The sequence below is a fragment of the Thermobia domestica genome, chromosome 5 (genome assembly GCF_964235325.1).
Source record: "Thermobia domestica chromosome 5, izTheDome1.hap1.1, whole genome shotgun sequence".
Lineage (NCBI taxonomy): Eukaryota > Metazoa > Arthropoda > Insecta > Zygentoma > Lepismatidae > Thermobia > Thermobia domestica.
The window spans coordinates 271,108,878-271,180,966 of NC_137458.1; the positions used below are offsets into that span (position 1 = coordinate 271,108,878).

General features: G+C 36.7%; 1 long non-coding RNA gene across 1 annotated transcript; it reads left to right on the forward strand.

Moving 5' to 3' along the window:
- The first annotated feature begins 8,956 nt into the window (after positions 1-8,956).
- LOC145684847 (uncharacterized) lies at positions 8,957-52,345 on the forward strand. The gene is made up of 2 exons (XR_014131412.1): positions 8,957-9,026; positions 51,995-52,345. It is a non-coding gene; the product is annotated as an uncharacterized LOC145684847 (long non-coding RNA).
- Positions 52,346-72,089: the final 19,744 nt, after the last annotated feature.

Genomic DNA, 72,089 nt, shown 5'->3' on the forward strand with positions numbered 1-72,089 from the left:
TTACGTATTCTCTTTTTTTCCTACTATCTCTTCTAGATAGATGTTAAATAAATATTAACGTGCACTTTAAATGTACATTGAATCAGTATGTGTAAAGTACGTACCAGAATGCTAACAGAAGAACGACAGAACTTCAGATCATCGAAAATAAATGATTGTACCGACCCTCTGATAAACATCATTTTTATTTTATGTTTAACTGCAAGTCATAAATTCTCGCTTAAGCAATAAATATGCAACGTGCTATGGATTAATATGGGTAACAATTTGCTAGAAATGTGTACATACGGAGATTTATAAATTTAATAGAAATCCCTGAATTTGGAAACACGTCATGACTCACCGATATGTCGGTTTTCTCAATGTTCTTTCGTTTCCTCCTACTTTTGTCATTACACCATAATCACCCACTTAATCATCACCTAGGGTAGCGCGGTGGCTCAGTGGTAGAGAGTTCACCTCCGGTGCTTGGGGTTCCTGGTTCGATCCCAGTTCGCGCCGTGTGGACTTTGTGGTGGACAAACACCGTGCTCGTGGGTTTTCTCGGGGTTCTCCCGTTTCCTCCCACTTTTTTTCATTCCACCATTTCATTCATTTCTCATGATCACCGTCTCCTTTAGCCTAACCGGCATAATCGTGGGACGTAAAACTCAAAGATTTTTAATTTCCACTGCCTCCTTTAGTCTCGGTGCATAGCCTAATCGTCGTCATAAAAAGAAAGCATGAAACAATATGATTCCTTCACTTGACCAAAGGGGCTTGAACCCCTTCTCCCTTGCTGATATTCTGTGAATGCTCTTACGTTAGTGAACAGCATTGCATGCGTGGATTTTTTCTCGGTTTTATCTTCCCTTTGATCGCACTTTTCATTCCACTTCATTACTTATTCTATTCCTACATATCCTAAGAGCATGATCGGGAATAATGAAACTACAAATTTACTTTTTTAAATCAGTGGCGGATCTAGAAGATAAAAATTGTTGGGGCAGGCAAAAACCAAACTATGATAGGTATGCGTTTACTATAAAAAATACTTTTGTCACTCAAAAAACTGGGGAGGTCTAGGTCCCGGGCAAGATCCGCCACTGTTTTATATAGTATTATATAAAATGTGTGTAAACTAGAAAAACTATTTTCGCAGTTTGCAATAGTGGAATTAATATCTGCTGCTTCTTACTTCCTCCACTATGTTAAGAGCGGAAGGAAATCCTTCCCTCCACGGTCCGCGCGCAAAGGAAGATTTCAAATTTATCGGCTATAGTATTGGAACGGCATTTTTCACCGGAAAAGATAAGTGGTTGTTAAGTTCTGCCACTATAAATAAAAGTGGCTATCTTTATGACTTCATATCTCTTAAATCACAAAACCGATCTCGATCAAAGTTCCAACACATAAGATTCAGGCCTGGGATGACTTCTATCATTTCACATTGACGATACAACGTACGGAAGGGGGAAGAGGATATATATAAAAGCGACTACGTTTGTAACTTTAATAAGACTTGAACCACCCCGACCGACGTCGATCAAATTTTCAACATAGATGAGATTCGGGCCTGGGCTAGTTTTTATCATTTCGCTCTGACAGTGCAAATTAGGAGAGGAATTATTTTAAAATATTCGAAAATGACCGATATTAGTGTCGAATCCATAGTCTTCAGGGTCTCTGAGACGAACAGTGACACTTCCGATGCCGTTTAAATCCAAATTCAGCCCGGCAACTTCGGCAAGGGGAGGAGAAGACATATAAGAAAGGCCGAAAATGACCGATATTATTATCAAATCCATAGTTTTCGGGAAGTTGAGATGAACCGTGTCACTTCCGATGCCGTTCAAATCCAAATTCAGCCCCCGCAAGTCTGTGGAGTGGGAGATATATAAAACTGATCGAAAATGACCGATATTGGTGCCGAATCCATAGTTTTCGGAGTAGCTGAAACGAACAGTGATACTTCCGATGCTGTTTAAATCCAAATTCACCCCTTGATGTGGAAAATGAAACGTATCCTCCCTGTACGAAGAACGTATATTCTGCTAGTATATATTTATAGAACTAGATAGTTTTTGTAAGAAAGGAAATAATATAGACGATGTATAAGATCGAATCTTTAGTCTACGTCATTCATTTGCTGCCAAACAAGCGAAGTTTTATTAAGTAAATGTTGAAATGCATGATCACGTACGAACCTTCTTTTTTGGGGATGTCTTGCCCTGGTGAGCCCTGGATATGCAAGATAGTAAGCATACAACTAAAGTGTTGTTTTGCTTTTGTGCTCTTTGTGCTTTTGGATTATTCTAGTCATTATCATATATACTTTGAATGAAACTTAGCGTGATAAGACAATATTTAAGCTTTAGTATTGTATACCGTACTTTTTTCTTTTATTCATACATTAGCCCGGGAACATTTCACGGCTCATTTTCGTAGCTGAAAAAAAAAATCGTGTTAGTGAGAAACAGGTGCATTTGCCTTAAGAATTCATCCAGTGAACTAGACAAAAGTCACAAGTCTGTGGGAATAAAATGTCCGGTGAGAAAACTCCCATGCTCATAAAGGAACATCATTCTATCTCTCTCTCTCTCTCTCTCTCTCTCTCTATATATATATATATATATATATATATATATATATATATATTCAATTAAAAGCAAAAAGGGAAAGAAAGAAAACCGAGATAGAAAGGATATGCAATGCAAGTTATACGCTGTGTATCCTATCTGCCTTCATATCAGTGAGAAAAAAGATTTACCATGGGAGAACATGGTATATGCTTGTATTTTCATGGTCAAACAATCTCAAAACATCTGAATAATATATATACAAGCATCGTTAACTTTTTTTAAAAAATCATTCTTATACATTGTTTTTTTGTGTCGAAATGACAATGTAGTTCTGTGTGGCAGTTCATAAGAAGACAACTAACCTAAAGAGATGACTGATAAATTAATTATTATTAATGAACAAAAGAAACGAAAAAGGTATCGCAAGCCTATGAGAAAAGTAAAAGTACTTATTGTAAAACAGCGATTTTCAACTTTTTTTCAAGTGCAGGATCTCTCTTTGCGAGACTCATCAAGTTACACTTAGAATTGGCAATTTAATTATTATTCCGAAATCTAATGGATCTACCACATATTAAAGTGGTCTCATTAACTATATTTCTCCTATCTAACCAGTTCTACAATTTACACAAGCCTGACATACTAAATAGGCCTATAATATAAAAGAGTGCGTCCAGGTTTAGCCCCAGTTTCGTCTCCCCGTGAATTTGCCCGAACGTGATTGCAATCGATAGCTTCCGATGCGTAGAACACGCCTGTGAAGGAACCAGAATAGTCATTTGCACCGTTCCTGAGATATCGCGTTCCAAAAGTGTGGGATGCCACGAGAAGGCGCCAGCATCGAGGTTAAGATCGACGTGGCACTTTAGTTTATGAAACTCAATCAGAAACATCTTCATTATCGGAAGCATTTTTAATGCGAAAACAAAACGTTGGACAATCGATGTCCGGACACAACAAACTCATGGTTGTGGCCATAAGAGAAGTACCAAATAATGGTGGCCATGTGTGAACAATATCCTACTGTACGTGTTCCAGACTCGCAACAAGGTGTTTGATCAACGAGTTTAATACAATGCTGAGTTATATCTGTGACCACTATAAAATGATAGCTTCACACTTTATACAAATACCCTCGAAGCGCTAAGAGGCGATCTCGCAGTTGCGCCTTGATACAGGCGCCATCTCGTGGCATCCCGCACTTTGGATCGTGATAAGGTAGGAACGGTGCATCTGACCACTCTGGTTCCTTCAGAATCGTGCTCTATGCATCAACGCTATCGCTTGCACTCAAGTTCGAGCAAATTCATGGAGAGATGAAATTGAGGCTAAAGGCTAATGCTTTGTTGGGCGCACTCTTTACTGTTTTGCGTTTGCTTGTTTTTCATAAGTGAAAGAAGATAATGAAATGCAACTTATCACAATCATAGATAATGTTATTCTACAACAAAAATATGAACCCGAAGAATTTTCAGTGTTGCCAGAATAACGCCCCATCCCCCACCCCAAAAAATCTAACTTAAGACAGCGACTAGAGAAACGAACTCAACTGCATTTGATATACGTATCATGTTGTTTTGGAATCCTGTGAACAACTTCTTAAATAACATTTTTACTTAATTGTAATAACAGTATGTTAAAACTATTTTGTTTATTACAAACTAAATACAACTATTATTTAAAAAGTAGTTCATAGGACTTCAAGACAACATGATACGTAATCAAATGCAGTTGAGTTCGTTTCTCTAGTCGATGCCTTAACTTAGATTTTGGGGGAAGTTATTCTGGCAACACTGTAATTCCTATGCATGAAAACACTGAAAATTTTTCAGGTTCATATTTTCTGTTGTAGAATAATATTATCTATGATTGTGATAACCAGGGGCGGATTCAGGGGGGCGATCCCCCACAGGAAAAGGAAACTTGCTTATTTTATAAATAAATAAAAACCCATCCCAGACTTTGGAGCTCTTAAAAGTAGCTCTAAGTAGCAGTAGACCCTATTACATTATTTCATTATTTCCTTTCCAATTGGTAATAAGTTGCATTTCATTATTTCCTTTCACTTATGAAAAATAAGCAAAAGAAAAATGATAAATTTTGTATTATTTTTAGTATGGCAGGCTCTTAAAAGGACAACCTGAAATGGCTGTTCTTCCTAAAATGTTTCTCTAGTCTCTTTCTTCCTTAGAATATGCATTTGAACTAAAGTGTAATAATAAATATCCATATACTCTACTTATACCTTGAACTTTGAAACATCATACCCCCTAGTATACGCCCCTTAATCCAAATGGCACAATGAACTCCCAGATTGAGGTGGGTAATAACTACGGTAATTTGGGGCTACTTGAACACCCTTAGAACACGTAAGTTGAAATAGCTGCATTTGGTATTCTCTTATGGCAAACAAAAATAATAGGTTATTTAGTACCGACCGCACTGTTGGGTTCGCAGGGGTAGCAAGAAAAGTGAGTTTCATTCAGCAAAAACCAAAATATACTTCATAGCAGGCCGGTAGCCACCCCAAAAATGTAGGGGGCAGGCAAAAGTTACGGGGGGCCCGATCCAACCATATTATAGTTCATTACCATATTATACTTCATTTGCAAGCCTACCGTGAAAATTTTAGGGGGGCCCGTCTCCCCTAGACCATCCTAGATACGGGCCTGCTTCAGAGGTGTAGAAATATCCGTGCTGCTAGGGTACTTGGACATTCATCTTTAGTTGCATATTGAGTAATAATAAACTTTTGTAGATGATATGTATTCTGTTGTATTATTCCAAATAGCGAAATTATTACATAAGAAATAAAAGAAAAAATCAAATATTTCATGCACACTACACAACTCACGTATACTTCCGTTCACACGTCGCCGTTTTCACTCCTTATCAAAGTCACTAGCCAGAACTACTCACAAAATTGCATTTTCTTTCTTTCTATTCAACCACTGATGGCTTATAAAATAAAAGTCGCAGCACTTGGTTAAGTCAACTACATCGCTAAGTTCGTCATAAAATTAAAAGTTTGAATTGAATATTAAATATATTAAATAGTTGAAGCAAAAGCTACAAGCAAAATGGCATGTAGATTGATTGTACGGATCCATACATAAATTTATGAAATATATAATTCTTTCTCTCTGCATTCACTTTTTGTATTTTCAGCAATCATTTTTGAGGTGTGCACTTGCATTCCCTTGTGCAGATTCACTTTAACCCTTTCGGGTACGTGGGTTTTGGGGGTACTTTATAGACTTTCAGTCAAGCAGCTCCTGCATCGTCACTATTTATCCTAGAATCATGGTTCATACTTCATTCTCTTCAGAATGGAGCTGGCTTTCAAATGGTACCACTTGCATGCCCATACCATATACCAAGAGAGGGAAAAGTGATGTCAAAGGGAAAATTTCAGTGGGATTTTTTTCACACTTTGGGCCCCTCTGGAACGTCCCTATGTGAACGTAGAGATCTCAAAAAAAATCTGATAAATAGTACTTGGTAGACTGAATGTGTCTGCCAAATTTCAAGTTTTTATCTTGAATACTGAGGGCGCGAGAAATTTTATCAAGAATCCCCACAATGCCCCAAGTTACCGCAAAAGAACATGATCTCAGGTAAAAATTTTCCTGAGACATCTCTATTTAGCCTAGGACTATAATCCACCAATCATTCTCTTCAGAATAGAACTGCCTTTCATCCGGTACCATTCGCATGTCTCCATCATGTATCAAAGGCGGGAAAATCCCGAAAAAAGGGATTTTTTGGTCTAAATATCCCCTTTTTAAAGTTTTTGCCCCTCTGGACCCCCCTGTTTTAACGCAGAAATCTAAAAAAATCTTTTAAATACTACTCGGTGGACTAAATGTTTGTGCACAATTTCAATCTTCTAGGTTGAAAAATAAGGCCCCCCAAAAAAATACCGAAAATGTCCAATATTCCCCTATATAGAAGTATATGTTGATAAAAATTCCCTGAGACATCTCTAATTACCCTAGGGTCATGTTTCGACCATCATTCTCTTCAGAATAGAACTGCCTTTCAGACGGTACGACTCACGTGTCTCCATCATGTATCCAAGGCGGGAAAATCCCGAAGAAAGAGATTTTTTGGTCTAAATATCCCTTTTTTTCAACTTTTTGCCCCTCCGGACCCCTCTGTTTTAACACAGAGATCTGAAAAAATCTGATAAATACTACTAGGCGAACTGAATGTTTGTTCACAATTTCAATTTTCTAGGTGCAAAAGTAAGCCCGCCAAATATATATATATACCGACAATGCCCCATATTTCCGTATACAGAAGGATATTTTGTAAAAATTCCCTGAGACATCCCTAATTACCCTAGGATCATGGTTTGCACATCATTCTCTTCAGAATAGAACTGCCTTTCAGGCGGTACCATTCACATGTCTCCATCCTGTATATAAGGCGGGAAAATCCCAAAGAAAGGATTTTTTGGTAAAAAAAAATATCCCTTTTTTCAACATTTTGCCCCTCTGGATCCCCCCTGTTTTAACGCAGAAATTTGAAAAAAAAAATCTGGTAAATACTACTCGGTGGACTGAATGTTTGTGCAGAAATTTCAATCTTCTACGTGAAAGAATGCGGATGTCACCATGTAATGACTACCAAATTGTTTATTGACAGGAATTGTCTTCAAATTCCTTGCTTCATTCTTTTGGTTTTACTTTTATTAAGTATCTTTGCATGAAGGAATTTATTTGCTAGCTCACGAACAAACATGCAGCAGACTAAAGTGAACTGTTAGCCAGACAATTAGCACAGAGTTAGGACACCAAAGATACAATGGCACATGATACATTGTCCCTGTCGCTTAAAATACAGGTGTTTTATGGAAATGTATAAAAGGCATGGGAGTATACATTAGTGTGTGTGTATGTATGCAGTCCTCTCTTATGGAAATGAAGCTAACATTACGTAAATGCCTAAATCTCATTACTTTAGCTGTACGTATGTTGCATAGTAAAAATGTTTCGTAGAAGATTTAAGTTCATTTTTGGGAAATACAGATCTTACGGTACATTTTCCAGAAACTGGTCCCCAGGTTGTTTAATTGTACTTTTTTTTTCATCTCTGGCAGAATTCTTAAACACTGTATATCATTATTCGACACAATTATTTGTTTTCTTTGTCTTCTTAAGTTAGTTTTTCTTCCAGGTCTCATATTGCAATATTGTCACCACAGTGACAAATAAATTCATTTAGACTCTAGAGGATTTCTATGAGATACATAGATCAAATAAATCACATGGAAAACCATTTTCGTATAGCTACCATCTTCAGGTGCTCAAGGGGCAGACTACTAAATATTTTTCAAAAGCTAACAATTTTTCTTTTACCAGTTTTTCGTAAGTTAAAAGAGATAATGAAGTGTAACTTACCTCAGTAATAGATAATGTTATTCTACATCCGAAAATACGAATCGAAAGAATTTTCAGTGTTGCCATCCATATTAATTAGTGTGATCAGAATTTGAATTAGTATGATCAGAATTTGAATCTAGGTTATGGCAACGACTAGAAAAATGAACTCAACGGCAATTGATGACTTACCATTCTGCCTGTGTTCCTTGTTAACTACTTTTTAAATAATATTTGTATTTTAATTCTATTGATAATTAAAAATTATTTATTTTGTACTCTTTATTACAAAATAAATACAAATATTATTTAAAAAGTAGTTAACAAGGAACACAGACAACATGATAAGTCATCAATTGCCGTTGAGTCCATTTTTCTAGTCGCTGCCATAACCTAGATTTTTTGGTAATTCAAATTCTGGTCACACTATAATTTATATTGATAGCAACACTGAAAATTCTTCCGATTCGTATTTTCGGATGTAGAATACCATTATCTATTACTGAGGTAAGTTACATTTCATTATCTCTTTTCACTTACAAAAAACTGGCAAAAGGAAAATGGTTAGCTTTTGAAAATATTTAGTAGTCTGTCCTCTTAAATTACTTAGTATACTAATTCTCTACAAACTAGAAATACAACCTGTATACCTATACCTGTATATACCTATATAGAATTCATACCTGTATACCAGGAATAAGTAGATTTTTCTTATATGAGTCCGTTCCATAATTATAACTCTTCGAACTAGATATTAAAACTACTAGCACACTGTTTTAGATTTTGGTTCCAAAATTAAGTACGTTATAAATTGACATCACATTGATTTACTGTACGCTCCTTTATTTCCATGATAACTGGATTAGTTAATAGAAAAATTGTTTGCCATCTTTCATTGCCATATTTCATTACCATTAACTTTTTACATAATAACTAAATATATCATTAGTAACATAGGTAAATGGGATCCAGATTTACACCTAGTGATATAAAACCCCAGTTGAAGTTACAGAAGGAAAGGAAGAAAGAACATTTAATAATGGGAATAATCCCATGTTATTTCAAATTCGACGATGATCTTGTAAGTTTTCTTTCAATTGTTTGTATTAATTATGTATTTAACATTCTTATAGGTTATATTTTGTTCAGCAAGATTTTGTAACGTTTCCCAAAATGAAAAAAACAAAATTGTGTCTAAAAACTGTAAATATGTTAAACATTTAACTTCTTCCGAAGTGTACAGCAGAAAATATTAAGTAAACGTGTTGAAATAGTTTATTTTTTACTTTAAGGTCCAACGATTATGCCATTTACACTGAATGAGATGTATAATCAATGGAAGGGAAAGATTGTGAAATTATTTTTTTTGAGGTCTTCAACCTGGCATCGAATCCGGGACCACATGCAGTAAAGGCACAGGCGCTAGCCACTAGACCAGTTTTTAGGACTTGGAAAAATAGGTATATCTGCTGTAGGCACAGAATAGCTGCTCAAGACTTTGAAGGAGAAATGTTTTAACGGGTTAATTCTGCATTCAGTGGCCAAAAATAGATTTAAAAAAAACAGTGCTTAAAGGGAACGAGTTGTTGTTATGGATAGGGACAAGTCTTCACTTTGGCCATTTCATTCAGTGAATCGTTCAATAAACTGATTTGTAATGAAGACCGAAACCAACGTGCCCTGCGGGGCTCTAACCCGCCTTTACTCGCTAACGCTCGTTCTTCAATACTATGTGATGAATTAAATATTAAACTTTGGTACAGCCAAAGGAATCAACCTACTTAATAACCTATATATATGTACTAACAGATAAGTTTTGAAAACCAGAACCGAAAGATCAAATCGAAGAATCGAAAAAAAAAAATTGAATGAAATGGCTAAATTAAGGACTTACCCGAAATAAAACTGGGGGAGGGTCAAAACTAGGTAAAAAAAAAGAAAAAGAAACCAGAAGCCGTGCTGATCTATAAAACCGTGACTGTAAGTGAAAACTTCTCGTAAAACACATAATAAAACATAACTTACCTAACCTAACCTAACCTTTCCAAAATCAGGCTATATTATTATTATTATTATTATTATTATTATTATTATTATTATTATTATTATTATTATTATTATTATTAAAAAAGGAGAAATTATCCGCTTTAACAATAATGGAAGAAGTACTTACTTGGAACAATTTAAATTTTATGTAAAAATAAATCTGTATAATATTAAGTAGAGTAGAAGAAGGATCCATTTCAGGATACCAAAAATAGTGCAATATTTCCAAAAGAAATAGAAGACTCATATGAATAGACTAGCTAAAATGGCCGTTCTTCGCACGGGCAGAAGAGGTTTATCGAAAGTATTTGAACACCTTAAGGATGACGACATAAAAGACAGTTTTTACGAAGAACTGGAACGGATATTTGACGAACTCCCGCGATACCATATGAAAATTCTATTAGGGGATTTGAATGCGAAGGTAGGACGAGAGGATATTTTCAAACCGATTATAGGCAACGAGTCTGCATAAGGAAAGTAATGACAACGGTGTTAGACTCGTGAACATCCAAACACCTTATCGTGAAGAGTACAAAATTCCCACATCGCGACGTTCATAAATACACTTGGACATCACTAGACGGAAAAACACATAATCAAATTGATCACGTTTTAGTAATAGAAGAAGGCAACCTAGCATAATTGATGTCCAATCGTTTAGAGGGGCTGATTGTGATACTGATCACTACCTGGTAGTAGCGATAATACGAGAGAGATTATCGTTGAATAAAAGTAATATTCAATGTCCGAAAACGGAGAGATTTAATTTAAAGAAATTAGAAGACATTCAGGTAAGAGAGAAATACCAAATTGAAGTTTCGAATAGATTCTTAGTTTTAGAAGATTCGGAGTGCACTAGTGTTGAGGATACTTGGATTGAAATTACAGATAGCATTAAAAGTTCAGCAATAGAAAAATTGGGACACGCGGAAATACGTAGGAACAAACCATGGTTCGACCAGGAATGCGTTAAACTAGTAGAGAAGAGAAAACAGGCAAAATTACGCTGGCTACAAAATCCGAATGAAATAACTACACAAAATTTCGCAGATATCAGGCGGCAAACTTCCAAAGCTTTTAGAACAAAGAAACGTAATTTTTTGAAAGCTAAAATTAAGGAACTCGAAGATAATAGTAAAAATAAAAATATTCAGGACATATAAGGGGATCAGCGAATTTAAGAAAAGCTATCAACCTCGTGCTTATATATTAAAGAAACCTGACGGAACAGTTCTCACTGATACGGATAACATCTTAAAGATATGAAAAGACTTTTTTGACGATTTGCTGAACACGCAGCCAAAAACTAATGTGCGTGGAGAAAAGGAGATACACATTTCAGAACCGTATATTCCAGAAACCAACCGAATAGAAGTAGAAACCGCTATAAAGAAATTAAAGAAACACAAATCTCATTGTGTAGATGAAATTCCGACTGAGTTAATTTTAGCTGGATGCGAAACCTTGTGGAACAAGATACACAAACTCATTCTCCTTATTTGGAACAAGGAAGAATTGCCACAAGAGTGGAAAGAATCAATCATTGTTCCAATTCACAGGAAAGGCGACAAAACTGACTGTAATAATTATCGAGGCATTTCTCTTCTGTCAAAGTCCTATAAAATCCTTTCAAATATTCTATTAGCAAGATTGACCCCATACACAGATGAAATTATCCCAAATTATCAGTGCGGATTTAGACGAAATCGATCAACTATCGACCAAATATTTACCATTCGCCAAATACTCGAAAAAAAGTGGCAATACAATACTCCGGTACATCAACTATTTATTGATTTTAGAAAGGCGTACGACTCGGTTAGGAGAGAAACATTGTACAACGTTCTTACAGAACTTGGAATACCGAGAAAGCTAATTAGATTAATTAAGATATGTTTAAATGAATCCCAAAGTAAAGTCCGGGTAGGAAAATTTTTGTCCACGAGCTATTACGTCGAAAATGGCCTGAAACAAGGAGATGCGTTGTTGCCATTATTATTTAATTTTGTGCTGGAATACGCTATAAGGAAAATCAAAGATAGCAACCAAGGCCTAGAGTTGAACGGTATTCACCAGATTATGGCAAATGCTGATGATGTAAATTTAATAGGGGATGATAGGGGAACAATAGATAGAAATGCAGAAATCTTATTAAACGCTCGCAGGGACATGGGTTAGAAGTAAATGCAGAGAAAACTAAATACATGCAAGTGCGTCAGGATCATAATACGGCAAATTGTGGATGCGTTAAAATATTAAATAATACTTTTGATAAGGTGGATACTTTCAAATATTTAAGATCAATATTAACAGACGAAAATCATATTCATGAAGAAATTGAATGTCAACTAAAAGCTGGAAATTTGTGTTAGTATTCGGTTCAAAATCTCTTGTCGTCGCGAATTCTGTCGAGGGATTTGAAGCTTAAAATATATAAAACAATAATCATGCCTGTTGTTCTGTATGGTTGCGAAACATGGTCGCTTACTTTGAGGGAAGAACATAGACTGAAAGTATTTGAGAACAAGATCCTGAGACGAATATTCGGACCCAAGAGGAACGGGAATGGGGAATGGCGGAAACTTCATAACGAGGAAGTAGATAATTTATACGGTTTACCAAACATTGTTAAGGTCGTCAAGTCTAGGAGGCATAGGTGAGCAGGTCATGTAGCTAGAATGGAAGAAAGTAGAAGCACTTTCAAAGTCTTGACTAGAATACCAAACGGAAAACGACCATTAGGAAGGCCTAGGCGCAGATGGGAGGGCAATATCAAGATGGATCTCGCAGAGATAGGAATACAAAGTAGAAACTGGATCCAATTGGCTAAGGATAGAAATCAGTGGAGAGCTTTTATGAACGCGGCATTGAACCTCCGGGTTCCATAGGCCATAGAGTTAGTTAGTTAGTTATTTGAACACATTAAATACTTAGGATACGGATAGTGGATGAATTTAGACTTAAATGGCATCTGAAGTGACACTATTCATCTTAGCGATCCCGAAAACTGTTGATTGGATGCTAATATTGGTCGTTTTCGATTATTTTTATTCATCACCCCTTATACCGATGGGGCCCAAACATTGACTCCAACGACATCGAGAATGTCACTATTCATCTCAGTGACTCCGATAATTATGAATTGGGCATTAATATCGATCCCTACATATGAACCTACGATATACTAACAGACATTTCCTTTTCTTTTTTCTAGCTTTTACGATAGGTTTTCTTTGATATTGCTTGACAAAATCAAGAATGATCAAAGTATCCCCACACCGAGTATAACTTTGATTACAAACATTTCTTTTCTTTTCTCGGCAAGTACAAAATAATTTGACTTTACAATTACAGAATATGTAGATACAGCCAGACCGATTTGTCATGTTCTTTTATTTCCTTTCTAATCTGGAAATATATTGACTTTTACAGATGAAATTTGATCAAAGTATCCCCATGTCAAGATATACGAAGCTCTCATTAAAAATAACCAGACCTGTGTTTCAACGTTTTTTTTTTTTTTTTGAAAATTCCCGTTTTAAGAGGGAAGGGGATAATTTCTTTCTCCACATAGAAATCGAAATTGCCTGTTATTTCCTTCACATCATAAGGAAAGCATTGAACACTTTGAAATGAATTTTGGAACGTAGCACCACCTCGCGGTAAGAAGCGAGATAAAGAGGTTTCAAATATTTTACGTAAACATATTCTTTCCGTATGAGGATCGAGAATTTCAGATAGTGCTGTATATTAAAGTGACCAGATGTTCCGTTTTAGTCGGCTGATTGTCAAACGGAACTCCTAAATGCCCCGTTTCTCCAGCAAATATGAACGAAGTGTCCCGTAATTGTTATTCAAAATGTGTGATCAGATCAAATTCTATGATCTTTCGTTAAAATGACTGTGTATAGAACCAGGTACGTACTTAAAAAAAATTTTATTGGGAGGAGTTCAAAGTTTGGGTGGTCCAACATACAAAACAGTTCGTCTATGTTGTACTCAATCATTGTCATTACACCCCCGAAAAGGTGATAAGTTATTATCAATAACTTCTCTGCTAAACATGTAGGAAAGTAGGGGCCGTGGTGGCTCAGTGGTAGGGTAGTTCGTGGCTGGTAGCCGAGGGAGCTGGTTCTCGGCGTGGTTCGCTCGAGGTCACTGGTGTTTCTTTCGAGCAGCTACTACTGCTAGTGTAGTGTGTCGATTCCTCTTTCTTGTGTGTGTGTTATCTGACTGAATTTAATTGTACTTTTCACCTGTTATTATTATCACATAGCATTTTTTTTTTTTTTTGTTTTGTTCTTTTGGAATCCAGTTTTCTGACTTAAGTTCGATATGAACACGATTCGCCTCAATACACTTCGTATCAGTTTTCAAAGTGTGGTAAATGTGCCGACTTCTATTATTTTACATGAGTGGATTAGGGATACCTTTGGGTTACCGTTGGAAACTGTGCTCAGCATATAAATGGATTTTCCACGTAAGCTATTATATATTAAATTAAAAACTCAAGAAGATTGTGAACGCATTTTAAATGAATTTACAGATACTGTTAAGTATTCTGATGCGGTAGGATCGTATAACCTACCTATTGATTCGGCTTCATATTTGATTAAATTGGTCCGCATTCATGCGGTTCCAATGGAACTTTCCGATTTACACCATAAACAAGTTTTTCTCTCCTATGGGGAAATTCTAAGTCTTACCGATGAACTCTACTCTACTGGACATGTTTACCCGGTGCGTACCGGGCGGAAATTACTTAAGATCGTCCTCAAAAAGAACATTCCGTCATATGTCACAGTCCATGGTCTTCGTTTATGGGTGACATATCCTGGACGAATTAAAACTTGTGCGTGATGTGATAGTGATCAGCATTTGATTTCGCAATGTGATAAACGACTGCCTAAACGTGCTCCTGTGACTGTTCCGGTTTCTGGAGGTTCTCGACTACCTTCCGAGTCAAATTCACGCTTGGCTCCGCCTCCAGTGCAACTTAAAGCTGTTCCAGATGTTACTAACTTCAGTGTTTTTCCTGTACTTTCTACTTCTTCCCTAGGCAAGACTATTAGTGCTGATGGTGATGTGGAAAATACCCCTCCCTCACTTAGTACCCCTGGAGCTCCTTCTTTAGAGAAATCTTCTGTAACTATTTCGCCTGCTGATGTTTCCAGCAAAGGTGTGATACTACCTTCTATTACTTCTGGATTGAATCAGGTAAGTTCGGATAATACTTTAGAGGCTGCTGCTGCGATGTCGTTAGTAGTGGACTCGTCTCTTTCAACGCCCTCAGTGAACGTTTCAAGTGACCACTCAGTACATGAACAACACGCTGCAGTATCTAGTCCGGAACTTGTTACCTCTCTTAGTGTTTCTGTTATTCCCACCACAAATTTACCTAGTGTGATGAAGGTTGAGATGGTACCTTTGGATACGTTATTACGGTGAAGGGTTCGATCCGTGTACCTTTTCAATTGAGACTTTGGTCCCTGTGAAGGGCTCAGCCATTCTATTACGGTTCCGGGGTTCTAGCAGCATTGCGCTGCAGGGTGCACACCATCCTTAACCGGCCTCCGTGAAGAACTCCCTACTCCCTGCCCGCAAATAATACAGCTTTGCACTATTTTATTCACGGGTACGGAAAGTTCATCCCCACGACGATCGTTCAAGGAAGGTGCGATACACCTCACCGTTACGGTCCAGATTCGGACGGAAATCACCTGGGCGAAGATCTAAGGCGTATTGCGAAAATAGACGAGAGCATCACCTACTTTCAAGAACCGAACACAGGTTATCCAACAATCACGTTCTTATTACGTCATGCAATCTGTAAAAGAAAAACTGACAAATTTATATCTTATTGTGCCATTTATTTAAAATGAATAAACGTACCTGAGATAAACAAACTTTCCCTTACATTATTCGCCCCATTTACGTAATGAGTTCGTAAGTGCACTTTTATTACTCACTTCATTATATTGTCCGCCATGGCTTGATGAAAGACGTGATCACATTTTAAGTTGGAACACTATATATCCGTCGAATCCACTCACTAGGATCGTCCTTTCTTCCAATATTGAGAATTTAGCAGACAGTCATTCCAAGTGAACACATTGATGACATTATGTCGTGGTTTTTGATAAAGAGTTGACTAGTTTTGATATATTTTTGTGTTGGTCGTTTACTACATGTCCGTTGCGTTTTAGTACCACCATCCAAGTCCTTTGTGTTTTCTTTTAGTCTCCAACACGCCCCTCGTTGTTATAAAATACTACTTGGAGCTAATTCGTTTTGATAATGAGTTGCATAAGAATTGCCAAAATGTTCAAATTAATAATACTGTTTTCGTTAATAATGTCTACATATTCGAAGACAGTGATGGATTTCTAAATTACAAGGTAACTAATATTCCACTTAAAAAAAAACGTTTGAGGACGAGATAATGTAGTGATCAGCAAAATAGCTGAGTCACTCACATTCACACACACCAACACAACACAACGAAAAACTAGTTGTCCTCTCATAACTTTCCTCTTCCTCTTCTTCTATCCTGTCTTTTAACACCACTAGGCGGCAGCACAATCAACAAGAAGCATACACTGCACAAAGTGTACGAATTCAGACGAACGTCACATAACACTCTAACGCAGAATTTGCGTTTATACGAAAAATATTATAAGCAGAATTTTGGTACAGTTACATTGGCGGTCGAAAGGAATGTACGTGCGCCATTGGATAATGGTAAACGTTCAAGAACCCTGACTGTAATTCCACTTCAACACTCACCACTGTTCCAAAGTGAAGACGAGCATTAGTTCACAATGAAGTTTATAAGAACTTTCGCCGAGTTACTCTTCATCAGATGAAAAAGTTTCATTAAGTTTCATTTAACGTAGAAAAACGACAAACGCGTGGGGCATTTATACTCTTACATAAAAGTTTCATGGGGCTTTAATATGTAAAGTCTTTAAAGTTCTTTTTTTTTTTTTTTTTTTTTTTTTTTTTACATTCGGCACTGCTACTAAATTAAACATTTATAAGTGCATGACTCACAATTAATATTCAAATAATTCTCATGATATACCTTTAATATACAAATTACTATATTGCTATATGCGCTCTTACCATTAAAAATTAACACAAACATTATATGAAATCATGGCATTATTTAGAAGTAAAATATTCACATTTCTTACTTTACGATATTATACGAAAACTATAGAACACGAACAAATAATTATCATGGACAACTCAACTTTTCAACAAATAGATAAAACAAATATTATTTGAATAATATATTTCAATATTCCACGAAAGTAAATGAACAAACTTATTCTACACACATGATATTTAAATTGCATAAATGACAAAACATACTTGCATTTCTCAAGCTATTCTGACAAAAAGTTACAAAAACAAAATTGTTATTCACAAATACAAAGATTACACATCATTTAAACAAATAACTACATGAAACAAATTTATTACCACTCTATTGTACTGTAACAATAAGAGTGAGGCCGGATAGAAGTAAGTCTGCCACACTTTTACGCTAATAAGCGCCTATCCACTTAAGTTTTTAAGTCTCCCTTCCCCATTATACATTTATATTATCATCCCACCCCTTTGGAATGGCAACAAGACCTTCTAGTGAGGTAGGAATATAAAGCAACATAGAAAAATGTACCCAAAGGTTAAAAATAAATGAAAGGGGGGGGGGGGAGGTTGCCATTCATAATTCAATTCTCGTGTCACAGTGTTCCACTGACACATAAAAACTTACTCTTACTCTGACTACATCAGAGCATATCATCGTTTATATTCTTAATAACACATGAATGCTATACAATTCACCTCGTACATTAGGTGTTTTAAAATTTTACAGTTAGTCTTGATAACTTATCACGAAGCATCAACAAGACAATACAATTATTCATGTAAACGAGTTTTTTTTTTTTTTTTTTTTTTACATGTCACGTCTGTTTAGCTTAGGATTCAGCAAATGATTTAAAGCTAACACAAGAGTACGATACCGACAATCTAGCTTGTCGTTTAAATATTGCAAATATGTATCACATTTCAATAGTTCTTTCAACAACAACTGAACATTAAACTTATTACTTTCGCTCTCGTTGAAAACAGACAAACTAACTTTCGTTATATTCAAAGAATTTACATTTACTAAAGTTTCTGGCTCACAAGAATCGGTTTTTTCACTATTTTCTTTTACAGAATCAAATTCTTTTTCATGAATATGTTTCTTAGCTAATTCTAACCAGATGTTCCTAGTTTTTTGAGTGGGTCTCCACACTCTCATACGATCAATAGAATGTACGCCACAAGATTCTCCAGTTAAAGGATCTACAAGCTCAAAAACTTTGTCTGAAATTTTATTTTTACAAAACAGTGGACCTTTGTAAAGCATGAAAAACTTGCGGATCTTTTTGTCTACTGCCGAACTCAAATGTGATTGCAACAAAAATACCAAATCGTTTTCTTTTATTTTGTATTTTCTTTCTTGGGACGCATTATATTTCTCGTTTCTTTTTCTAACTTTTTCACTTCTACGGTAGTCAGCCATTATGAGTTTATTTTCCCAATTTACAGGTTCACTTTCATCATAGCTTTCGTTTGTTACAATGCCAAAATGCTTCAACACAGAATAATTTGCTTTTACATTCAAATGAAGACTAGCAGGGCTGACACCTAAACTACTACACACAGAATAATTTAACAAAATGACAATCTGAGGTATGTATCTTTCCCAAGAAGTATGTTCCTCGTTACACAACAATTTAAACAATCTATTCGTCTCCCTATGGATACGTTCTACAATTGAGCTCTTTGGATGGTAAGGAGTTACATAGTGAATTTTAATACCATACTCTTCCATTTTAAATTTAAATTTTGCCGATACGAAATCATTGCAAATATCATATATTACGAATAAACAATCCGGCGGAAGGTAACAATGTATTTAACCTACGCCTACTTTTGGTTTCTCTAACTCAGAAGTAATTTTGTACGGCTTCATTTGCCAAAACATCATGTACGTAAAATCGCAAATGATTAAGTGGTTTCTAATCACAGCTTTACTTTTAGAACACACCACATTTATACATGCACTTTGTTTTTCAACACTGGAGATGGCAACATTGCATAAAATATTGCTCTTTCTTTTACATTTTAACGCACTAAACAGCTTGATTTTCTCTTTATTAGCATGAAATTTCGCATCTTTTAATTTTTTATTCATTATGGCAACACTGCGTCGATACTTGGATCGCATACCAAGTTGTGAAGTAAAACACTGATTCATGCTAGAAGATTGATTCACTAACTTTTGAACTGTACCACAATCTTCACAATTTTTTCTATTTTTTCGAAGACTTTCAACACGCTTCACTAGCATTTTTCGAAATTTTGATCGATCACTAGTTTTACTTTTCATTTTAGATCGGTTTTTTGACGCACCTACATGTTTGGGTTTTTTCATTGTACTGACGCGATTAACATACCGTTTTTCATTGACAAGCATTTTTGACCTACATTTCGTTTTGCATTTATTTTCACTTTTGGTTTTTACCAGTGCGTGTGATTTACTGAATAGCCTGATGGACATTTTCTGAAAAACTTTACAATTCTTACCGTTTACAAATGTTCTGCGGTTTGCACCTAATTCAACAGCTGATTCAATACTTAATGATCTACTATGATCGCTAGATCTCAAATTACTGTCATTCGTACCACAACTTTCGGAACACAATTCAGAAACATAAGCAGAATCATTTTTGCGTGTACCATGTTCTATCATTACACTACGATGGTGTTCAAATCTACTTTTAAGATTGGAACGCAGGACCTTGTTCGAAAATTTATGAAAGTTATGCAACAAGCGGAACTATTTCTTCACTTTCTTACGAACTTTATGCAACTTTCGTTTGTTTTTCTCACTCTTTTTACTATAAGCTAATAAATGAGTGCGCTTTTCGACAAGTTTACTGCACATATGCTTTACGCTACTGAAAATTTCACAACAAACTAGGCTTTTTTCTTTCCATGAGACAAAATTGTTACTACAATTGGGAAACTTACTGAACACAGAACCATTATTTTTAATTTTTGAATGTACAGACATCGTGCATACGAGTACAAAGAAAGTTATTCGTTGGATTTTCTTAACTTGTACTTGACTGACTACTAACTCACAACAGTGCAGATTACTTTCAACATGACCTAGTTTAACAATCGTTACATTAACAAAGTAAAAGCAACTAGTGCGGACGGGGATACAATCTAATTTACTAAGCGGTACACTACCTAACACACTTTCAAGTGTTTGCGATAACAAGCTACCAACGCGCATTGAGGTCTCTTTGCCTCGAATTTCATTACAATAAACGACGACATTAGTGCTGTTCTTCGCCAAACGGTATGCACACAGCTCATGAATGTTATTCAACCCTTCACGCAATACACAATTTTCTCTTACCTGTCGCTTTTCAACTATTTTCAGACTAGGTGTGTCTGCTACAGCAATCTGACAACGAGAACTTTCGTCAATAGCTAGACTAGGAGTGTTCGCATATTCTTTACCTGTGCAAGTACTAGTAACTTCAACACTATTTACTTGATTACTTTCTTTCTCTTGTGACTCAAACTTATCATTTAACTGTATGGAAAATCGCTTAACACTATCTGAGCCCGCACGATTGATTTTGTCTACACTTCTTTCTAAGCTCTTTTTCAATTCAACAGAGGATTCTCGTAATGTTGATAGTCCAATTGTAATACCGTCAAAACATTTTTCTAACTGTTGGTTAATTTTGTTATGACATTTTTCTACTTGTTGGTGAATTTCACTGTTTGTCTCATTAAGTCGCTGTTTGATATCATTCACAACACCAATAAATGATTGCTTAGTGTCATTAAAAGTACCATTAAGTGATTGCATTTGTTCTTTAGTATCGCTAACAGTACCATTAAGTGATTGTATTAGTTGATTGGTGTCATTTACAGTATCATGAACTTTATTAATAGCTTCAAGCAAAGTTTGCAAGCTTATATTTTTACTTTCTGCCATGATTACCAATTACAAATATACAAACACAACAAACACCAATAATATCTTTAAGTTAGCGCATATAGCATATCATGAGAAATAAAACCAGTCGAATATTACACCTAGATCTTCTCCCAGATGTTACATCCGTTACGAATCAATTAATAAAAACGTGAATTATTATTAATTGATCCGTCCCTGGAGGGAAACGCCATTCTATTACGGTGAAGGGTTCGATCCGTGTACCTTTTCAATTGAGACTTTGGTCCCTGTGAAGGGCTCAGCCATTCTATTACGGTTCCGGGGTTCTAGCAGCATTGCGCTGCAGGGTGCACACCATCCTTAACCGGCCTCCGTGAAGAACTCCCTACTCCCTGCCCGCAAATAATACAGCTTTGCACTATTTTATTCACGGGTACGGAAAGTTCATCCCCACGACGATCGTTCAAGGAAGGTGCGATACACCTCACCGTTACGGTCCAGATTCGGACGGAAATCACCTGGGCGAAGATCTAAGGCGTATTGCGAAAATAGACGAGAGCATCACCTACTTTCAAGAACCGAACACAGGTTATCCAACAATCACGTTCTTATTACGTCATGCAATCTGTAAAAGAAAAACTGACAAATTTATATCTTATTGTGCCATTTATTTAAAATGAATAAACGTACCTGAGATAAACAAACTTTCCCTTACATTATTCGCCCCATTTACGTAATGAGTTCGTAAGTGCACTTTTATTACTCACTTCATTATATTGTCCGCCATGGCTTGATGAAAGACGTGATCACATTTTAAGTTGGAACACTATATATCCGTCGAATCCACTCACTAGGATCGTCCTTTCTTCCAATATTGAGAATTTAGCAGACAGTCATTCCAAGTGAACACATTGATGACATTATGTCGTGGTTTTTGATAAAGAGTTGACTAGTTTTGATATATTTTTGTGTTGGTCGTTTACTACATGTCCGTTGCGTTTTAGTACCACCATCCAAGTCCTTTGTGTTTTCTTTTAGTCTCCAACACGCCCCTCGTTGTTATAAAATACTACTTGGAGCTAATTCGTTTTGATAATGAGTTGCATAAGAATTGCCAAAATGTTCAAATTAATAATACTGTTTTCGTTAATAATGTCTACATATTCGAAGACAGTGATGAATTTCTAAATTACAAGGTAACAAATATTCCACTTAAAAAAAAACGTTTGAGGACGAGATAATGTAGTGATCAGCAAAATAGCTGAGTCACTCACATTCACACACACCAACACAACACAACGAAAAACTAGTTGTCCTCTCATAACTTTCCTCTTCCTCTTCTTCTATCCTGTCATTTAACACCACTAGGCGGCAGCACAATCAACAAGAAGCATACACTGCACAAAGTGTACGAATTCAGACGAACGTCACATAACACTCTAACGCAGAATTTGCGTTTATACGAAAAATATTATAAGCAGAATTTTGGTACAGTTACAACGTCGAAGAAAAAGAAACGCCCTCTCCTTGACAGTAAAGCTCCTAAAGTTCAGAAAGTGCTTGACTCATCTCTGTCTGATGAACCTAGTATTGCTCTCCGCACGCGATCTAAACAACTTTCGCAACCACAGGTGCCCCCTGCATCTAATGAACATTCCTTTTCGTCCAACCAAAATGCTGAAACGCCGTCTTAATTTTTGGTTAATTATTTTGGAGTTTAAATTTTTGCGGTGTGGTAATTTATCTGCTTCGTGCATAGGCTTTGCATTTTGTATATTACTCCCGTATGTTTTACATTTTTACTTTTCTATTTTCCATATTATGTATGGTGTTAGGATTGGTACTATAAACTTTAACGGACTTTCTTCCGCTACGAAACAGGATGCAGTTGCTGCCTTTATTAATACTAGAATGATAGATATTTTGTTTGCCCAGGAGGTTAAAATTACTGATTTACACGGTTTATATAATTATACCTTTATTAGTAATGAAACTGTAGCAGGCACAGGTACTGCACTTATTTATCGCAGTGATTTACACCTCGATCAAGTTTATAATTATCCTGATGGTCGCATTATTACTGGCAATTTGGAAACTATACACCTTTGTAATTCCTATAGTCCATCTGGCTCGCAAAACCGTATTCAACGTAATAATTTTTTCAGCGATGACGTTGCTACTGCATTGCATGCTGGTACTCGATCTATTATTTGGGGAGGTGACCACAATGAAGTTCCCGGTTCTCAAGATTCCTTACAGAACCGTACCCCTTCCACTAATTTGCTTCATGTTCTTACTCAATTTGGTCTCGTGGATGTTTGGCGTCATTTTCACCCTCACGACCCGGGTTATACGTATGTTCATTCTCAAGGAGCATCTCGCATCGATGCTTTTTTCATCTCTGCATCCTTGCTTCCTCATGTTCAAAGCATAGAACTGGTCCCAGTCTGTTTTTCTGATCATCATTCTGTTATTTTCACTGTTAATTTACCTGTAACACAATATCTACGAAAATCTTTTTTTTTGGCATCTTAATACTAGTATTTTGTCTGATCCATCCTTTCAAGCACTTCTTCGACAAAAATGGAATGAAATAAGTAAGCAATCTTTACGTAAGAGTAACATTATGCAGTGGTGGGACTCTCGGGGTAAACCTACCCTTAGACGTCTCTGTCGAGACTATTGTCGTGAGCGAAGTAAAAACTTTCATGAGCAGTATAATTATTATTACCGACTTTTGCATGAGTACCATCTTGCTTATCAACAAGGGGCTCCTGTTTTATCACAAATTAAACAGGTGAAAGCTTTTCTGTTATCATTACATCGCACCAAGTTATCCGGTATTAGTGTGAGGAGTAAACTTATTTTGAGTCAGCCCACTGAATCTCCTGGTCTGGTTCAAGTAACTGCTGAAAGACGTCGGGGCGAACAACGGCTAATCGGTAAGATTCAAGATGAGGAGGGTCGTTTATGGTTGGGAACCAATATTGCTCCTTGTTTTACCCGTTATTATACCCTTCTTTATAGCCGACATCCTTCTTCTCCGTGATTTGTTTTCTGAGTTGACTCCCTTAGAACCTGCAGCTCAAGATGTTTTGAATGCCCCTTTTACTGAAAATGAAATCAAGCATGTTATAATGACCACGCCAAAACATAAATCTAGTGGTGTGGATGGATTTCCTTATGAATTTTATCAAACTTTTGCTGATATTTTTATTCCTTTTTTTACCGAACTTTTTAATGATTTTCGTGTCAACTTACGTTTAGGGACCTCTCTTACGCATAGTATTATCGTTTTACGTCCGAAGCAGTCTCAGTCCCTTTGTGTCACTCAGTACCGGCCTATAAGTCTTACTTGCTGTGATTATAAACTTTTAACCAAGGTTCTTGCCTTTCGTTTACGTAATTTCCTCACAAATATTTTACGTTTTGCCCAATTTGGTCATGATATCCAACACCCCCTATATTTGGCACTAGCAAATATTCGTGACACCATCGCTTTTTTTGAGCGTTATCCCACTCGCGCCACAGCAATATTAAGTACTGACTTTTCCCAGGCCTTTGATAAAATTGATCACGACTATCTTTTTCGTGTTTTGGAAGCATTACATTTGGGCACCAGTTATTTTAATATGCTCCGTGCTCTTTATCGAGATCGTACGGCACAATTGAAACTTAATGGAGCGCTTACTTCTTCATTTCGGCTTGAACGTGGTCTAATCCAAGGGTGTCCTTTATCCACCCTTTTGTATAGCATTGCAGTTATGCCTTTTATTAGTAAAATTTATCGTGAAATTGATGGCATTTGTCTTAATAAGGCGGTTCTCAAATTACAAACGTCCGTTGATGATTTTAGCTTCTTTTTTCATTCTCAAAGTGACCTTGATACGATTCAATATAATTTGCACTTATTTAGTCAAGCCTCAGGTGCGACCCTCAATGTTGAGAAAACCAAATTGTTATGCCTTTCCGACCAAGCACATACGTCTTTTGTTTCCCCCTTCACATCTGTTTCTTGTCATAAAATTCTTGGTATTACCTGGTATCCATCCGTTAGACATACCATCTCGGTAAATTATAATCTTGTTGTTTCTAAGTTGGTTACTTTATTCTATCAACATAAAACAAGAAATCTTACCCTTTTTGAACGTGCCACTTTTATTCAGGTTTATGCTCTTAGTCTTTTATATTTTATTATGCAACTTTTCCCGCCCTCGGTTGCTATTCTTAACAAAGTAAACAAACATATGTTATATTTTCTTTGGTATCAACATACTCTTCGGGTACATCGCCAGGTAGTTTGCAGTCGACCTTCTGTTGGAGGCCTTGGTATCAAGGACATTGCTTTACAGGCCAGATGTCTTTTTCTTCATAGAACCTGTAAACTGCTTTGTGTTTTTAGCAATTCCTTTTCGTCACAATACATCATGCGCTGCCTGAGTCACGTGACGCTTACTGCTCCTGTCTCCGTTCATGGATGGTCACAGACCTATCCTTATTTAAAAACGGTAGTTCTCGATATTGCATATGGCCTTATCGCACGGGCTCGGCTTGAAGATATGACCGTTTCACAATTATATCAATATTATGCTTCTCCCTCTTGCGTTCCGCTTATAGTACGTAAATTTCCTAATAATAACTGGCCTCAAATTTGGCGTAACATTGGTTCCCCAGTTTTATCTTCCCCCTTACGTTCGCTTTGGTATTTATTGGTGCATAACTTATTTTTAACAAATGCACGAGCTTATACCCTGGGCATCTCCCCTGCTTCCCTCTGTCATATTTGTGGACAAACTGATACCCTCTCACATCGTCTTCATACCTGTACTAGGATATACCCTCTTTGGCAAAAATATACTCAGATTCTTGCCAGAATCCTTCGCACTAGTACCGACTATATAACTTGTGACAATATGATTTTGCGCCCCGATTTTGTTTTCTTCCCTCCAGTTAAACATAATTTTGTTGTGTGGTTGACAATTACAACGGCTGATCTCTTTCTTCATCTTTCTACGGATTTCTCCCCGGATTTATACATTTCTTGGTTATCTTATTCTCTTTTGCGTATACCTGTTCCCCAACGTCATCGCTGGTTTGCTCAGTATTATCAGACGATCTATTATTATTATTATTATTTTTTTTTTTTTGCTTTCATTACTGGTATGTTTATTTTTTTGTATTTCTTGTTATTAGTTGCATTTTTCTAATTGTTATTACTGTAACTATTATGTAAGTGCTCAATAAATACTATTAAAAAAAGTGGTAGAGCGTTGATCTCTGGTGCTTGGGGTGCCGGGTTCAAACCCTGCTCCCGCCAAGTGAACTTTGTGATGGACAAACCCCCTTGTGCGTGGGTTTTCTCGGGGTTCTCCCATTTTCTTCATTCCACCATTTCATTCATTTCTCATAATCACCGTCTCCTTTAGCCTAACCGGCATAACCGTGGGACGTAAAACTCACAGATTTTATTTCATTTCATTTCAAGTAGGAAAGTGTACAAATGTATGTCAAGTTACGAAACTTTTTCTGGTAGAGGGAGGTCCGAACCCTGTAGACCCCACGTGGGCGTGCCTCTGTATATAACAAATTTTGGCACTAATGCTTATTGGGAACTTTCGGGTCGTGCCTGGAACTGACAGTTTGTTGGGTATGACTTCAGAAACGCTACTGTGTCACCCTTATTTGTGTGTTATGTAATTTGGCTCAAAATGCAATTTGGGAATTTTACACCTCCACTCCCCCACGTAATTCATACGCATCCCGTTTCTGCGAGTTAAAATTCTGGCCACATTATTGTATATTCATAAGAGTAGCTAGCTACTCATCTTGTTTTGTTTCTTTCTCTTGTTAAATTACCGAAACAGTATCTTGAGATAAAGGGACATTATCGTTCTTCTTTACTTTCTACTTGTGACAATTAGGTTATTGCCTAATTTTTAGAACGTTAGAAGCTATAAAAGTATGATTCTCAAATATTGTGAATGAAATCTGTTAATGAACATCACTACCGTTAGTTACACTGGAATTTTACAATAACCTTCACGTGCAACACCTAAATTGAGAACAGAAAATAACGTGGTTACCAATTTCTTCGTAAGATGGCAGCATTTACAACATAAGAGAATAAAATGAAATAATTCTACCTGTAATGGGTACTCCTAGCGCACAAAGAGTGAATTAACACAGCAAATTGTTTAGGTGAAGGCACTCGAATTTAATAAAGCATGGGACAATTCGTACAGTTAACAAACAATATACTGTATTTTAACGTCTATCCATGACTAGTCGTTCTTTCAAAAAAAAGAATGTTGCGGTGGGGACACTTAGTATTCAGGGGGGTACTGCGGTACTATTCTATTTATTATTATATTATAGACGAATTATTTTGGTTTCCTCCGGGGGTCACTCTCAGAGCTCCGGGGATAGTGCCCCCCAAAAAAACGTGTCTGAAAAAAACACTGTCCATGACAAAATATGGGTGTCCATCCCTCAAGGTTAAGTAAGCAACCTCCTCAAATTGCCCCCTTCCCCAAATTTAGCATTCTCCAATTTGATTGTATCATTTTTAATGAAAGATTATGTTCCCTTAAATAACCTGATGGGTGTAACCTTGATCCCTAAAATCCACCTGTGGACACCTCTGATTGGTGGTAATATTTCACACATTGGAGCTTATGTCAAGTTTAATTGTTTAATTTATTAGAATTTAATGTCCTTCGCCAGTGGGTCTAAGCCACCCTGATACTTTTAATTCTTTGTTGGTGTATATACGAGGGACATGCCGAAAGTTTTTAGATACCCTTTGGAAAATCAATTTATTTACATAAAATCTTTTGCATTTTCTCCAAATAGTCCTCACAAGAATCATCATACTTTTCAGTTCTTAAAACCACGAGTCAAATGTTTTTTTGTTTTTTTTTTAATTCGTATTTTGGAATATCAGAAATTTCATTGTTATGCACTGTGATAGCTTCTTCAATTGTTTGAAGCGGCATCTTCCAAACTTTTTCTTGCGGTTTGGGAAGAAGGGAAAGTCACACGAAGCTAAGTCTGTATAAGCCGGGTGCGGTAGAATATGAACTCCATTTTTCTGTAGAAACTAAAATTTTCGCTGTCGTGTAGAGCCGTGTGCCGTATAGTCGTCGTGATGAAAAAGAAAGTGAGACAGTGGAGACTTTCAGTAGGCATGTCTCCAAGTTTCAAAGATACTCGGAAGGCAGCAATGTACCACTCTCCTGGCACTGTACGTCCATATCTAACTGTACAGTTGCCGCGTGACCGGTCTTACAGAAAAACAGTGCCACCACTACTTTACCCACGCTCTGTGCTCGTTTAACTTTCGAATGGAGTGTTTCATATTGAAAATGCCGTACTATAGACTGCTGTTTTGTTCCGGGGTCAGAGTTATAAACTCATGATTCGTGATCTGTGACGATACTTTGCTCCTGGAAAAATATTTCGAGTATATAGCGGCAGCACTCCACGCGGTCATTTTTATGCTCAGGCGTAAGCATATATGAGACCGAGTGACTGCAATGCTTGGAAAGGCTGAGATAATCTTTTATTATGAACTGAGCTGCAGTTAATCTAATCTTCAAAATTGACTGAATTTCCTCGTATGTGATGTGGCGGTCCTCTTTTACAAGATTTCTTTCTGTTCCGACATTTTCATCCATAACTACGGTGCAAGGATGCCCAGAGTGAGGGTCATCTATGTCAGGCTTTCAGCCGCGTTTAAATTCCGCGAACCAATTAAAAACGGTTGTGTGTGAAGAGGCAGAGTCACCGACACACTTTTCTAAACGATTATGGCACTGTTCTAGTGTTAAACCGCACTTAAAAATAGTAAAAGTTCACTGCACAAATTGCACGTCGCTCGATCTTCATTGTTGCCGACTGACAGGCTCAAACTAACCTCACTTCCAGTTCTGTAATTTTCAAACAACCTTGCAGCTTTGCAGTTACAACTTTCACCACTAGAGAGCATGCGTGATATGTCGCAGCAACATCTGAATTTTAGTATCTAAAAATTTTTGACATGCTCCTCGTACATAGGGTATTGTGTAAATAATGCTTCTTCTGTGAGTCTTGTGTATCTTTTACTGGATCTGTATATCAAAATTATATTGATTATTATTTACGTAGCTTTTGGCAACCAAAAAGTAATATTCTCCTAATAGTCGACTAGAATCTATCGCACATAGAATAACTGGAGTTTATTTTGATTTTATTAGTTCTGTAAACACTTGTCGAGATTATATAACTTTGTGAATAATCTAGACCTATATAATTTAAAGACGCTAAATACTATTAAAAATGAACTTTAGTGTGGTCCCGGGGTCGATTCCCGGTGGGGCTAAACTTTAACTCTCAAGTGAAAATTGGATCATTAAAAGTTGCTTGATAAAAATGAAAGGACAAATCTGATTGGTTCATAGATATTACCTAATATCATTTTAAGAAGTATAAAGGCTGTAATCTTAGAAGTTGTATTTCATAATGTGTCTGATGAATGCAAAGTTAATTTGCCAAAACTTTAACCCTATTATTTATTAGTTAACATATGCTTTGATCAGAATTTCCTTTATTGTATAAAAGAAGTTCCAAAGCTAGAATGAGTGGTATTCAGATAAAGTTTGTGTACTTAATTAAAGCCTACATAACCCCTGTGTAATCGGGATACCCTAGATCAGGGCCGTGCCGTTGGAGGGGCGAGCGGGTCGACGGCCCCGGGCGCCGAAGTAAGGGGGCGAAAAATTTGGGAGAAAAAAGGAAAAAGATACGAAAAATTGTTTGGAATATATGTATACTATGGGGGCGCCGTCGTACACTCTCCCCCCGGGCGCTGATTTTTCACGACACGGCCCTGCCGTAGATATATAAATGTAAGATTTACTGGTTAGCAGGGCCGGATCCAGGATTCTCTGTGCACCAATAACTATCAGTGCATTTGAATTAACTTTGAGTTTTTTAAATGCCTTTAGGCATCTGTGATGTGAATGAGGATTTCCTTTACAAATACTGTGTCTCTACTCTCGATGAATTCTTTTCCTTCAATCTTCAGAAAATTGACTTACATTATTGATTTTGCAAAACTCATTGCTAGCTTCTCACTTTAGATAGTGTATATTTACCACGAAGGGGGGTGTACGTGCACACCCTTGCACCCCCCTAAATTCGGTCCTGCTGGTTAGCTTCCCTAAAATTATCTTAGTTCTCTCGTCTTAGTGTCTCTGACTACGGGCTGTCCGAATTCCTTAAAGATGAATTTAAACTTGTTTGATTGTTAGCCCCCCCCCCCCCTAATACGCTACTTGCCCGATTTTGATATTTGGTACATGAGTGAACTGTGACCTAACTTAGGTTTTCAGCACATCTTGGCAAGGGCAAGAGAAGAAATGGTGAGGTGGTGATACGTAAAAATAATTGAAAACAACCTATATTAGTGTCCAATTCATAGCTTTCGGGGTTACTGAGATGGGGACCAATGCAATTTAAGTCCAAATTCATCCTCTGCCGTCATGAGGGGGATGATTGTTGAAGTGGGAGGGGATGACATGTAAAAATAATCGAAAACAACCGATATTAATGTCCAATCCATATTTTCGGGGTCAGTGGAATGAATACTGACACTTCCCGATGCCGTTCCGTCCTAATTCATCCTTATCGGCATAGGGAGGTTAGGGATGCGATGAGAAGGGGGTGACGTGCAAAAATAATCAAAACGACCGATATGAATGTCCAATCCATAATTTTCGGACGGACTGTATTATTGTTAGGATCATTCTAGTAGGCCTTATAAGATTTTAAAGTTAATATATCCGACCGTCCGTTCGTTACTCCACATTGTAACACTTTGTACGAAAAGTAATTTTTGAATTCCTTTTTTGTCAATAAACAGTTAGAGTGTTTATCTCGACCTGGTTCGTTAATAGAAAATTAAATGAAATCTTTAAGTTTTACGTCCCACGGTTATGCCGGCGGTTCGTTAATAGAGTCAATCCGATAATATATTTACGAGTAATGGTAACTGTAATAGCGGTGTGGAAATTTGTGTTGAAGTTAAGAATTCTTTTTAGGTTAAAATGTCTTTTTGAGATTACAAGTTTTTAAGGTTAACATATCAAGGTTTATTAAATTTCAAAATATATTGGTGAGGTGAAACCTCACATACATTGGGTATGATAGGGTATATACAGAGATGGAGTGGGTCAGTGGGTCCTGAGTTAAGTGGGTCAAGATTTGTGAGTGAGTTAGTAGGTCGTGAGTCGATAGGACGTAACCCACCATGACCCACCGATCCACTCAGCTCAGTGCATTGTAGACAGCGTCTTCTGAACATTGGTGAATTAGTTTACGTTTATTTTCAAGTCCTCAATTTTATGATTATCAATTTTATGATAATTAAATTAAAATTCATCGCAATAATGACTCATGCCAAACACTACCATTTTATGTCGTAAAGGTCGGATTCACCGATATCGTAACAGAGAGGTGTTTGAGCGATTGACCGTAGAAATTCAAACTTCGATTAGTGGTAATTTCACAGCCTTGTCTAATTACTGTTTAGTCATCGGAGAGGAGAGCGTGGATCAAGGGCAGTGATGCCAATTTAGCCTATTTTTTGGCTAAATATAGCATATTTGGAGAAGCATTTAGCCATACAAATATACGAAATGCTTATAGCCTTAAATATAGCTTATATTATGAAACTTTTTTGGCATTGTTGCCTTTTTTATTAGCCGTTAAATTACGTAATTCTAAAAATACTATTTCTTTGAAACTAAAGTGTATTTAAAAAAAATTAGCCTTTTTGTTATTACATCTCGTATTAATTGATTTTTTCTAGACAGATGGTGTTGTATTACGCAACAAACACTTGTTTTTTCATTCTTCTCTCTCTCCACCCACAGATTTACAACAATTTAACAATACCTATCGACTAAGAAAGAATTTTAATTTCGCTACCGTAACGGCACCGTTTGCTACTTTGAATTATTTTAATTTTCGCATTTTATTGCAAGAATGAAAGGTTTTTAATACAAATTTAGTAAATTGTTCGGTTCTTCAAGCCACAGAGATTGTTTTTGTTTATTAAAGGAAACAAATAGAATATCTACTTAGCTTGAAGACTCTCAGTGCAATCATGATGATTCGTTTGGGTGTACGGACAAATAAGAAATGTTCGTAAGAAATGTGACCTGCCGAAACTACTACTGAAAACTAGCACAATGGCAGTCTACAAAAGCACTACCAATCCACAATCCAACGATGCATCCAGTTCCAGCGCCTCGGCCAGCTGCGACTTCATCGATGATGACTTATTTCAATTCAAATGATAATATGGTTGTTGACTTTCACAAATCGGATGAATTGTTAATGGATTTTATTGTAATTTAAAGCCATATATATTGCTTGTTAGTCTTCAGCGAATAAAATTCAACATTTCAAATTTTACTATAACCCGCTTATAATCTTACACACAAAAAAGGGGGTTTAAAATCTACAATGTGGGTTATAGGTTAGCAGTTCAAAATCTAGCCATTTTTTATTTTTTATTTTTATTTTATTTTATTTTATTTTTATTTTTATTTTTTATTTTTTGCATAAAAAAGCTTATTTCTGAAGGCCATTTAGCCTATTTTCTTCAGAGGTTGTTGGCAACACTGATCATGGGTCAGAGTCGATGACAATGAGTTTTCGTGGGTGGTGGGTAAGAGTGGGTCATGGTGGGTAACGGTGGGTGATGGGTCATGGGTCGTTTTCATTGGCCCACACCATCCTTGGGTATATAATACTGAGCACTTCTGCTACCAGCACATATTCATTCATAAATGTAAGATTTGCATGATTCTTTTTCTATCCTTACCTGAGTTGTTTATTATTATTATTATTATTATTATTATTATTATTATTATTATTATTATTATTATTATTATTATTATTGCGAATAACTAAAATGAGGCAACAAACTATTTGATCCTACTGTACTTACCAACATTTATTCCTGACAATGCGAAATATAGTATTGGTTCAAATTTTTTTGTTTTAGTTATCAATTTGTTTTAAGGCCATGGCATATTATTCTTCTATTTCCTTCAATCGACACTCTTGTTGTAGTTAATACATAATAACAAAACAGTTGATAAAAAATTCTGATCACATGCATTGTTCTGCATGAAAAGAAAGTTATTTCAATGTGGTTGCTGAAGATTAAGTTGCTGTATCTACTGGCTATGTTGTGTATCCAGCAAACATATCGCGTTTATAGACACAAGGCACGTAAAGTTACTTGAGTCGCAATAATCGTAGTCATGGATAGTTCGAGAAGCGTGATATTGCCTTAAGTGTTGTCGTGTTATGTTGTAAATATTAGTCAAATTGGAAAGCGTGATCTTTTTCTAATTCGATAATATTGTTGATTTATTTCCAAGGACACCTGCAGAATTGCTATTTAGAACTGAAATCAACGTTATATAAGTATATATTATGTTATATGAACTGATTTACGATAAAATTCTGACAACTCTTCGGCCTCTCCACTTACTGTAACTTTTGTATACTGTTTTCTGTGATAGTATAAAGGCTTGGGTTTATGCGCATCCTTATTTATAACGCAAAAATAAATCAGTCTGTGATTAACGCTAATATCAAAACGTTAACACATTTGTGTGTTACGTGTTGCATAAACATCTAGGCTAAAATACTTAGATATCCTTAATCCTTATTATTAGGCTTCGGATTTTTAGGTCCCAAAAAATTCAAATTAGGATTTTAAAATGTGCATTTTAGGATTTTATAGGTTTTTAAAAACACCGTTTAGGATTTTTAGCGTTATATTACTGAAAACGGAATATTACTACACTTTAAACACTTTGTTAGCTATTTCATACTTAAATGGTAACCTTAATTTAGTAAGCTTTATGCTAACCAGTCTTCTGCGTAATAAAAATAATAAAACTCTTCTTACCTTGGAATTTTTTTGATAGCTGAAATATAGTTTAACATATATATGGCCTGTCGTACTATAGTAGTAGTAGTAGTTTTTGTCAGGTTTCTTATATTTGAAATTTTATACAACACCACAAATATCACTTCACTTTTCTAACGATACACTGAGGAACTACGAATGTTCAAATATTGTTTTTCCGGCACTTTTCATGTTTTCTATAGCTCAAAAAGTGGTCATTTCACTCTCTGTAATGGCACTGAACAACAAAATATTTGGCAAGATTTTCTGTTGTGAACTTTTTCCTGTCGTCTGACAAAATTCTCTTGAATGCAGAAAAACTGCGTTCCACATCACACGATGTAAGAGGCGCATATTTCATACTAGCTAATTCCTCGGGATTCCATAGCAAATTTTCTTGGACATTATCTCCACGAAGAATTTGGCCCACTAGTTGTATCTCTGTGAAATTAGGACTGCGTTTCAAACCCGCCTCCAAGTTGTCCGCAATTTTTGTTCCAACTTCCCCAGGTACTTTTTTCTCTTTCACTTCTTGAAGAATTTGAAGAGCTTCTGTTAGTGGAAGAGACTTCTTCTCCAATTCAGTGATGGCTTGAGACAGATGAGAAAAGTTGGCTTTAATGTAAATTAGTTGTTGTACAGCAAACTGTGACTTCAGTGCTTTTTTTGCAGACGTGATTGAAGCGGCTTCAATCTCGTCGAGCGAATCGATGAGCTGAACAATGCTTTCAAAATTATCTGCATAGTACAGTGCTGCTGAGAGCCCGTTCCCCAACGGGACATGACGGGCTGTGCTGGCAGTGGTGTGTTTGGAAGCATATCCTTGAAGGTAGCCATTCTGTTAGGAGCTTTCAAGAAAACCTTCTTTACAGATGAAATTATGTCGTTGACGATTGACTACGTGTTTGAAAGTATTTTTGAAGTTAAAATTAATTTATAGGGAATCATTTATTACGTTATAGGTTCTAAAAGCTAATTTAGGATTTTTTAGGTCCTAACCCCCTAATTAGGACATTTTAGGTCCTATAAAACTAATATAGTTCTACTTATAGCAACTTGAAATGTAAAGAAAACACGAATTTTTTGCATTCACTGTACAGGAATAAAATAGGTTCGAACCTAAGAATCCGGAGCCTACTTATTATAAACGTTCAAGACACCTCAATTTGTTTCATGTTAATTCCTAATAGTTCACAGCCAGGCTAAAGGTTGTCGCTAGCTACTCTCTGTCTTCTATCTGATGCCAAGAGATGTCTTTAGTGTGCAGCCCATTTGCAGATAAGCCGATAGTAGGTAGTGCCGATTTTGATAGTGGCTAACATAGGCAGGTTTCACTGTGTAGTTAAATAAAATGAAATGAAATCTTTGAGTTTTACGTAACACGGTTATGCCAACTAGGCTAAAGGAGATGGTGATGATGAGAAATGAATGAAATGGTGGAATGAACAAAGTGGGAGGAAACGGGAGAACTCCGAGAAAACTTACGCACACGGTGTTTGTCCACCGCAAAGTTCACTTGGCGGGAGCTGGGATTGAACCCATGACCTCATACACCAGAGGTGAACGCACTACCACTGAGCCACCGAGGCCCCTTTTAACTGTAGTTAGTGGTAAATTTCAACATAGGTTGGCATGTTTCTTTCTAATGACGCTGATATGCAAACTTCAAAACATTTCAGAGTCACTAAGTGCATAAAGATTTAGACGAAAATACTTTATATTCTTTATGCTTATTACAAACGCACAAGACACTTCAATTTGTTTCATGCTAATTCCTAATAGTTCACAGTCAGGTTAATAGAAGTCGCAAGCTACTCTGTGTTCTGCCTAATGCCAAGAGATGTCCTTAGTGTGCAAGCAATTTTCAGGCGAGTACGATAGTTTACTCTCATTCAGTGGCGTATTTAGGGAGGGGGCTTCCGGGCTTAAGCCCCCCCGGAAATCTTACTTACTATAGTAAAGTATATGAAATATCTTGCAGAATTTTAACATTTTCAGGCAAAGCCCCCCCCCCCGAAAGTTAGCAAAGCCCTCCCCGAAAAAATCGTAAATACGCCACTGCTCTCATTGAACGTTTTCTCTCTTCCTTCTTTCAAGTCATGAATTAGACCACGCTTGCTGTAATCTATATACATAAAAATGAATGTCACTATGTTTGTGACCTCATGAACCAACTGACCGATCTTAATGAAATTTTCAACGTAGATGAGGTTCGGGACTGGAATGTTTCTTTATCATTTCACTTTGACTGTCCAACTTAGAGGAGGGGGATATATATATTGCTGAGATGCTGAAGATGTCGAGATGACGAGTCAGGTGTAACTCATTAGGATAGGCTGACAAAAAACTGAGTGCTCAAATATTTGTACCTCGACGATGAAATGAATGTTTTAAAACTCATTTTGCAGTAGATTGCGTGATGGTTTGGTAAAAAGATGTCACTGTTTTTGAAATGTGGATAGATTACTATGTTCATCAAATGAAAGAACAATGGAAAGCATGCGATAGTGATGCTAGAAAGCGATCTTGCATCTTGCAATACAGCTTTTTCAATAACAGACAATACCCACTTCAATACTCTCTGTAACCATTACGAGTAACCACACTAGTAGGTGTTTGGGAAGGTAACCTCCCAGTCCCACACAGATGTTGAATGTCTATTTCGGGTATGGTATTCCATGCTCTCGGTAGGTCTTTGATCCTACAAAACTAGACAAACTGGATCCTACAATGACCCATACATGCTTCATATTCCTTAATTCAGCGGCCTTCATATCGCCAGCTTACTCATTTTGGTACTTGCTTTGTACCAGGCGGGACAGATAGGAGGCAAATACCAAAATGAGTACGCTGGCGGTATGAGGACACGAGTAACCCTGCTGAAAGATAATAATCTGCGAAGTCTCACTCTCAATAAGATCCAAGTATCAGATGGACAACGTCACAGACCCGTAGCCAGCCCAAAAATTTAGGGGGGGCCCGGTAAAAGTTAGGGGGGGCCGACCCAATCATATTATACTTCATCACCATATTATAGTTGATTTGCAAGCCTACCGTGAAATTTTATGGGGGCCAGCCAAAATTTAGGGGTGAGCCGGCCCCCTCTTGCCCCCCCTTCCCGTGGATACGGGCCTGCAACGTCACGAATGATTGATAGACTAGTCGTACTCCCCTGATTAAAGACTGTAAGCAAGTAGGCAGGATGAGTACCTTATTGATCAAATACGAACATTCCAGATGTAGGTTGAATATGAAGAAAGCAAACACAGACTAAATTTTTTTGCTTTGCACGCAAGTTTACGAACACTCATCTGGACTTCCCTAATACAGAAACGCCTCTCATTCTGAATATTACCTCTCTCTCTCTATTCATCTCACCACTGTTGTCTCTCTAACACTATCAAAAATGTTCTCTGAGATAACCAGATATCAGGGGTAATCGTATGAGAGAAACGAGAATATCATTGATGCAAGTGATCTATCATCATATGTATTTACAAGTAGCAGTGTCACATGTACAACACGTGAAGGAGTTTGGCTGGTATGGTGTGATATTTTCTCAATATTGAAACCGGAAGTACTAGTAGATTTTTACCGCTTCAAGTTCCACCCCCTACATGGATTCCATCGCGGTAGAACTTGGTGGACCTGTGAAGCGAAGAAGGTATCAAGTGCATTTTGCATCTCTACCAGGGATTTAAACTGGCGTCCTCTAAGGTGATTGTCCAACGAATGGAACAGATGATAATCGGACGGTGCAATGTTAGCGGAGTATGGCGGATGCAATGGTGTTTCCCATCCAAGACGTAGAATGGTGTCCCGAGTCATCCTAGCCACGTGGGGTTTAACGTTGTCCTGTAATAGGAGGACCCCTTTGCAATTCAGAAGTGCTGGCTTCAGAGTTTTGAGTTTTTCTTGAACACGCCTCAACTGCTGATAGTACACAGTGGCATTGATGCTCTGACCAGCTGGTAGTAGTTCCCGATGCACGATGCCGCAACCAGTCCACCAAACACACAGGAGGACCTTCTTCTGGTGCAGTGCTGGTTTCGGCTGTTTTGGAAGCTGTTAATGTTATGCTAATCAATGATGACGGCGCCGTGAAACTTCATACAGGACCCACTTCTCATCACATGTCAACACCTTGTGCAAATATGGCCCATTCCTCAGACGAGACAGCAAAGAAACATAAGTGTCTGCTCGCGTTGCTTCTGGCCCGGAGTCAAATCATTTGGGATCCAACTTGTAGTGCTTCCCCAGTTGATGGAGGTGCTGCTGAATGGTTTGTCCACTCACAGTGAATTGTAGTCCCAGTCCCTCACATATCTGGTCACTGTTTGCCTCAATTGCTTTCGTACATGTGTTGGTCTTCCGGCACGTGGTGAGTTTTCGAGTGTTTCGTCATCGTCCTTAAACTTGTTAAACCATCGCTGCACTGTCCGCGTAGTCACGACACCCTCAATATATATAACACCTGGCATATCTTCCGCCCCGCTGCAGCGGCGTTTGGCACCAGTTTGAACTCGTACAGCATACACGTCGTTATGACGCTCTGTGGAGGTCCCATGTTCACTCTGTACTTACGAAAGTTCACGGTGTAACTCAACTGCCACAACCAGGTAGTATGTTGGATCTACCCACATCAATAACTGACCTTATCTCATTCAACTCACGGTGTGAGAGGCAATTGAACACAGACTTCCACAAAAAGCGACAGAACTTTCTTGGTTACCTTTATAGTTTCGTATCCATAGTTTTCAGGTTCGCTTAAATAAAGCATGACATTTCAGATGCATTTAAGTTCAAGTTCAGTCCCCATCAACACCCTGAAGGGGGTAAATTATGACGCAAAAATAATTGAAAATGATCGATATTAGTGTCGAATCCGTAGTTTCCGTTTTCGCCAAAATGAATAATGATGCTCCCAATACTGTTTAAGTCCAAGTTCATTCCCATTTGCAGAGGATGAGGGTGGGGATAGGCGAAAAATAAAATGTCAAAAACACTTGGAATTTTTGTCGAATTCATAGTTTTCCGGGTCGGGAAAACGTCTGACCCGTTATCACCTGCAAAAACGAGTACTATGCGCTATATGTCTGTTTGTTTGAAAGATAGTTACTACCACTTCAAGCTGAGCTTTTTTATTCGTATCAATTTGATTAAAGACGTATTTTGTTGTGGCTGGGCGTTTTAATATTTATACCAAAAGTAGAGTATATTCTGTATTAGTATCATTACACTTTAATAAAATAAATGTTTTAAGGAGGCAGGCAATTCAAATATTTCCCATAGACCTATTCTCCCCGTGCGAAGAATGGGCATTTCAGCTAGTATGATATAAAGCACTATTCCCTTCTTTATTCTGAGCTGAAATTTCAGCATACCTTATCATTTTTGCTCTATATAGATCAGTGGTTCCCAAACTGGAGAGTGCGGGTTACTGACATAAGTAAGCTATGGAATTATTAATAAACATCACACATAATGACCATTTAATATTTAGTTTTAGCGACATCACAGACACTTCATGTTTCACTACCAAATATTGGGTTGGCGACTAAGTTCCCTCCGTTTTTTAAATTGGAATTATCTTTATGACATTAAATTCTTTTGGCACGAAGTTGTACATCAATCGAAAGAGAATATATTGTTCTACCTAAATATTTGTTTCGTTGTTACTAAGATACATTTTTTTTTTTTTTTTTTTTTTTTTTTGTTATTTACAGATCATTAACATAGAATGCCAAGTTGAGAAAAATGAGCATTTTCGACACCTCCTTCTTTTTGCCTTTAATCAAGGTTCTAAGGCCGCAGAAGCTATTCGCAACATTTGTGCTGTGTATGGAGTGTGTGCTATAGCTGAAAGAAACGCCCGTGATTGGTATGCAAAGTTCAAAAAAAAAAAAAAAAAAAAAAAAAAGGAAATTTTGACTTCAAAGACGCCCCTCGTTCTGGCCGTCCAGTTGAGTTCGATGAAGAGCTATTGAACCATCTTTTTTCATGAAAATCCGCGTCAAACAACAAGGGAATTGGCAGAGACAATGGATTGCTCCCACACTACTGTAGAGAAACATCTTCACCCGATGGGCCAAGTTCAGAAGTGTGGAGCATGGTTGCCTGACACTAAAAACGGCGGGAACTTAGTTGCCAACCCAATATTACTGCCTTTCTACGTTACTCGTAACTTCATTTTTAGCCTTTTTTGTTAACATTGGCAAGAATCGGTTCTTTTTATCATCACAAGAGTTGTCGGGATTGTTGAATGAATTGGAAAGGTATAAGAAAAGCATTGAAACAATCTCGAACTGATTTACAATTATTCAAGAACTAGCAGCGTTCACCCCGCTTCGCTGCGGTCACCCCGGAACGCAATAAACGTTGTTACTTAGATAATTTTTACTTTTTCGCTTTCAATGCAGTAAATGTTAACATTATATCGCCTGTCATTTATGTTAACCCGCCGAGTGACACGGTCATGCGGGTTGCATATAAATACGTTTATTTTTACCTATGATGAACTAACAAAGGATTTGTACGTTATGGACACTTGAATGGTTAATTATCTCAAGACACTGGTAATTAAAAATTAAAGTGATATGATAAAAACCATCTAGGGTCCAAATCCTAATAACCCCCCAAAAATGAAAGAAATTGGTTCAGCCGTATTAGCGTGATGAGGGAACAAAGGATTTGTACGTTCTCTTTTATATATAAGATGTACACATACGTAAGTATCGAAGAGAAATCCAGGTATCGAAAGAGCTTTGTTCGTGATTGGATGCTGTATGACTTTAAGGCATTTGAATGAACGTACCGGTACCGCCTGGCATTCGTTCCAGAAGTTCAGATTGGGAGATCTTAGACTTTGTGATGAACCCCGCAGTGGGCGATTACAGATATTGGATGACGAGACCTTGAAGGCAGCCATAGAGGAGGACAGCAGTGGCTGCTGTGAAACGTGTAATGATCTTGCCGAACGAAATCAGATTTCAGAGGAAGTGTAAAACTTCGTCTGTACCTAACAGGAAAGGTGTACAAGTTGAGCAAGTGGGTGCTCCACACATTATTGGCAGCCAACAAGAATCAAGTGCTGAAACCTGTTTGTTGTTTCTGTCTCGGTATGTACACAAGTGACAAAAAGTGTTTCCAGTATGATACTTCCAAGCGTACCAAGCATCCGTTACCACCACATGAGCTTGTGCCTAACACCTCAATACCACCTCTGCACTCAGCGCAAGATCATGCTTTATATCTGATGGGCTAGTCACCAAGTGGCACTACTATTTGCTACCATTAGGCCACACCATCACTGCAGACATATACTCGCAGCAATTCCAACGGGTGAACGCAATTGCAGCAGGAGCCTGAGTTGGTTAATCTTAAAGGTGTTATCGATGTGTGTTAAGGACGACCAAAGGATGCTATTCAGCGACTTAGCTGGGAGAGATTGTGTCATCCACTACACTCGCCGGATTTAGCGAAATCAAATTTCCATCTATATCATTACATGGACAAAGTGCGAAATCCTTCTACAATGAGATCTACTGCATGCACTCATGAGCCACTGCGCAGCTGCAGGAGCTTCTGCAAAGTGTACTAGATGTTGATGGAAATTACTTAGAGACCTAATGCTGAGTACTATGCGCTGTATATTTTATCTGTTCTCACGATTACGAACGGGAATGACTTTTTTCCTTCTCTTAACTATTGAGCAAGAACTGTGGTTTCTTTAAGAATAACCTAGTATAAAGTAATACTGCAGTACAGTGGTATGTAAAAGTCTTGCTTGAAGTAAATATAAATTGTGAGATTATTATTATTATTATTATTATTATTATTATTATTATTATTATTATTATTATTATTATTATTATTATTATTATTATTATTATTATTATTATTATTGAATAATCTAAATATTAATGAATTAATATTCAGATTCATTGTTCAGAATCTGAAATCTCAGAATCAATAAAAGAGTACTTACGACTAGCAAGCTGGACTGAGGTGTGAAAAGTACACAGTGTTTACAAATGAGAGCGGAACGCAAGTTTAAGTAGATTTCTACAATTTCCACTTTTAGTAGAGAGTTAAGGATGGAGATGAAATGTATTCACGGAACGCAAGTTCAAGTAGATTTCTACCATTTCCACTTTTAGTAGAGAGTTAAGGATGGAGATGAAATGTATTCACGGAACGCTTAATCGATTGGAGAAAATCGCTTCTCGTTTGTCTTTTACCGTGATTGATTTCTAATAGTTCCGATTTGAATGTCACCTCCAGCAACGAGCTCGATTCCTAATTTTTGACCTGGTACATCCTGCCCAAAATTGACGGTCATCCCTCAAGTGGCTGAAAGTTTCGTTTCCTAGACGAATAGACAGGGTAAACAAAGCTTCTTAAAAATCGTCATGAGTATTTATGTGATGATAGAGTGTGATTAAATGATTTTTCAAAATTAATGTTTCATTCATATGGACAAAGATATTCCACTGTTTCTTCCGTTGGAATTGAATTGTCAAATATTGAACATGATTATAAACCTGTTACCTTACAGTAGGCCTATACATACATACAATATACATATATAGGGTTAGGCAGAAGTCCCGTCCCACGCTTGTACTTTTGAAACGGCTTGAGGAAAGATGACGAAACTTTGGATGTGGGTAATTGGAGTGGGGGCGAACCAGATGGTGCCATTTGACTTATAGCGGTCATCTTGAAATCCGTCATTTTGAATTCAGGTCTAATATTTTAAACAGGATAGGGGCATGCGACGGATGATTTTAGGCTAGAATTTCACCACAAATACGAATCTGAAGTTGAAGTTTCATATATATATATATATATATATATATATATTAGAGTGGTCCAAATTTATTCCTTGGACGAACCCCCTAAAATGGTTCCATATGGGACCAAATTAAGCAAGGAGAAAAATTAGATCGATTGAATAATTTTAAATGGTGCCTCAAGCGACCTAAAGTTTTGAATTCGTTTACAGTGCATAGTATATGGGGAAAAATCAGGAATAAACCCTTGTAATTTAGAAACGGCTTAAGGAAATGGGAAGATACCCTGGATAGTAGAACTTGAGGAAGAGACCAATCTAATTTCGTATAGCATTATCATGGCGGCCATTTTGAAGTCCGCCATGTTGAATTCAGGTCAAAATTTTTAAATAGGAAGAGGGTCATGTGACATATCGTTTTGAGGAAGTGTGTTTTCCAGAAGCGCAAATATGGCATTATTTTTTACGCTACTTACAATCGTGTAAGAGTTACGTGCGAAAAACGAAATGCTTCGATGTAATGTTATTTTATAGTAGTTATGGATTTTTATTACCTCAGATTTGTAAGAATTTCGGAAGTATTTTACATAAATTGGAAACAAACTGCTAGAGAAAGTTAAATCTTTGTTTCCCCATGAACTACAAATAAGGTTTTCCATCAAGATGATTCATAGAGCATTATGAGAACAAATTAAAATTATAACTTGGAAAAAATTGAAATATCCCTTATTTATGTAGTAGTCTAGCTTTAAGGTAGGTTTTCAATAAGTTTTCAATCTTATTTGCTACACAATTTACTTCTGTCACATCTATACTCTTTCCAGCCTTAGAAAAAAGTAGATGTAAACAATTCCACCTGACTACCAGTGGATCGATGACCAGTGATTGGTTGTTGGACTCACTGCACTAGTATCCTACCGCAATATAATCCCGACTAAAATAATAATTTTAAATAAATATATCTGAATTTATCCTGCATTTTGCGATAATAAATGCAATATATATAATATTTAACAACAGATGTAGCTTTATTTCAACCTCACGCGTATTTGCACATGTAGTATTTACTGCGCATGCTTATGCGTTCGCGCGCCTACCCCACTCATTTAAAATTATAGCAGAATGCAGAGCTTCGTGGCGACGATATGTGACAATAATCCATTTTCGTCTCGTGTTATAAAACACAAAAGAAGACACAGGAACAGCGGTAAGCACGTTTATATAAGGATTTAAGAAAATACATATTTCCAATATAGTGTCAGTGCGTTAATTATTTACCAACCAACCGTAGCCTTAACACTGTGCAAATTATACAGTAAGCTAGCAGACGATCTTGCTGTTCACGTCTCTGGCTGCCGAAGCACGTGTGAGCCGCGGAGTAATACATTTCGCTTTGTTTATGTCTACTTTGTTCTAAGGCTGGAAAGAGTTTAGGAAAAGATTGTCTATGGTCCTTCACTATATGCAAAAGAAACTGTTTATGCTCCTCATTTTTCGTAAGAACGTTGATGTAATCTATTAGTTTCACTCGCCTTTCTGTTGTATCGGTTGTTACGTGGATGAATTTAACTACTGTCTTTCCTTGAAGATAGTCATTTTATTTGACCATGAAATCGGATCGCACTCAGGAAACCCTTTGAGTATTTTAAATCTCTCGAGAAAAATTTTGTTTGTTGTAACAAAATGACTGATTTATCTTTTTACAATAATTTTCATGGTGTCACCCCTTGCGTCAAGTCTCTTTGCTGCTTCACGGTTTCCCCTTACAGTTTTTAAATCTTTCAACCAATTTTTTTTTTTTTCATTATGCCAACTTCATCATCAAAAAACCCCAATGCTACGTATTCCTCCGTCAAGTACCAGAGATGCCGAAATAATTTAGAAAGAGCTACTTCAGATAATTCAATATCTATTTGTCTATAACTGTATAAACCTTACAAAAATTTCAGGTCTTGTAATGGTGAATGGGAGGCTTGATCACATTTAAATCAAGCTTGCACATATAGTCGTATCATAAAAATGCATACCCTCCGAAGAGCCGTTTCTATTTGCTTCATTAAACGAAATTGTTGGCGAAAGAGAACTATTTTTAAATAGTAGGTAGCTTTTCCCATCCACCTTGCATGGTGAATAGCTCTAGGTAAGCACAAGAAAACGCCTCGAGGAGTTATGCCACCCAAGAATATGATGGTCAGTTCTAAAAATTCCCTATAATCTTCTATGTAGTGTCCTGTTTCTACAAGTTTGATAGCAAAATTAACTTCATTTCTTACATCGGAAATGTTGTTCCTTACATCATCATCATCAATTCCTGGATAAAGTTGGTACAATCTATTTTAGACCACTCGTTCTGAAAACGTTTAAATAGGGTAACATCCAGTCCAGATGCAAACGAAACACAACACTTGTCAAATACACATTTTAAAACCAATTCATAAATGTAGTGTTTTCAAGGAAAGTATAAAAGATTGTTTTGGAGCTTCTGCTCTAGCAAAATGTAGGCACCGTTAACATGACATATTGCAGGGAGTAGTGTTACAACAAACTGCCTGCACGAACTTTACCAAATTCCATTCTTCAAGCTAATGAACTGTAGTAGAAGCAATATGTTCTCCTCTTGATGATGACAAACTGAAAACACCAATTAGCTTCTCATGATTATCTCCTGCAATAATTATTGATAACCTGTCGACAGTCTCTCTACCAGTCAAATTCGTCAGTAGGTTTCCGTCCCATTGCACAACTAACGCACTTGATGCACTCCGAAATTATTTTTGTGTCCCTGTGCAACTCCGCTACGGATCTTCTCTCAGCATCGGTGAATGGAAGACCTATTTATTACTAGTTCCTCTACATTATGGCCTAATGCTTCTGCTGTCGCTGTCAGAATCTGTATTGTTGCTCTATCAGTGGCCTTGTATAGTTCAAGAGCAGCAACCTTTCTTGAAGTATGCCTAATAAAATTAGTTTTTTCCCTTTTACATCTCTTGCAGGGTCCGGACACACACACACATCTATATTTACATTTTATCTAACATACTCCACTGGTTTTCTTCATTTCTTGAAATGCTTACCTCTGTTGTTTTTTGGTGTACAAATTCTAACAAGTCATTTTCAGAAGTGCATTTTTCTTTTGCATTCCTCTTTCTTTTGAAACCGTGCATATTTCTTTAGTTCTTTTCGCGCCAAACTCATGTCTTTACTTTTAGTTGTGTAAGAACTATTGCCTCTTAAAAAAAAAAAAAAAATCTTTTCACAAGTAATAATTCTTAGACGATTAACGCTATCTTCAAATTAGAGTCAGATTTGTGCTTCTGGTGAAACGCTACCTTAAAATGATATTTCACATGATCCTCTTCCCATTTAAAAATTTTGACCTGAATCCAAGATGGCGGTCTTCAAGATGGCCGCTGTGACAATACTATACAACATTAGGTGTGTTTCTTCCTCTAGCTCCATTATGCATAATATCTCTCCATTCCCTTAAGCCGTTTCTAAATTAAAAGAGTTTATTCCAGATATTTTTTCATATGCTATGTATTGTAATCGGCATCAAATCTTTAAGTCTCTTGAGGCACCATTTAATATTATTCAATGGAGCTAATTTTTCTCCTGGCTTAATTTGATCCCATATGGAACCATTTTAGGGGGTTCGTCCAAAGAAATTCAGAAATCAAAAATTAAGGACCATATATATATGTATGTATGTATGTATGTATGTATGTATGTATGTATGTATGTATGTATGTATGTATACACTAGTGATGTACAAAGTAGTTTTTGCACGGAATTTGGGCATATGAAGATACTAAAATATTTCCCGCTTTTCCCTGAGTCTAGCATTAAGTTCATAGCCTTATTTACTTATTTAAGTACTCAAGTGCAAAAGTACCCATAAATGTGTATATGTCCCTCGATTCAAGGGAAGTACGTGATAATTTCCTTCTCCTTCCCTTTTCCGGAGAGCAATTTTTTAAAAATTCGGAGTTGAGAAAATACACAAAATGTTGTATACGAAAGAAGACGAGACAGAACTTTTTCAATAGAATCAGATGTATTTTTCAAAACGAGAGACAGCACTTTCACAATACACTTTCGAAACGATACATGATAAATCTATTGTGGGCAACACTCCACTTGATGACTTTGTAGTTTATGCCGTTTTCAAAACTTTGGTATCTATAACTTTAATTTTTAATTAATAGGAGTGGATGGTAAAACAATAATCCCTTCCGATTTAATATATCCCTTTTAATATATCAATCCTCCAATTTGAAAATTTTGAGAAAATAAAATTTATAAAACAAAATCTATTATTTTGATTTCAACATAATTGCAGCACTCTTTTTCCTTTATCTTTCAATATTTGTCGGCACCTGCTGTATGACTTCGTAGTTACAAATGTCTACTTAACATTGGAAAGCTTATCTTCATTTGTCTCATGTTGTTAGAAACCAATAAGGCATAAATGCTTTGTTATGCCTTCTTAAGAAAAGTATTGTGTTAAGAAGAACCTGTTCTCCATTGTGTTTTGCTTAGTCTCAAAGTTGTTTTGATTAGAAATATAAGTACCATTCTACCATACTGGACAAGGCATGTGCTTAGATCTTGTTTGCGCTAAGGTTTTCTTTCACAGCAAATACATATCTTAAAATTTCTTTTACAAGTTCGTTTTTCTACAGTGCTGTTTTTTTTCTTTTTTTCTATATTGCACAGAAAATTCAGGTGGATCTGTCAAACTTTGGAGCATTTGTCTAGCATACGATGCGTTTTAGGTTCTCACACACTAATATTTATTTATGTATTTTATTTATTTATTTATTGTACAGTCCATGGCTATATCTTGTACGCTAAAGAACAGAAATGAGTAATGAAAGTGGTTAATTATATTTAAAAAATGAAGATATTAGAAGTGGAAGTAAACAGAAAATCCCTGAAAAAACCTACAGACATCGTGTGGTCCACCACAAGCGTTTTCATTTATTTTATTCGTCTACAAGGGACGTACTAAAATATTGTTAATACTACAATATAAATCCGCAAACACTTGTTTCGAGAGAGTTGAGTTTGGCCTTTTTAAAAAAGATCTTTTTTGTTTACACTGAGAATGCAATTGAATACTCTACTTGCTGTGATTTTTTTTTCACTTGAAAGGTTCCAAATGTTCTCAATATATCACTATTTAAAGGTTGCATGTACTACCAGTTACAGAAAACTATTACTCGCGGTCTATTAGCGTTTCTCCTCTGTGATGATCAATATTAAAACCGGAAATGGTTAATCTCTACCATTTCCGGTTTGAATACAAGGTTGACGAAATAACTAGATCTATTATTGTGCCACTGAATCAATTAAAAAGTGCTTATTGCTACCTTCTATTACCTTTTTTCCTCTCTGAAGATCCATGTTCAAGATCCAGGGAAGTAGCAGTAAATTTCAATTACTTCCAGTTTAGTAAAAAAGACGCGGGTGAAGATGTCATCATTTCTCAAGACACTGTAGCGGGACACACTGGCTCAGTGGTAGAGCTCTTACCTCTGGTATGGGGTCCCTGGTTCGATCCTCGACCAGGAAAGTTTGGGTAGACAACATTCCGTTTCCTCCCACGTTCTCATTCCATCATTATTCACGTGCTTTAATCACAGTTTCCCTTAGTCTAAAGATCATAATCATGGTACGTTAAACTGAAAGATTTTTGAAACACTGAATTGATTCCTTAAAAACTTGTCCTTATCTAGTACAGTTTTGTTCTATGGCGATCAAAATTGTAAGCGGAAATGGTTTCAATCTGCCACTTCCGGTTTGAGTAAAGGGTTAATGGTTAAGATGGAACTTGTTCTTGGAACGCTGAATCGATTCCAAACAACCACTTCTCGATGTCTTTTTCCGTTTTGACTCTGTTACCTGTGGATAGATAAAAGAGTCGTCCTGTAAGGCTTCCAGAACTTATGCACATTATAGATTAGTAGTCTAAAATGTTAGCTTATACAGAAAATATCTTATTATCTCGTTATTTGCTGCACTTTCAATTTTTGATCATCATTTCAGAAAAAATAAATAATCTCGTGTATAACCCGCAAGTATCCTAAAAAGTATGTATTTTTTTTAAAGACTTAAGTGACTGGAAAACAACTGAAAATTGAGACACTACTTTTATACACTTGCACAGGACGTCATAATAGTCAGGGCCGGATTTAGCATTTTGGCGCCCCTAGGCCCAATAACTTTTTCCGCCCCTAGTCTGGTTAAAGTTACTTTCCTAAAAATCTTTATTAAAAAATTATATCAGACCTATATGTTAATTGCTTAAACACCACTCCACGATGCAATTTTATCATTGCAAGTTTTTTGAGGAATTTACTTGGTTCTGGGCTTAACAAAATACCGTTAATGTATTAACAAAAGATTGGTGAATAACTTTGGTTTTGTTCAATTTAGCCATTTGGGCAAATAAATTAAAAAAAACTCTGTAATACATTATAAAATAGTTTTAATCTCAGCAACACAGCTTACATTTTTTCTCTCGGCCGTGCGCCCATAGGCCCGGGCCTACCGGGCCTATTGGGAAATCCGGCCCTGATTTTAGTACCAAAAGTTTATTCTTAAAACAATCTGCAACCGTGCTAATTACTACCACTTAACCCAACAACAATCATGGGTAGGAGACGGAAGTTCATAACCTAAAAGTATAGATATATGGCCTATAAAATGACCTAAAAGAAAACATGGAAAAATGGACTAAAAATTGTTAAAAATGACAATTGAATTTGTAGCTGTAATTTTAATCGAACACAGGACAAACAATAAATGACGGTCATCATATCCGCGATACCAGAACAAAAAAAGACATAGCTTCTACAGTTTAAATATGAAAATTTGATTTTAAATAAAAATAACGAAACAAAATATAAATTGAAACAATTTAATGATTAAAATAAATACAGTATAGTTTCTCGGCAGTATGCAGTATTGCGTGTTTCCGTATCTTGTGAGTCACGGAGATAAGAGGAAAAGGGAAAAAGAAAAAAAAGAATAGTGGCGCCATGTAAATTGCTTACTTATTGTTTAGAAATAACAAGTTGTATATGAAAAATTGGAAAGTGAAAATCAATGACACATTCGGGCGAGAGGGGATTTCCTAGGAACGTTGTTTCTCCGCCAAAATGCAGACCATCAAAAAAGGTAATCAATTTAAACTATATAGTCAGAAATTATTTTAAGGTCAGAAATTATTTTAAAAACTATAACGCACAAACAAATTAATTTTTGGAAATGTATAATGAAAATGATAACTCCAATTTTGTCCATTTTACATACGGTTGCAGTACATCACGATTGCCTTGACAACATAAGAACAAAGACTAATATGCGTAGTCCATATTATTTTTATGCTGCTTGTAAATGGTCATCCTATGAGAAAACGTGTTTACATTAGTGCAAAGCCTGAAGTATATTAGCAAAATTAAAAGAATGACAAAAAAAATAATGAAAAAAACTAACGAAGCTTGCCAAAACTGATGAAAAAATCACCAAAACTTAAGGAAAATGACGAAAAAAAATGACCTAAAAGCTGAAAAAATGGCAAAATATGTAAAAATATCGTATTTAAAACTTAAAAAAAAAAAGAATGGAGTGATATTTTGTGTATTTGATGGATATTTTCTTCGTGATACGAGAAAAAATGACATTTTATCAACTTCTGACCTCTGATCATGATTCTATTCTTGTGACTCTATGCTTGTGTTGTTGTTCGAAAGTACGTGTGTTATAGGGAGACCAGATTCTGACAAGTGAAAAGTAGGACACAAGTATAACAGTATATGATACAATACTGCGTCGGCAATACGCACGTCCTTATTTCATTTAACGTTCAACTTAAGTTAATCATTCATTTCTGTTTAAAAAAAAAAAAAGGTACTCAACAGAATATTGAAGAAATACAAACCAACTTCAAATGCTTTCATGAATGAGAAATACAAAATAGATGAAACAATTTAAAACAACTTGATTTAGTAACATAAAGAAGTAATTTAATGAAAAAGAAAACTTGAGTATGTTGAATAATAAAATTTTAATGAAATATAAAAGTGCGGTTCTCCTAATGATTATTTATCCACTATCTTGCAAACTTGTTGCAAAAATGTTAAATTATTTTCATTAATATATGACAAGTGTTTCCCAAATAGACATCAAACAGTACAGTGAGTGCTTGATGACATATTTTTCGTTTGAATGTACAGCGCGGAGTAACTTGCTGTTTGCAAAACCATGTCATGTAATTCACTATAGGTACAATTATAGTTACACTTGGTTGTTATTAAATGTTTAGTTATTAGTTCTTTAATTTAACCAAAAAAGTAGCATTTTATCATTCAGAAAATGAGTACCCATGATTCGAAATGTTATGAATAAAGAATGCAATATCGAAGTATTCCAAATAAGTGAAATTAGAACATTTCGCAGGATATTTTTAAAAAGAAGGAAATTTCTTGATTTTCTAGGGGTCTTTGCAACACACAGAAAAGCTCTTTGAAAAACAGTACTAAACTGTGAGAATCAGTACGCGTAGTCACCCGAATGTATGAAGTAAGTGCTGCTATGTTGTGAGATGTACGTGGTTCTTACCCTTACCATTTGTGCGGATAAGCCACATCATCAATATATATATATATATACAGGGGTGCCCACAAGGGGGGGCTATGACGCAAACTGCGTCATTGAAATATTTGGGGGGGGGTTAAAAATCTATATAAATATGTTTGAGGGGGTGTAAAAATTAATCGAAAAGTTTTTTTTTCATGGAAGAACACCTACGGATAGACAATTGAGGGGGGGTGCGTCATGGACAAGAGGGGGGGTGGGCACCACTGGTATATATATATATATATATATATATATATATATATATATATATATATATATATATATATATATATATACTGTATTTTCAAAAAATGCTGTTTATTTACTCAAAATTACGACCTTTATGTTTTCAGTCTAGCATTGACACAATTACAGAGATCATTTTTACACAAATTAATAGTCCACAGTTGTTAAGTCCCAGAACTACAACGCATTTAGTCAGAAGAAGTCACTGACGTAGAGTGTAGATTTCCAAGTATAATTTTTAGTATATATAAAAAAGAAATTTTCATGCACGTGACATAAATTCGACTTTAAGTGCTTTCTTTCCAGAATGCCTCAGACGAAACGCCAAGAAGAAGCATTCGTCTTAATAGACTGTTGGCAAGGAACTATGTTGATGTTTCTTACGCCCGCGAAGTCAGGCATCAGTTTGTGTCCCGAATGTCTTGCTTTGGTTGCGAAAAAGGCGACGAGAAACGACTCGTTTTAAGAAGACTTGACCCAGATACTCGAAGTCGCGATACAGAACAAATGATGGGAGACATTGAATATGTAAACAATGCTGAAAATGCCTAAAAATAGGAAATAACAAATTCTGTATATTTATGTTGTGTATATGTGTGCATATGCAGAGAGATGTGTTACAATGTTTCTGTACAATAAAGTTTATGTTTAGAGTATTACAAATTCACTCTTGTTAACTTGTGTTGTTTGTAAAAATCGCAACAATTGTTCAATTGCTCCATAGGCGTTTGAGTTGTCTGCTATGTAGAAAGAAAACAGATTTGTTATCACAGACACATGTTTCACTTCTGTATCGTCCGCGAAATGTTTATCGGTAAAGTGAGATTTCATGCGTCCAAACAGGTGAAAATCACTTAAGAGCTAAATCTAGGCGACATACCAACTGTTGAAATTTCCACTCAATTCAGCAAGATGCTCCTGAGTTGCTCTGGACATATGACGTCTGGCATTTTCGTGACGGAACAATTCACCTCGATTCAGCAATGTCGAATTTTTTGGTGATTGGCAACCAGAAGATGCAACAAAATATCACAGTAACATAATGTAGTCTGTCACAGTCTTTCTTCGCCTCTGAAAATCGATAAACAGCACATTATGTTGACCACAGAACATGGTAGGCATAAATTTCCCAAAGGATTGCCTAACATTGATTCCTTGTTCGTTGCGTTAAAGGTAGATGTTTCCATTACAATTCATTCAAAGAGACCCATTCTTGGATCATCTCTGTTAATACGTCAAAGGAGGATAACGCATGGTTAACAAATCGTTACAGAAGTGAAACATGAGTGTATTCTTAACACTCTGAAGCGAAGTATGCAATATTTCCATTACATTATTGCACACTTCGTTTCAAACTGCTAATGATGCACCTATACTTCACTCCTGTAACTATTTACTAAACATGTCTTGTCTTTCTTCAGGTACTAATAGAGATGTTCCAAGGAAGTGTCCCTTCGAATGAATTGTGTTCTTTAGTCAAATACCCGAGTACCCACTATGCACACACTTTTCGGAAATTCAAGTGCTTGCGCACCGTGATACAAGCTAGTCCATGTGAACATCCAACGTCACATGCAAGGGCGCCGATCCTGGAGGGCTGGGGGGGTTGGCCCGGGTTCTCCCCAAAGCTCATATGGGCCCCATGTATTTTTATATGTATTTTTTTATTGTTATATACGTTGTTGTATGTATTTTATTATGAATGGGCCCCTCCAAAGTTACAAACAAATCGGCGCCGTTGCTCACATGCAGTAAGAGCAATCGATACACGCTTTTCCTCATGAACTTTATTCTTTATCCATTGCAACATTTTCTTTGTAACAATCTCCACTGAGTGCCCATGTCGTTGCTCACCCCTACATTTTACATCCTGCAGTGAATTTCGCAATCCAGCTGTGAAGTCCTTCTCGCGACGCAATTTTTCAGCAGAAAGAATGTTCGAAAAGACAAAATGCATGACAGCCTACTATTCCTTTACCACACATTTCTCCAGCACCGTCTCCATTCTCAAATTGTCCTGTCCAGTGGCGTATTTAGGGGGTGGATATCGGGCTCAAGCTCCCCCCCCCCCGAAATAAATTTGTTACTGCAAAACTTCATTAAAATTTTTCGGCACCCAAAAGGGAAAATATATAAGTACTTATTCACGTGTTGTGCATAGCCCTCCCCGAAACAAAATCCTAAATACGCCACTGGTCCTGCCAAACCTTCAATGCTCGAAGTTTCAGTACGAGGTAGAATGGTGTCACCACCTGTTGAGAAAAATTGAAAATGCCTATTTCTATTTCTTGTTTTTCACAGCAATTTGTAATCTTTAAACCATGCATGTGCAAGTTGGAACAGTGGGTGGGCCCACCATAGAGGACTTACTGGCATCGATGGTCGTACATATTCAACGGAGAAACTCGCTCATCATACACTAATATCACAGGGACATAAAATCAGTTATAATGGTAACCTACATTATTACTTACTAAAGAAAACCAGAAGATCCTTTATGTTCTGGACTGATCTCCCGATGTTTGGTGGTGAACTGGATGTTTTTCAAGGTGTGCATCAGTTATTCAGCGAAACATATCCAACTTAGTTTAAGAAAATACGTAAGAAATGGGCTACACTTTCAACAACGAGTCAGGCGGGCCGGATGAAAGGGTTCAATGGGCCGGAACTAGCCCGGGGGTGGCTGTTGCACATGGCTGCTTTAAACGATTTTCTACGAATACATGTACAAATGGTTATCAAAATACTTGAAACACCTTAAAATGAAACTTACCTTAATAATACGACGTTCGACAACCCATAATGTATAGTACAGTTTGTATTCTTTTTTAGTTTAACGTTCTACGATTATCCTCCTAGTGTACAGGAGACGTTGATAATGGTGAAACTGAGGATAAAAGGGAGGGCCCCGAGCAAATCTGTGCACATACTGTTTGTCTAACGCGAAGCCTGCTTAGCGGCAGAATCCCCACGCACAAGAGTGACCGCTTTACCATTGAGCTATTGCGGTTCAACTTGTCGTGGGATAGAGTCGTTCCATTTATAAGTGTTCTGCAGCAGAATAGTGGAACATCATTGTTGAGGAAATGCATCACTTAGCTGTGTCAGAAATGAAAGAAAAGGAAGTTGAGCCGAACTCCCTATTCCACAGCTGACCAATGGATTTTCAATAATGTTTATATCGGGAGATTGAGTAGGCCAGAAGAGGTGTTAAGGTGCATCATGATGTTACACAAGCCTGAACCGTATGGCTGTGTGTATCGATGCATTGTTGTCTCGGAGTAGTACGTCATTATTAGAAGACATCGTAGAGAACGTGTGTCTTACTGAAATAGTTCATTCACTAGGAAGTAACAGTTCCAACGGAATTCCATTATATTGCGGCCCACACCTATGCAAAGCCGGTCCCATGTTGATCAGTAGGAAGTTGGCACTCCGAAACATAGGGTATTTCATATGTTTACTGAGCTTGTCAATGTCTACATACAATACAAAGTTTGGTCAAGATGGGATGAGTTTAGTCGATGTACTGGATAGTAGGCCAATGCAACGACAAACTGGAGGACAAGGGCGCCCATCAAGGGGGACAAGGTGGGGTGCTCGTCCCCCCTAGAGGAAATTGTACTTCGGAAGATCGAAAACCGAATAGAATGTTTAGAATAGTTACCGCAAAATTTGAAACTATGTTTGAAATATCGCATATATTTGCCCCCTTCTCTGGAAACTAGAACATGCGCGCCCTTGCTGGAGGAAGTGGTAAGTAGGCATTAAATTAAGCAAAACATTTTCTAATAAACAAGGGTCGAAAACGGGCCTCATTTTCACGTGAGAGGCTTTGAAAAAGCGGCGAAGGCGCTAAGATAAATCCCGATTAACTCATGAATGAGGGAATATATCGCTATTGGGTCAGAAGATTTAAGTCGAATATGAGAAATGTAATGACGCACAGATAGGAGCGGAGAGGTTGCCACGCAATGGATCTCCAATAGACAGATGGAGATTCCACATATTTGTCCCCCAACTGTAGCAATTCCTGTATCGTGACAACCGCTCCGCTCTCGTCTTTACATCATTGCATTTGCTGCATGTATTTTTATATGTAATCTTCTGAACCATAGTAATCTCTTTCGGCGTTAATGAGATATTCGGCATTATATCAGCTGCTTTGCCGTTTTTTCAACATTTTCTCACGTGAAAATAATATAATTTTTTGACTTATGTTCATTAGATAGTTTTGCTTAATTTTATGTTGCTATTACCTTCTCCTGATTGGCAAAAATAATTGACACTGGGAAAATATATGGAGGGAAAATTACATTGGAAAATCGAAAGTCATGAGAATGTGCTGTGCAAATGTGTCCTTACGGATCTGAGTACAACAAAGAGAACTTGAACAGGTCGATAATATCAAGTATCTGGGAAATTTTTGAGGAGAGGAGCGGTCCCGTATCCAGGGGGGTCTAGGGGACCGGTACCCCTAAAGTTTTGCTGGCCCCTAAAATTTTGACAGTAGGCATGCAAATGAACTATAATATGGTGATGATAATATGATAATATGATTGGATCAGGCCCTCCTAACTTCAGCCGGCCCCCCCTACATTTTTGTTCTGGCTGCCGGCCTGGAAAGGCGCTTACTGCACCAAAGAAATCAGGTCAAGAATTTCCATAGCCAAAGAATCACTCAACAAGAAAAGATCACTCTACTAAACTAGCAGGCTTAATATTGGACTTAGAAAGATATATATATGGCGTATGATACTGCATAGTTCAGAGGCTCGGGCATTACGGAAGTTAGGGAAGAAAGATTTAGAGAAATTTGGTGTTGGAGGAAGATGGAGAAGATAAAATGGACAGAGTGGGTAAAAATCGAAGATGTTTTAAAACGGATAGGAGAGAAGAGGACGCTTTTAGCCAGCATCCTTCGTAGGAAGGCCAATTGAATTAGACACATCTTGCGAAAAAAATTGTTTCCTTCATACTGCTATAAGGAAAGATGGAAGGAAGGCGAGGAATAGAAAGAAGAACACAACTGTTTGATGATTTGAAAAATAGAAGAAAACATTGGGTGTTAGAAGAGGAAGCTGAAGATCCAGAAGTATAGAAGAAACATTCCCAGGCCCAAACCTAATATAATAATAATAATAATAATAATAATAATAATAATAATAATAATAATAATAATAAAGTCCCAGATGCAGTATCTTACCACTCGATATATCAAATGAAGAACAAAAATAGAAGGATCAAATACAAGGATCATATAGAAGGATCATATATATATATATATATATATATATATATATATATATATATATATATATATATATATATATATATATATGAATAAAAAGATATTTAGGGTAAGAGGAAAGTAAGCATTGTTGTGTTGTAGAAAAACTCATATGTATGGCCTATATTTGTTCTGCATGTTAATTTTATTTTTTTTTTTAATTTTAGTAGCATTTTAAATTATAAAATTGATTTATGAAACCTGTTTTGGAAGAACACATTTTACGTAAATTAATGATCACCCACCTCAGACCTGCAGAAAGTCGCAACCCACAGTTTGGGAAATCCTGCTCTGTATAGTAGGTATAGTTCAAAAATTGACAAAAGCAACATAAAAAAAGGGCATTTGCTTTAAACATTTTTCGTCTCTGCTTATGTACACAACATTAGAAAGCAAGTCATGCATATGTAATATAGTCTCTCCAATTTGCACAAATTAACCATAAGAACCAAATATTACATGCGCAAATAGCAAACTTAACAGTATGCAGATAGATAGCTATATTACTTACAAGCTGGCCTCAAGGTGTTTGTTGAGGAAAAAATAGTATTTAAAAAAAAAAAAAAAGTTGGAATGTTTGCACAAAATGCAAACAAGATGGAGACATGCAATGCATAGAAATGCCAAGAAAAGAAAGTGAAATTTTGGCGTATGTCGTCTTGAAACACGGTTCTTACATACCACACATGAGTCCATAGTGGTCGCTTCCGGCTGCTCTACAATGATAACGAATTATTAGAGCTCACCAGGTAGCCAACAAGTTCCAAATGCCATTTAGATCGGTAAACATCAAAGAACTTTAAAAATCGAACAGGTATATTATGTTTCGGCAGTGCCATTAGCAAGTGATAGAAAGTGTAATGTTAATAGTTCTATGCGTAGTTACTTATGTAAATATTAAATAATAAAAAGCATTAATATTTAAAGACAACTGTATCTCTCTAAATGATAGTCATAAGGAGCTTGCATACAGATCACCTAAAAGAAAAGAGAAACTGTGTTTGGATGTCTCATTACTATATGGTTAATACGATGCACGGATAATGTGCACGAGACCCGGGTTCGATTTCCAGTGAGGACTCGTGTAGCTGAGATCCAACGTTAAGCTGTAGGTTCCCGTCCCATATAGCCTCGGTGCTGAAAGGAACACTAAATCCAAATGTATCAAACCAAGAAAGAGTAATAATCAAATGATAACATTTATACAGGGTGTTTCGAAACAACACGGACAACATTTGTGAAGTGAGTTCTGACACCAAGATAAGACAAAAAGTATAGACCAACCTGGGTGCACAAATGCTTCCTTTCGGAGTTGTAGGCTGCCGAAACATGAAAAAAAAATGAACTTCTAAAGTCCATAGCTCCAATACTATGAGACCTACCGTAGGCGGGTCTAGACTTTATTTAGGAACTAATATGTGCCGTATCCAAATATACATGAATCCTAAGGTACTCACGCAACAATTTTTATAGAAGTAGTTGGTGAGTACTTCAAATTACGCACCATAGCCAAACTGCCTCTATAAAAATTGTTGCGTGAGTACGTTAGGATTTTGAAACACGTATTTTTGGATAGCGCACACATTAGTTCCTAAGTGAAGTCTTGACCTGACTACGGTAGGCTCCACAGTATTGGAGCTATGGACTTTTAAAGTTCATATTTTTCATGTTTTCGGCAGCCTATAACTCCGAAAGGAAGCATTTGTGCACCCAGGTTTGTCTATACTTTTCGTCTTAACTTGGTGTCAGGAATCACCTCCCAAACGTTGTCGGTGTTGTTTTGAAACACCATGTATAAGAGCTGAAAGTTCCAGTAGGCTGAAGTTGGTCCCGCCACCTCCTAGCTGCAGAGCTGAGTGCACAAGCACTAATGAAAAAGGAAGGTTTAAAATTCCGGCTTAAATTCTGCATCATGCTATATGCATTTTGCAGTGATCAGCAGTGGTGTACACAAAGATCCCTTGAACAAGATTGTATGGAAAAAAATTTAAAATGATCATACTAAGAATGTATACAAAAATCTTGATACGATATGAACTTGGAAGCTTGAACCATTTTTCTGTTCTTGATGAAATTATGCATACCAGTACGCTACTGATGACCAGCAGTGCATGCGTGGGTTTTCTTTTTCCTCTGATCGCACTTTTCATTCCATTAATTATCACCCTATTCCATTTACCACATATCCTAAGACCACGACCGGGAACATGGAAACCTCAACATTTCTCTCTTTTATAAAATGTTGCGAAAACTCGTTATAGAGTCTAATATGTTTTCGCAGTTTACGATACTAGAAGTAATATCTACTATTCTTAATTCTTTTACTTCGCTAAGGGCTGGGGAATAATAGCCAAGAATGTTAGAATAGCCTCCCTTCAACAGTTCGTGCGCAAAGGTTAATTTCTATAAAGATCAGTCATAAGTCTTGCAATATTTTGACGCCCAAGAAAAATTGGTGTGGGCGCGCATTGTTCGGCCGAAAGAAGTGTCACAGTACTTCACGATGCTGAACAGAATTCCAGTCAATGAATTTCCCACGATTCTCCAAAGCCTCTACGACCGGTCATGCGAGTATGTGGCTTTGGAAAGGATGTATGTAAGGAGATCACTAAGTGTATTATTGCGAGATAGTCCCGTAACTCACGGAACGTACTGTGTACTCTGGTTTTTGAACTTTGTTTTTTTCACACGTAAGCTAGATAATATCATAGAATTTCATATAAACACCTTCATTCAAATCACACTCCTGTTGACTTTTTAACGTTTATTTTTGTTTCATAACCTTCATAGGTTTGCCTAAGATTTTTCAATATACAAGTATGAAATATGGAAGTAGGAGGGGAGAAAAGAATAGGTGACTAGTTTTCAATATCTGGGTAATATTGTGAAATAAAAGCAAGAGTAGGAATGACGAAACAAGCCTTTAGGAGAAAAAAAAATGAAATGAAATGAAATCTTTGAGTTTTACGCCCCATGGTTATGCCGGTTAGGCTAAAGGAGACGGTGATGATGAGTAATGAATGAAATGATGGAATGAAGAAAGTGGGAGGAAACGGGAGAACTCCGAGAAAACACACGCACACGGTATTTATGCTCTTTTGTGGGAGTTTAAATAAAGAGTTGAGAAAAAGACTCAGAAAATGCTTCGTGTGGAGTACCGTACTGTAAGGAGCAGGAACATGAACATTACGCAAAAATGATGAAAACAAAGCTTTCAATATGTAGATGTGGAGAAAAATGGAGCAAATAGCTGTTTCGAGCGGAAAACGAATGAGATAGTATTAGAAATGATGTAGAAGAAAAGAACAATTTCATATATTATTAAGAAGAAGAGAAACTGGTAGGAACATTGGCCATGGAGCTGTATCATGGGGGACATGCCAGAGAATATGGTGGGATAAAAGAGGGGGAGGGGTGAAAGAGACTACAATAAACGGACGATATCAAAACAGAAAACTCGTACGTGAAGACGAAAAGCGGAAGAAGACCGTGGAGCATGGAAGCTTCTTAGTTGCAGCAAATGGCCTACCAATAATGACAAAATACCTATGATGATGATGATGACAATTGTTTTATTTTCGTACTTTATAACAAGAACCGCATCATCCGCGAATCACATCTAGGCTGATACTTTTGCCTCCTATTGAAATATTGTTTGACTCTAGGGATGCGCACGAGACGAGTCGAGACAGGATTTTCCTGACAAAATTAGAGCCGAGGCATAGAGTTGAGACATACCAATAGAGACATACATTTTTCGAGTCGAGACATCACTTTTACAGCACATTTTCAAGACGAGACTGCCACGAATCTTGTCTCGTGTGCATCCCTATTTGACTCCCGGTGGGAGCTCTTGTGATTTGGCTCCTACGTTAAAATATATATCCACGTCTCGTATAGACTCAGTGCTGAAAGGGACGCTAAACACTAATCAAACTAGCTGACCACTCCTATTGAAATAATATTTTCCCTATTTAGACCCATCGAGATTTTGTTCTTTTAAATGTTCATATTTCTTTTAATACTACGAGTGTATTCCATAGCAGCCATATGCAACACACGGCCAGGTCCACTGATCCCTTTCATCCGATCCACCTGACCCGTTATTGAAAATGTATTTCTTACGTAACATCTTAAACTAAAGTGACTTTTTTTTTTCTGGATAACTTGAATCCACTTTGAAATTATCCGTCGTATTAGAAAACTCAGTGTACAACTATCACTTTAGATAGTGTATATTTACAACGAAGGGATTGCACGTGCACCAGTGCACCCTCCCTAAATCCGGCCCTGAACGAGTTTCCCAATTCTTGTAAAAATGATATAGGCCTATATTGTCTCATATGACTCTCGACACCAATAAGTCCTCTGTGGTTAACCCACCCACTGTTCCAACTTGTACTGTTCTACAGGGTGTTAACTTACTACGAAAGATAAGGAGATTTTTATATAAATTCCAGGTGGTCATATACAACTCGGATCTGAAAAGTTGAACAAGTGTAAACAGTATCATTTCTATTTCTTATAGAACTATTTATTTTTTTTTAATGAGGGAAAGAACAGTGGTCAGATTAGAAATAAATTACTACCGGTATGCGCAAATATCAGAAAATAGCAGGCGATCCTCAGTTGATATAGAAAAGATTAAAGAATGCTCTCTCCTTTGAAGAAATAATTTATTTATTCATTTTTCACTTTTTTTTTTATCTGCACCTTGTTTTTTTTTTATCTGGAAGAAATATTTAGAGTGCTTCGAAACGACGTATGGCAAGATAGCCCCCCACCCCCCAAATGTCATCTCCTGTTTCTCAAAAACTACCAGGGTACAAACAAAACTTTTTCTCTACAAACGGTACAAACGATTTGCTTTCGAATGGTGTATTTCAATTTTTTGCGCTGTGATACGGGGGGGGGGACTATCTTGGCGCCAAGATAGCCCCCCAGTTGACCTCTCAAGTAACCCTATAAGGAAAATGGTACAAACGAAAATATTTTCGGCACAAACATAGTACAAACGAATGACCTAGTTATTGTTTCAATTTTCTAAAGTCGTGGCTATCTTGCCAGACGTTCGAAACGTGTTGTTGGAGAAATATGGAGAAGATAAAATGGACAAAGAGAGTAACAAACAATGGTGTTTTACAGAGTAAAACGGGTAGAAAAGAAGACCCTGATGCTTTTAGCCAGTGTCCTTCGTAGGTTTGCCAATTGGACTGGAGACATCTTGCGAAAAAATTGTCTTTTTCATACCGCCATAGGGGAAAAGATGGAAAGTAAGCGAGGAGTGGAAAGAAGAAAAACACAACTGTTCGACGATTTGTAAAATAGAAGGAAATATCAGGACTTAAAAGAAGCTGAAGATCGAGAAATGAGGAAGAAACATTTCTAGGTCAATACTTAACAATAATAATGTGAAGGTTCATGTGACAATATTCAGCAACCATTCTGCTAACAAGAATTGGTCAGCGTTTTTAGCAGTGGTGTTGAGACAAGGACTTAAAGGTTTGAAACAACTTTCTTCTGTCTCAAAGTTTCTTGTTGTTATTGTCGTTTTTTAAGTCTTTTTTCAGCGCCTAGGCTATATGATACGTTGACCTACCATTGAAGCTGAAAACCAAACTACTGTTGAGCGTTCATATTTATGCTCTTCAGCCGGGGATCGAACCTGGAACCACGTGCACTAAAGTCGCACGCGCTAGTGATTGGAACTTCCTTAATAAACACAATGAAATTGTTGTTTGGATATTGCTAACACCAGGGGTAAAAGCGGATCTAAAAAAGGTTAGGGGACACATGACGTCACATACCTCCGTATCTATCTTTGCCCATTGTATTTTTTTAGGAAGTGGAGGGATGCCATATATAGTGTATATATATTTTTTAAGTGGAGCATCGACGGATCCCCGTGTTCCCCTTCACTTTTACCTCCTAACTAATACCATCGAAAGCTTTTTCATAATCCACCAATGACTAAAAGAAAGTACTCCCTGATCCTCCGTGGCTAAGCAATTAGCGTACTCGCCTTTGACGTGGGAGAACTGGGTTCGATTCCCGGAGGAAGCTCATGTGGTTGGGATTCCACGTTAATCAGTAGGTCCCGTTTCATATAGCCTCGCTGCTGAAAGAGACGTTAAACTCAAAATCAACTGAACTCAAAGTACTCCCTATATGCGTAATTGCAGATTCAAATCTTGTTTGGATACAAATCAGATTAGTGATTGACATCTTATTTCATATAATCTGAATGCTGAAAAGTTAAACTCTAAGAAACTTACACTAAACGACTAAAGAAAATGCTTTCTATGCGTATAGCCCTGGGTTCAAATCCCAATTAGATACAAACAAGAGTACTGTCCAGATCCTACTTTAAAGAGTAGGTTTCAGTTTAGGCTTCTATAATCTCAGTGCTAAAGAGTCAAACTTTAACAAAACAACCTTAAAACTAGCATGGTCTAAAGCAGTGGTTTTCAACCTTTTTAGACTGACCATACACTTTACTATAAACGTCCAGGATATTGCGACTCAATTATTTGATATTATTATTATTATTATTATTATTATTATTATTATTATTATTATTATTATTATTATTATTTATAATAATAATGAAACCTATTAGATTTTATAATGACTATGTAGCACTGAGCATTATTGCTGCCGCTGAAGTTGTTGACTGGTACAGTCTATCTCGATTTTCATTAATTATTATAATTCTTCATGATTTTTAAATTCTAAAATTTTGAGACACACCTTAGGGATCAATGTGTCGCGACACATCAGTTGAGAACTACTGGTCTAAAGAGTGGAAAACTGTAGAAGCCAATACTTTTGCTAAACACATCTGAACAATCAATATTGTTTCTAGTGTATCCTTGTGTGGGTGTTTTCCTTTCTCATATATGTTTCGAAGCGACAACCTCTTACATCATATACAAACTCCTTTTCATTATTTGCATTAATTCAAGAGGACATTTCCATTGACTACAAGTGTCATTTCGAAATTAGCCCACACAAACATACATACATACATATATCGCACTGTTTTTTTACTATTATTATAGGCATAGTTGTTTGTTTTAATTTCCTGCTTCTCTTTTTTGTAAGAGGCGATATATGACAACATCTCCTGGTTCCATACTGATAATCAAATATGGTTTAATAGGCCCTCATATCTTGTTCACACTCACAAATTACACTCATTAATGGAGCACTGAAGAAGTAGTCATATTTGCATTTATTTATTTATTTATATTATTTTTTCTTTTTTGTCTTTTTTAATATTCAGTCAAATAGGAAGAGTCAAGGTAGCCTTTTCAACACACGTGGTGGTCAGTCAATAATATAAAGTTGTTGCATCATGGCTTGCCCTTAAAAAAAAAAAAAAAAAAAAAAAAAAAAAAAAAAAAAAACACTGGCTACTATTTCTGCCCACTTCCATCACCTGTTAAAAGTAGTCCACAAATATTCGAGTAAAGATTTTTCTTCTTTCCTTTTTACATTCTTGGATAGCACGTGACTCCTTTCACCTGTTCTATCGACTGCTTCTTGGCATTTCTTTCTTACGCTTTTCTTTTTTTTTTTTTCTCTCCCAATCTTTGTTATTCCTGTAACCACACGTAAGACATAAATGGTTCCAGACGCGTAGCTATTATTTAATAGTTTTTTTCAATGTTGCCACCAGATGTACTTTTGAAAAAATAATTAAGTGTTGCAATCTTATCAATATGTGCATGTGTTGGCAAGAGTATGCATCCTAGTGTTCTGATTAATTAGTTTCGACTTCTTTTAGCATCGAGCCTATATGAACCTAATCTAACCCATCGCTTAACATGGAATATCTATTGCATGAACTTAAACCAGAGATCGAAGTCGAATCTCCCGCGTCGAAAGCGGGATCGATAACCATCTAAAAAAAACGATGGAGTTCTCGGTACACACGGTCCCGAGTTCAATTTCCAGTGGGAGAACATTGAACGCGGTTACGGTGTTTCCTATATTACTTTAAACTGTAGTTCTACGTCTCATATAGCCTTGCTGCTGCAGAAACGAAAGTTAAACTTCAACAACATACAAACGAGCAAGCTCTCCTTGTGGCTGGTACCCTATAGAATTTTTATTGAAAACACACACTTTTAAGCAGATTCAATATTTATATAGTATATTGAACAGCTCAGTTATATGTTTCGTGGTGACTGTATGGTTAACATAAGCATTTTTTGTGGTGGGGAACCCGGGTTCGATTCTCAGTGGAAGCTCATGTAGCTTAGGTTAACATTTCATATAGGTTCGTTGCTTGAAACGGACGTTAACCTACAAGCTAACAGCGCCAACATATATATACACCCTTTCCTTAATTCAGAGATCTACTCACGCTTACCATAATAGCACATCTGATATGATCACAAACACACTTTTATTTTATAAACAAAATAGAAGCGGTGATAGAATGAAACCCGTTCACTGCCTCTGGTAGTGGTTTGTAACAGTGAACACAACGTGAAAACTGAAGATTGAATTTTTGCATTTCTGCCATTCATTTTCTCTTTTTGCATTGGTCAAGTCATTTAATTTCATTTTAGTGTTGCATTCCAAAGTCAGTTTTAGATTTTTGAATCCTGAACATTATACTAACCCGCTAATCTCAACATCACTGTGGGTAGTATATCAGTCAAGGATGAGACATATAATTACTTATATAGGCATATACAGGGCAGGGATCCGATTTTTGACTGTCCATATCTTGAAATCAACTTTATCTACGAACTCGATTCCTTTCGACCCTTCTACATCCAGGCCAAAATTGATGGTGATCCATCAAATAAACTTCAGATTGTTTTTTGTCTCCCGGACAGAAAGAAAATACCTAAAAGTGCTTTTCGTATACCAAACTCCCTAAGAAGCGTGGGTGCCCGAAGAGGCTCACGAGAATGTATACGTAATATAGCACACCACGTATAGCAGACGTAATATACCAACCAGAGATGTCGCTCTAGAAAATTTTCTTCTGGCGCCCATGTAAGAAGTACTCACTGATGCAAGTAGCCTGCTCTGCTGGTAATAGATTACTTGTAATACATCCAGTCTGGTACTGTTTCTTAACAGTACTTGACTTACCCATAACTATACAGACAACTTATAACATTTCGCATGTAAGAACATCTATTCTTAACCAGGTAGTAAATGGACGCTACAAAATTAAAGAAAAAGACAAAAATTAATGCTATTTAGATAAGAGAAGTGTCAAGTAACTCCATTCACTTATGTAAGTCAAGCGTATTTGCTTGCTTAAAAAATGTCAGCGCTCAATTACTGGCTGACCAAGAGATAAACCACCCAACAAAAATCCTTCACCAGCAATTATATGGTTCTCATTTAAGGAAGGGGGAACATTAACATTTTGACAGGAAAATTAATAACAATATTAACAAACATGGTATGTTTACCAACTTTCACAAGATCACACATGTCTAATTTAAACGTGCGGTACCAGTACTCACTTATTTGTACTCTTATTCATTATGCTTGATTGGTTAGAAAAGTTCTTTTTAAGGTGTAGCTATCCCAGAGCGTGTACAAAGAGAATTACAATTCCTTGTTAGGAACTGTCAGCCATTAATTTAGGATGTGCTCTATAGAACACTGCCAGTAGCTTTCGTGTCATAATAGCAGTACTGTAACAATTGTATAAATGCATATTGTTGCAGACAAGACAACTTCCGTGCTATGATTAAAGAACAATTGAAGTCTTCCTTCCTTGTATTGTTGTTAGAAGGCACTTTATTTGGTTGCGGTTACTTCAACCTCACTTCATCCCTTTTCCTTCCCAAAAAAGTTTGTATTTTGCTTATGGCATGTTAAGTTGTTTACGATGCTATATCGCCCTCATTTCAAGTTCAAACGCTGAATATCGGTGCTATAAGATTTTCCAAAGGAAAAATAACATAAATAAGATTATTAGGGAGTTAGGTTTACCACGGTCCGTCTGAACAGTGTTCGTATTTAGGAAAATTTTCCAAATATAGGGAAATTTCGTAGGTAAATTTAGGGGGAAAAAAGGAGAAGAATTTTTTTTTGATAAGACGTGAAAATCCTGGAAAATTCTTGAGCAAACTGATCAACCAATATAAATGTTTAAATTTTTGTTTCTTCTTAAATAATAACCAATACAGTAGGAATTGTGTGTTCAAAGTAGCATAATTTGTACAGTCCTCAGCAAAAAACCTGCGACATGAGCATGTAAGTTTATTGTGAAACGACGAAGTCTTTTGCTCCAAAATAAGTGTACAGGGGTGGACGCCGAGGTTTCTTCTTGCGTGATTTGTGCCATTTAGACGTTATGTTGATTCCCTGCGCTCTTAGGAGTAGTTTCACAATAAACTTAGATGCTCATGTTGCAGGTTTTTTGCTGTAGACTGTACCTATTGTTCCCCCGCCAAGTGGACTTTGTGGTGGACAAACACCGTGTGCGTGGGTTTTCTCGGGGCTCTCCCGTTTCCTCCCACTTTCTTCACTCCATCATTTAATTCATTACTCATCATCACCGTCTCCTTTAGCCTAACCAGCATAACCGTGGGACGTAAAACTCACAGATTTCATTTCATGTACCTATTGTTCGCTGAATGTATTTGTGCGTATCCTTTCTTGCACAAAAAAAGGAGAAGAAGAAAGAAGGAACAGTAAATGAAATAGAATCAAATAATAAATGAACAAATCAATTGCGGTTGACACTTCCTTTAATATAGCTTAATTAATCTTATCACATAACTTGTCATTGGAACTGGACGCTCAACAAACTAGGGAAAATTTGCTAAGCAAAAGAAAAATTTTGTGTCAGTTGAGCGAAATATTTTAAGGATACCAACAAACACTGCATGTGACCATCCGGGAGACACAAGGTCTCAAGAGCTAATTGATGGGTCACCGTCAATTTTGTCCAGGATCTAAAGGGTTAAAAGTTAGGAATTGAGTTGGTTGATCAAGGTGATCCATTCATTTGGTCACAGGATATGAACAATCTAAAACTAGTTCCCCGTGTATAGCAATGAAAATAATTATGGATTTTAACCTTGCTTGATTGACTACCCGCAGTACTGTTCGGTTTTCCGTATTAGTATAATACTGAGAATGAAAAATATTAATCTGTCCGTGGAATCTATATATTAAAATGGTGGGTTTATATGTTTGTCTCCAAAGTAAAGTTTCTATGTTTGTCTCCAATTCTTTGGACACTGAGATCTCGAAAACCACAAGTGCTAGAAACGTGCCTTTTTCACTGGTAGATTCCAAATTTTGTGTACATTGTCCAGTTCTAATTGAATATTTTTTTAGAAAACGTAACCGTTATTTCTTTATTTCATTTATTAGGGGTGCACTGAAGGTGTTGAGATTTTTTTTAAAAAAGCATAATATCCTATGAGTTATATATTCCAACACAACTAGTTGTATACAGGGGTTGCATATCTCTCGGACATTTGTTTCATGGCCAACTGATAGTGGAAAACGAAGGATAACCATTGCTCCAGGCTAAGACGAGTCGTTATTGTTTGGAGTGTTTTGCCCAATGAACACCATATATAACTGACATTATAATTATTGTGAATGTAATGTATTTGCTTATTGAAAAAATCTCCCCTTTATAGTACCCCTTGCGATTTATGTCAAGACGTTTTTCATTTATCTGTAAAGGAACATGTACAGATGTTGTGAGGAATGACAAGGAAATTCATACTGATATGTGGATGATGCGCTCTGTAGAGAGCGTAGGTTCAGCTAGTACAACACTAAACTGAAACTAAATTACTTTCTGCTCGACAAATCTAAAGACTTAGTTTTCTTTCTATCCTTAAATATTAATTTATCTTAAAGTATACTTCATTTAATCTGATGGGGGTTGGGCATGAGGCTAACAACCTTATCCTGTCAAAAAAAAAAAAAAAAGTTTAGACACAATCTCCGGAGTCTTGGACCAGGACTGATAACTTGGCACGACTTCAGCAAAAGAAAACAGACATGAGATTTGAAAGATTAAATATTAGAAGTCTTTATAGGGCAGGCGCATTAAAATCCGTAACGAGTCAGTTAAAGAAATACAGGATGGACTTAATAGGAGTTCAGGAAGTTAGGTGGGAAAGAAATGGAACTATGACGTCCGGAAATTTTACGTTCTTTTACGAGGAAGGAAATAAAAATCACCAATTAGGAACATAGTTTCTCGTTCACAAAAGAATAATATCAGCAATTAAGCGGGTTGAATTTGTTAATAATAGACTTTCTTTTATTACTCTTAAGAGTCAGTGATGTGATATTGTTTTCAATGTACATGCCCCAACAGAAGAAAAGGATGACGATATAAAAGATAGTTTTTACGAAGAACTGGAACGGATATTTGACCAACTCCCGCGATACAATATGAAAATTCTATTAGAGGATTTCAATGTGAAGGTAGGACGAGAGGATATTTTCAAACTGATTATAGGGAACGAAAGTCTACATAAGGAAAGTAAAAATAACAGCGTTAGACTCGTGGACTTTACTATATCTAATAACCTTATCGTGAAGAGTACAAAATTCCCACATCGTGATGTTCATAAATATATTTGTCCTCACCAGACGGAAAAACACAACTAAAATGATTACGTTTAGTAGATAGAAAAAGGCAATCTAGCATAATTGATGTCCAGTCGTTGACAGAGCCTGATTGTGACACTGATCACTACCGGGTATTAGCAATAATAAGAGAGAGATTATCGTTGAATAAAGGAAATATTCAATTTCTGAAAATAGAGACTTAATTTAAAGAAATTAGAAGACATTCAGGTAAGAGAAAAATACCAAATTGAAGTTTCGAATAGATTCTCTGTTTTAGAAGATTCGGAGTGCACTAGTGTTGAGGATACTTGAATTGAAATCAGAGAAAGTATTAAGATTTCAGCAAAAGGTTAATTGGGACACACGGAAATGCGTAAGAGCAAATCATGGTTCGACCAGGAATTGATTAAACTAGCAGAGAAGAGAAAATATACATAATTACATTGGCTACAAAAGTCGAATCAAATAACTACACAAAATTTCGTAGACCTCAGGCGGGAAACTTCAAAAACTTTTAGATTCAAAGAAACACAATTTTTGAAAGCTAAAATTAAGGCACTTGAAGATAATAGTAAAAATAAAAATATTCGACACATGTATAAGGGGATCAAGGAATTTAAGAAAGGCTATCAACCGCGTGCTTATGTATTAAAGAAAGCCGGAACAGTTCTCACTGATACAGAATAAATGGAAAGATTTCTTTGACGACTTGCTTAACAAGCAGCCAAAAACTAATGTGTGTGGAGAAAGGGAAATACACACCGCAGAACCAGATATTCCAGAACCTAACCGAGTAGAAGTAGAAATCGCAGTAAAGAAATTAAAAAACAGAAATCTCCGGGTGTAGATGCAATTCCGGCTGAGTTAATTTTAACTGGACGGGAAACATTGTGGAACAAGATACACAAACTTCTTCTCCTTATCTGGAACAAGGAGGAATTGCCGCAAGAGTGGAAAGAATCTATCATTGTTCCAATTCACAAGAAAGGCGACAAAACTGATTGTAAGACATTTCTCTCCTGTCAACATCATATATAATCCTTTCAAATATTCTATTAGCAAAATTGACCCTATACGCAGATGAAATTATTTGAGATTATCAGTGCGGATTTAGACAAAATCGATCAACTATCGGCCAAATATTTACCATTCGACAAACACTCGAAAAGAAGTGGGAACACAACACTAGTACATCAATTATTTGTTGATTTTAGAAAGGCTTACGACTCAGTTAGAAGAGAAGCATTGTACAACATTCTTACAGGAAACCGAAAATGCTAATTAGATTAATTAAGATATGTTTAAATGAATCCCAAAGTAAAGACCGGGTAGGAAAATTCTTGTCCATGAGTTTTCACGTCGAGAATGTCCTGAAACAAGATGTGTTGTCGCCATTACTCGTATTATTCAACTTTGTCCTGGAGTACACTATAATGAAAATTAAAGATAGCAACCAGGGCCTAGAGCTGACTGATATTCACCAGGTTATGGCGTATGCTGATGATGCAAGTTTAATAGGGGATGACAGGAGAACAATAGAAAGAAATGCTGAGGTCTTATTAAACGCTCGCAGCAAAATGAGCTTAGAAGTAAGTTCAGAGAAAACTAAATACATGGAACTTGGTCTTGATTGTAATATGGCAAATTATGAATGCGTTAAAATATCAAATAATACTTTTGATAAAGTGGATGCTTTTAGTATCAATATTAACAGACCAAAACCATATTCACGAAGAAATTAAATGTCGACTAAAAGCAGGGAATTTGTGTTATTATTCAGTTCAAAATATCTTGTCGTTGCGAATTCGGTGAGGAATTTGAAGCTTGAAATATATAAAACGATAATCATGCCTGTTGTTCTGTATGGTTGTGAAAGACGGTCGCTTACTCTGAGAGGAGAACGTAAACTGAAAGTATTATTCAAAACAAGATCCTAAGACGAATATTCGGACCTAAGAGGAATGGAAATGGGAAATGGCGGGAACTTCATAACGAGGAACTACATAATTTATACGGTTTACCAAACATTGTTAGTGTCACCAAGTCTAGGAGGCTTAGGTGGGCAGGTCATGTAGCCAGGATGGAAAAAATTAGAAACGTTTTCAAAGTCTTGACTGGAAGACCAATCGGAGAACGACTATTAGGAAGACCTAGGCGCAGATGGGACGACAATATTAAGATGAATCTCACAGAAATAGGAATACAAAGTAGAAACTGAATCGAGTTGGCTAAGGATAGAAGTCAGTGGAGAGCTTTTATAAACGAGGCATTGAATCTACGGGTTCCATAGGCCATAGAGTTAGAATTAGTTAGTTAGACATTTATATAGCCTATATCATAGGCTTAACATATTTTACAAATTAAGAAAACGGGAGAAATTTGAACTAATTATTTTTATAGCATATTTTCGCTTACTCTTAACTTTCTTTAGGAAATCAGTCTTACATAAAAATTTTCAGTTTAACATCTCGCGATTATGCCTTTTAGACTAAGGTATACGGATGATTTAAGGCAAGTGAGTGA